The sequence below is a fragment of the Amphibalanus amphitrite genome, unplaced genomic scaffold (genome assembly GCF_019059575.1).
Source record: "Amphibalanus amphitrite isolate SeventyFive unplaced genomic scaffold, NRLGWU_Aamphi_draft 001065F_arrow, whole genome shotgun sequence".
Lineage (NCBI taxonomy): Eukaryota > Metazoa > Arthropoda > Thecostraca > Balanomorpha > Balanidae > Amphibalanus > Amphibalanus amphitrite.
Window position 1 is genome coordinate 152,638 of NW_024882559.1, and position 55,682 is coordinate 208,319.

The 55,682-nt window shown below is 50.0% G+C and overlaps 2 protein-coding genes across 2 annotated transcripts; one reads left to right on the top strand and one right to left on the bottom strand.

The window, feature by feature from the left end:
- The first annotated feature begins 13,561 nt into the window (after nucleotides 1-13,561).
- LOC122369720 (loricrin-like) lies at nucleotides 13,562-16,876 on the top strand. Its single transcript, XM_043344645.1, has 4 exons — nucleotides 13,562-13,605; nucleotides 14,167-14,555; nucleotides 15,193-15,450; nucleotides 15,687-16,876. Exons 2-3 carry the CDS (start codon nucleotides 14,181-14,183, stop codon nucleotides 15,442-15,444), a joined length of 627 nt encoding a protein of 208 aa, XP_043200580.1. The 5' UTR covers nucleotides 13,562-13,605; nucleotides 14,167-14,180; the 3' UTR covers nucleotides 15,445-15,450; nucleotides 15,687-16,876.
- A 16,655-nt stretch (nucleotides 16,877-33,531) lies between these two features.
- Nucleotides 33,532-39,472, bottom strand: LOC122369721 (loricrin-like). Its single transcript, XM_043344646.1, has 3 exons — nucleotides 39,406-39,472; nucleotides 35,431-36,410; nucleotides 33,532-34,388 (listed from the first exon to the last, which is right to left on the bottom strand). Exons 2-3 carry the CDS (start codon nucleotides 36,399-36,401, stop codon nucleotides 34,250-34,252), a joined length of 1,110 nt encoding a protein of 369 aa, XP_043200581.1. The 5' UTR covers nucleotides 36,402-36,410; nucleotides 39,406-39,472; the 3' UTR covers nucleotides 33,532-34,249.
- Nucleotides 39,473-55,682: the final 16,210 nt, after the last annotated feature.

Consider the following 55,682-nt stretch of genomic DNA (forward strand, 5'->3'; position numbering starts at 1 on the left):
TTGGTAGTCTAAGAACACGTTTTGGGCAATCAGTCTCAGTCCATTCTTCGGCAACTACGGTTCAAGGCTGATACTGTAGAAACTTGCATTTTGTACCCTTGACCTGACCTTGACCTGACCTATGACCTACTTAAGCAAAAAATGGGCTCTTAAGATTTGTCTTGTTGAGAGCTTTCGATTGCCGTTTTCCCCGTCTCTCTACGATCATCGGTTCGGAAGTTAGACAGGGGGGGGGGGCAGAATCTGCCGCCCCCCCCCCCCCCAGCAGGGCGCGTATGGCTGAATAGCCCAGCGGGGCGCGGGTTAGACAGGAGGCATGAAAACTGTCCCGCGCCCCCAGCGGCCAGCGCGGCGTTCGGCTGAATATCCCAGCGCGCGATGGGACCGCGGCAGGAATTAGCGCGACATTGGCGGATTTGCCGACCTTTCCCAAATTGAGTTAGACTGTTTCACGTAGTTCAGACATATCCATGGACCACGAATCTGCAAATATTTTTCGTCCATGGTGTACAGCATCCGCGCCACATCAGCCCAAACACAAAGTTACGTGAAAAGCATCGTAGACCCGTTTTCGTACGGAGAAAAGTAGCGGCTAATGTAGCTAAGAAAAAAAATATATATTAGACGGCTCTACCAATATTTTCGGGGTCAAACCTGATAGTTTAGGCCATGCGCTTCACGATAGAAAAAAACTTATAGTGGAATTATATAAATATGCTTCAAATGTTATTTTAAGGTGCTTTTAAAATTGTGAGTTAACTTTACTGTTTTACATATTCTGGAATGCCGATATAAAAAGTCCCGCTAGGTCCCGCTCTTCTTTTACGTCTGTCAAGACAGCCTCAGATTCAGATTCACTTTCAGAATCACATTCGGACCCCCTTAGATTTTCATAGAAACTGGTCCATGTGTACAGTTTTGGACGCTGATTCCAATGGTGAAGTCTGTTCTTCGCCACATATTATACTTTGGCCCCTAGAGGCATTCAAAGTTTTTTTGGGGCGAAGGGGGACCCCCTTAGATTTTCATAAAAACTGGTCCATGTGTACAGTTTTGGACGCTGATTCCAATGGTGAAGTCTGTTTTTCGCCACATATTATACTTTGGCCCCTAGAGGCATTCAAAGTTTTTTTGGGCGAAGGGGGACCCCGTTAGATTTTCATAAAAACTGGTCCATGTGTACAGTTTTGGACGCTGATTCCAATCGTGAAGTCTGTTTTTCGCCACATATTATACTTTGGTCCCTAGAGGCATCCAAAGTTTTTTTTAGGGGAAGGGGGACCCCCTTAGATTTTTATAAAAACTAGTCCATGTGTACAGTTTTGGACGCTGATTCCAATGAAGAAGTCTGTTTTTCGCCACATATTATACTTTGGCCCCTAGAGGCATCCAAAGTTTTTAGGTGAAGGGGGACCCCCTTAGATTTTCATAAAAACTAGTCCATGTGTACAGTTTTGGACGCTGATTCCAATGGTGAAGTCTGTTCTTCGCCACATATTAGGTATACTTTGGCCCCTAGAGGCATCCAAAATTTTTTTATGGGAAGGGGGACCCCCTTAGATTTTCATAAAAACTGGTCCACGTGTACAGTTTTGGACGCTGATTCCAATGAAGAGGTCTGTTTTTCGCCACATATTATACTTTGGCCCCTAGAGGCATCCAAAGTTTTTTTTAGGTGAAGGGGGACCCCCTTAGATTTTCATAAGAACTGGTCCATGTGTACAGTTTTGGACGCTGATTCCAATGGTGAAGTCTGTTCTTCGCCACATATTATACTTTGGTCCCTAGAGGCATCCAAAGTTTTTTTTAGGGGAAGGGGGACCCCCTTAGATTTTCATAAAAACTGGTCCATGTGTACAGTTTTGGACGCTGATTCCAATGGTGAAGTCTGTTTTTCGCCACATATTATACTTTGGCCCCTAGAGGCATTCAAAGTTTTTTTGGGGGCGAAGGGGGACCCCCTTAGATTTTCATAAAAACTGGTCCATGTGTACAGTTTTGGACGCTGATTCCAATGGTGAAGTCTGTTTTTCGCCACATATTATACTTTGGCCCCTAGAGGCATTCACAGTTTTTTGGGCGAAGGGGGACCCCCTTAGATTTTCATAAAAACTGGTCCATGTGTACAGTTTTGGACGCTGATTCCAATGGTGAAGTCTGTTTTTCGCCACATATTATACTTTGGTCCCTAGAGGCATCCAAAGTTTTTTTAGGGGAAGGGGGACCCCTTAGATTTTTATAAAAACTAGTCCATGTGTACAGTTTTGGACGCTGATTCCAATGAAGAAGTCTGTTTTTCGCCACATATTATACTTTGGCCCCTAGAGACATCCAAAGTTTTTTTAGGTGAAGGGGGACCCCCTTAGATTTTCACAAAACTGGTCCATGTGTACAGTTTTGGACGCTGATTCCAATGGTGAAGTCTGTTCTTCGCCACATATTATACTTTGGCCCCTAGAGGCATCCAAAGTTTTTTTTTTAGGGGAAGGGGGACCCCCTTAGATTTTCATAAAAACTGGTCCATGTGTACAGTTTTGGACGCTGATTCCAATGACCAAGTCTGTTTTTCGCCACATATTATACTTTGGCCCCTAGAGGCATTCAAAGTTTTTTTGGGCGAAGGGGGACCCCTTTAGATTTTCATAAAAACTAGTCCATGTGTACAGTTTTGGACGCTGATTCCAATGAAAAAGTCTGTTTTTCGCCACATATTTTACTTTGGCCCCTAGAGGCATCCAAAGTTTTTTTAGGTGAAGGGGGACCCCCTTAGATTTTCATAAAAACTGGTCCATGTGTACAGTTTTGGACGCTGATTCCAATGGTGAAGTCTGTTCTTCGCCACATATTATACTTTGGCCCTTAGAGGCATCCAAAGTTTTTTTAGGGGAAGGGGGACCCCCTTAGATTTTCATAAAAACTGGTCCATGTGTACAGTTTTGGACGCTGATTCCAATGAACAAGTCTGTTTTTCGCCACATATTATACTTTGGCCCCTAGAGGCATCCAAAGTTTTTTTAGGTTAAGGGGGACCCCCTTAGATATTCATAAAAACTGGTCCATGTGTACAGTTTTGGACGCTGATTCCAATGGTGAAGTCTGTTCTTCGCCACATATCATACTTTGGCCCCTAGAGGCATCCAAATTTTTTTTTAGGGGACGGGGGACCCCCTTAGATTTTCATAAAAACTGGTCCATGTGTACAGTTTTGGACGCTGATTCCAATGGTGAGGTCTGTTTTTCGCCACATATTATACTTTGGCCCCTAGAGGCATTAAAAGTTTTTTTTGGGGCGAAGGGGGACCCCCTTAGATTTTCATAAAAACTGGTCCATGTGTACAGTTTTGGACGCTGATTCCAATGGTGAAGTCTGTTCTTCGCCACATATTATATTACATGGACTATGGACTATTATATTACACATTACATGGACTAGTTTTTATAAAAATCTAAGGAGGTCCCCTTCCCCTAAAAAAAACTTTGGATGCCTCTAGGGACCAAAGTATAATATGTGGCGAAAAACAGACTTCACTATTGGAATCAGCGTCCAAAACTCTACACATGGACTAGCTTTTATGAAAATCTAAGGGGGTCCCCCTTCCCCCAAAAAACTTTGAATGCCTCTAGGGGCCAAAGTATTGTGGCGAAAAACAGACTTCACCATTGGAATCAGCGTCCAAAACTCTACACATGGACTAGTTTTTATGAAAATCTAAGGTGGTCCCCCTTCCCCCCAAAAACTTTGAATGCCTCTATGGGCCAAAGTATAATATGTGGCGAAAAACAGACTTTACCATTGGAATCAGCGTCCAAAACTGTACGCATGGACCAGTTTTTATGAAAATCTAAGGGGGTCCCCCTTCGCCCCCAAAAACTTTGAATGCCTCTAGGGGCCAAAGTATAATATGTGGCGAAAAACAGACTTCACCATTGGAATCAGCGTCCAAAACTGTACACATGGACCAGTTTTTATGAAAATCTAAGGGGGTCCCCCTTCCCCCAAAAAAACTTTGGATGCCTCTAGGGGCCAAAGTATAATATGTGGCGAAAAACAGACTTCACCATTGGAATCAGCGTCCAAAACTGTACACATGGACCAGTTTTTATGAAAATCTAAGGGGGTCCCTCTTCCCCCAAAAAAACTTTGAATGCCTCTAGGGGCCAAAGTATAATTTGTGGCGAAAAACAGACTTCACCATTGGAATCAGCGTCAAAACTGTACACATGGGCCAGTTTTTATAAAAATCTAAGGGGTCCCCTTTCCCCCAAAAAAACTTTGAATGCCTCTAGGGGCCAAAGTATAATATGTGGCGAAAAACAGACTTCACCATTGGATTCAGCGTCCAAAACTGTACACATGGACCAGTTTTTATGAAAATCTAAGGGGGTCCCCCTTCGCCCCCCAAAAAAATTTGAATGCCTCTAGGGGCCAAAGTATAATATGTGGCGAAGAACAGACTTCACCATTGGAATCAGCGTCCAAAACTCTACACATGGACTAGTTTTTATGAAAATCTAAGGGGTCCCCCTTCCCCCAAAAACTTTGAATGCCTCTAGGGGTCAAAGTATAATATGTGGCGAAAAACACACTTTACCATTGGAATCAGCGTCCAAAACTACGCATGGACCAGTTTTTATAAAAATCTAAGGGGGTCCCCCTTCGCCCAAAAAAAACTTTGAATGCCTCTAGGGGCCAAAGTATAATATGTGGCGAAAAACAGACTTGTTCATTGGAATCAGCGTCCAAAACTCTACACATGGACTAGTTTTTATGAAAATCTAAGGGGGTCCCCCTTCCCCCCAAAAACTTTGAATGCCTCTAGGGGCCAAAGTATAATATGTGGCGAAAAACAGACTTTACCATTGGAATCAGCGTCCAAAACTGTACTCATGGACCAGTTTTTATGAAAATCTAAGGGGGTCCCCCTTCGCCCCAAAAAACTTTGAATGCCTCTAGGGGCCAAAGTATAATATGTGGCGAAGAACAGACTTCACCATTGGAATCAGCGTCCAAAACTGTACACATGGACCAGTTTTTATGAAAATCTAAGGGGGTCCCTCTTCCCCCAAAAAACTTTGAATGCCTCTAGGGGCCAAAGTATAATATGTGGCGAAAAACAGACTTCACCATTGGAATCAGCGTCCAAAACTGTACACATGGACCAGTTTTTATAAAAATCTAAGGGGGTCCCCCTTCGCCCCCAAAAACTTTGAATGCCTCTAGGGGCCAAAGTATAATATGTGGCGAAAAACAGACTTCACCATTGGAATCAGCGTCCAAAACTGTGCACATGGACCAGTTTTTATGAAAATCTAAGGGGGTCCCCCTTCACCCCAAAAAACTTTGAATGCCTCTAGGGGCCAAAGTATAATATGTGGCGAAAAACAGACTTCACCATTGGAATCAGCGTCCAAAACTGCACACATGGACCAGTTTTTATGAAAATCTAAGGGGGTCCCCTTCCCCCCCCCAAAAAAACTTTGAATGCCTCTAGGGGCCAAAGTATAATATGTGGCGAAAAACAGACTTCACCATTGGAATCAGCGTCAAAAACTGTACACATGGGCCAGTTTTTATGAAAATCTAAGGGGGTCCCCCTTCCCCCAAAAAAACTTTGAATGCCTCTAGGGGCCAAAGTATAATATGTGGCGAAAAACAGACTTCACCATTGGAATCAGCGTCCAAAACTGTACACATGGACCAGTTTTTATGAAAATCTAAGGGGGTCCCCCTTCCCCTAAAAAAATTGAATGCCTCTAGGGGCCAAAGTATAATATGTGGCGAAAAACAGACTTCACCATTGGAATCAGCGTCCAAAACTGTACACATGGGCCAGTTTTTATGAAAATCTAAGGGGGCCCAGGTGAAAAAATCTTACAAGATCTTACAAGAATCTTCTCGATCTTGCAAGATCTTATATGATTCTGAGGACAGTCTTGCAAGACCTAGGGAATCTTGTACAAGACTGTCCCAATCTTGCAAGAGTCTTGTAAGAATGTCGTGGTTTCCTTGCAAGAATCTTTCTTGCAAGATTCTGGCAAGTCTGTGGTTACCTACTTGTAAGATTTTTTTTACAGCTCGCTGATCGGTCATGACCATTGATAAGCCTCATACTAAAGTATGAGGAGTACCTTGGGAGAAATGCCTCGCCCCGGTGCGTTGATAAGTTGGACTGGACATTTCTTCTCAATCTGCAACCTACCGGGATTTATTCACCTAGTCCTCAGGACGTCACATCTCATTATTAGAACTGGCGGGACATCAACATTCGAATGTTGTTGTCAACATTGTCCCGATATATAGGGAATTACGAATTGTGAATTGATCCCTATAAAAGAATCGATTCACTTCATAACTCCCAAATCCCTTCATAACATTCTCAGCTTAATTTGACGCATTACTATACTGTATTATTCGGGGACTTGTGCGCAGTGGTGATCTTTTAGAGACTGTACCGACTGGAATTTAGCGACCACTGACCGTTTTAGAGACCGTACGGTCGGCGGCGGGCGTCCCCTCCCAGTCCCGATCCTCGCCTGGGGCGAAGGCCGGAGACGCCGGAGAGGGGAGCGCGCGTCGCGCGCGCCCCCCTCCGCTGCATTCCATCCGTCCCATTCACTGCCCGCTCGCGATGTGCGGACGGCTGACGGGGGTGTCGAGTGTGTGCCGTGCGGTGTTGGTGTCGTCTGCCGTCTCCTCTTCCGACCTGAAGGTAAGGTTCTGCCATGCTGTATTGCTGTGTAACAATATTCTCAATATTTGCAGCATTACAGAAAAAGCCCCGAAACGTTCACTCAAAAATAGCTGATCACCTGTCATTCATTTGCATGCCACAAAGGGAATAGTGCTGACGGTAACGTCATACGGTGAAACTGGGCCCAGGGATGGTAGATACGTGAGGATGATAGCTATGATATGCTGAATTATCTTAAATCGAAAATGAGCCCCATCAATTCTAGTTTTTGACTGATAGGTACTGGCTCACCTTTTCACTTCTGGCTTTGGATATTACCTGATTATATAAATGACATTTCATTTCAGCATTCGAGAATCTCGGCTCACCAATAATATGCGATGCAAGGCTCGACGGGCGACATCCTCGCTCAAGATGTGTAGGTACGAGTATAGCTGGATGCAGACGGAACGGCGGCCTCGACAATGGTGACATGACGTGACGTCAACGGTGTTATGGTGTGATGTGACTGTGACGTGTGGATTACTCGAAAAGTAAAGGGCTGTTGATATGTGTTCTCAGCTACACATTTTTTATGAATGCATATTGATTTTGACGTTTACACTGGCTATGATCCATTCACTTTGCGGATTTCGTACATGCATGGGTCTCGACATGAATACAATCGAAACAATATCTTAGGGCAACGATGTGTCTGGAAGTCTTGCACAAGGCTTGCAAGTCTTCGATAAGACTTCCAAGTCTTGCTGAAGATTTGTCAGAGTCTTAGCAAGCCTTGTAGAAGGTTTGCCAGAGTCTGGTACAAAACTTGTTGAAGTCTTGTACAATACTCTTGCAACAGTCTGGTAAAGGCCGTGTTACACTGCCGAATTTTGGCCACGACCCTGTCGCCGAATTACGTCGTGTAGGAAATCGGCGAACAGTTTACCGACAGAGGCGAACAGTTCGCCGACAGAGCCCGATTTGCAGAAAACGGGTGGGGGCCCCCCTAATCGTGCGCGGGTCGAAGCTGATCCATGATTCGGCGAACATCGCGAATGAATGGCGAATCTGTTGCGAATAGTCGGCGATACCTTGGCAACAAGTCGACGCACGCAGCGACATGTCGGCGGCGACTCGGCAACTGTTTGGCGATCATGTTCGTTTTTTATAAATTCGGCGAACGGCCACGAAATTTTCATTTTTCATGGAATATTCGTGGCGGTCGTGACGAACCGTAAAAGTCGCGCGGTGGACACCGACTGGTCTGCGAAATGCCAAGACCGTGGAAGAAAGATCCCGAATCGGTCCGCGACATAGGATGACTTGCATATTCGTGCACATTCGTGTACCAAAATTCGGCAGTGTAACAAGGGCTTAAGACTCTAGCAAAATCTTTCTACAAGACATGCAAGAGTCTTGTACAAGACTCCTGCAAGATTCTTATACAGTACACGTAAGAGTCTTACAAGACTCTTGCAAGATCCTTGTGCAAGACATGCAAGAATCTTGTACCAGACCAGCAAGATTCTTTATAAGAATCTTGTATAAGATGTGCAAGATTCTTGTAAAAGATTTGCAAGAATCTTGCACCAGACTTGCAAGATTCTTGCACAAGATTTATAAGAATCTTGTATAAGATGTGCAAGATTCTTGTAAAAGATTTGCAAGAATCTTGCACCAGACTTGCAAGATTCTTGCACAAGATTTATAAGAATCTTGTATAAGATGTGCAAGATTCTTGTAAAAGATTTACAAGAATCTTGTACCAGACTTGCAAGATTCTTGCACAAGATTTATAAGAATCTTGTATAAGATTTGCAAGATTCTTGTAAAAGATTTACAAGAATCTTGTACAAGACATGCAAGATTCATACACAATATCTTACAAGAAAGTGGGCCAATTTCTTGCAAGATTGTCTTGCATAATAATGCCTGACAATCTTGTAAGATTTTTTCACCTGGGGGTCCCCCTTCCCCCAAAAAAACTTTAAATGCCTCTAGGGGCCAAAGTATAATATGTGGCGAAAAACAGACTTCATCATTGGAATCAGCGTCCAAAACTCTACACATGGACTAGTTTTTATGAAAATCTAAGGGGGTCCCCCTTCCCCCCAAAAACTTTGAATGCCTCTAGGGGCCAAAGTATAATATGTGGCGAAAAACAGACTTTACCATTGGAATCAGCGTCCAAAACTGTACGCATGGACCAGTTTTTATGAAAATCTAAGGGGGTCCCCCTTCGCCCCCAAAAACTTTGAATGCCTCTAGGGGCCAAAGTATAATATGTGGCGAAAAACAGACTTCACCATTGGAATCAGCGTCCAAAACTGTACACATGGACCAGTTTTTATGAAAATCTATGGGGGCCCCCCTTCCCCCCAAAAAACTTTGAATGCCTCTAGGGGCCAAAGTATAATATGTGGCGAAAACAGACTTCACCATTGGAATCAGCGTCCAAAACTGTACACATGGACTAGTTTTTATGAAAATCTAAGGGGGTCCCTCTTCCCCCCAAAAAACTTTGAATGCCTCTAGGGGCCTAAGTATAATATGTGGCGAAAAACAGACTTCACCATTGGAATCAGCGTCAAAAACTGTACACATGGGCCAGTTTTTATAAAAATCTAAGGGGGTCCCCCTTCCCCCAAAAAAACTGTGAATGCCTCTAGGGGCCAAAGTATAATATGTGGCGAAAAACAGACTTCACCATTGGAATCAGCGTCCAAAACTGTACACATGGACCAGTTCTTATGAAAATCTAAGGGGGTCCCCCTTCGCCCCCAAAAACTTTGAATGCCTCTAGGGGCCAAAGTATAATATGTGGCGAAAAACAGACTTCACCAATGGAATCACCGTCAAAAACTGTACACATGGACCAGTTTTTATGAAAATCTAAGGGGGTCCCCCTTCGCCCCAAAAAAACTTTGAATGCCTGTAGGGGCCAAAGTATAATATGTGGCGAAAAACAGTCTTCACCATTGGAATCAGCGTCCAAAACTGTACACATTGACCAGTTTTTATAAAAATCTAAGGGGGTCCCCCTTCGCCCCCAAAACCTTTGAATGCCTCTAGGGGCTAAAGTATAATATGTGGCGAAAAACAGACTTCACCATTGGAATCAGCGTCCGAAACTGTACACATGGACCAGTTTTTATGAAAATCTAAGGGGGTCCCCCTTCGCCCCCAAAAACTTTGAATGCCTCTAGGGGCCAAAGTAAAATATGTGGCGAAAAACAGACTTCACCATTGGAATCAGCGTCCAAAACTGTACACATGGACCAGTTTTTATGAAAATCTAAGGGGGTCCCCCTTCCAAAAAAAACTTTGAATGCCTCTAGGGGCCAAAGTATAATATGTGGCGAAAAACAGACTTCACCATTGGAATCAGCGTCCAAAACTGTACACATGGACCAGTTTTTATGAAAATCTAAGGGGGTCCCCCTTCCCCCAAAAAACTTTGAATGCCTCTAGGGGCCAAAGTATAATATGTGGCGAAAAACAGACTTCACCATTGGAATCAGCGTCAAAAACTGTACACATGGGCCAGTTTTTATGAAAATCTAAGGGGGTCCCCCTTCCCCCAAAAAAAACTTTGAATGCCTCTAGGGGCCAAAGTATAATATGTGGCGAAAAACAGACTTCACCATTGGAATCAGCGTCCAAAACTGTATACATGGACCAGTTTTTATGAAAATCTAATGGGGTCCCCCTTCCCCTAAAAAAATTTGGATGCCTCTAGGGGCCAAAGTATAATATGTGGCGAAAAACAGACTTCACCATTGGAATCAGCGTCCAAAACTCTACACATGGGCCAGTTTTCATGAAAATCTAAGGGGGTCCCCCTTCCCCCAAAAAAAACTTTGAATGCCTCTAGGGGCCAAAGTATAATATGTGGCGAAAAACAGACTTCACCATTGGAATCAGCGTCCAAAACTCTACACATGGACTAGTTTTTATGAAAATCTAAGGGGGTCCCCCTTCGCCCCCAAAAACTTTGAATGCCTCTAGGGGCCAAAGTATAATATGTGGCGAAAAACAGACTTCACCATTGGAATCGGCGTCCAAAACTGTACACATGGACCAGTTTTTATGAAAATCTAAGGGGGTCCCCCTTCCCCCCAAAAAACTTTGAATGCCTCTAGGGGCAAAAGTATAATATGTGGCGAAAAACAGACTTCACCATTGGAATCAGCGTCCAAAACTGTACACATGGACCAGTTTTTATGAAAATCTAAGGGGGTCCCTCTTCCCCCAAAACAAACTTTGAATGCCTCTAGGGGCCAAAGTATAATATGTGGCGAAAAACAGACTTCACCATTGGAATCAGCGTCAAAAACTGTACACATGGGCCAGTTTTTATAAAAATCTAAGGGGGTCCCCCTTCCCCCAAAAAACTTTGAATGCCTCTAGGGGCCAAAGTATAGTATGTGGCGAAAAACAGACCTCACCATTGGAATCAGCGTCCAAAACTGTACACATGGACCAGTTCTTATGAAAATCTAAGGGGGTCCCCCTTCGCCCCCAAAAACTTTGAATGCCTCTAGGGGCCAAAGTATAATATGTGGCGAAAAACAGACTTCACCAATGGAATCACCGTCAAAAACTGTACACATGGACCAGTTTTTATGAAAATCTAAGGGGGTCCCCCTTCGCCCCAAAAAAAAACTTTGAATGGCTTTAGGGGCCAAAGTATAATATGTGGCGAAAAACAGACTTCACCATTGGAATCAGCGTCCAAAACTGTACACATGGACCAGTTTTTATGAAAATCTAAGGGGTCCCCCTTCGCCCCAAAAAACTTTGAATGCCTCTAGGGGCTAAAGTATAATATGTGGCGAAAAACAGACTTCACCATTGGAATCAGCGTCAAAAACTGTACACATGGACCAGTTTTTATGAAAATCTAAGGGGGTCCCCCTTCGCCCCAAAAAAAAACTTTGAATGCCTCTAGGGGCCAAAGTAAAATATGTGGCGAAAAACAGACTTCACCATTGGAATCAGCGTCCAAAACTGTACACATGGACCAGTTTTTATGAAAATCTAAGGGGGTCCGAATGTGATTCTGAAAGTGAATCTGAATCTGAGGCTGTCTTGACAGACGTTCTTCTTTTATCAATATCGTGCCGATCAATTGCCTTTCAGAAAATGTATCACTTAGCTGCTTTAGCCTGCTATATCGAAAATCAGGGGCATTTTTGTTTTTACTTCCGGTCGTCGGCGCTGGCCGTGCGCGGTTACCGCGAGCCGGCCGGAAGCTGTGAGTAACAGATCCTCAGGAGTCGAACAAGGTTGCCAAGTGCCAACTATTATTTGAGTTTTGTCCTGACATATCCGTACCTGCTATCGGAGTGTCTGAAGATATACTTTTTTGACGCGTACTTAACCCTCGCCAGGCGAGGGCCTTTTCCATAACACGGACGGCGAGGGGGGGGGGGTTGGTACGACCCCCCCTCGCGATTGGCTCCTATGGCACTTAGAAACGCCAAATTTACAGGGTAGGTGGGTCCATAGGAGATCTCGCCCCTGTGAAAGTTTGGTGACTCTAAGTCAATATTTAGGGGGGTTTTGGGGGGTATGAGTGCACAAATTTTGCTAAAACTTGTTTAAAGTTTTTCGCTTATAACTTTTTACCTAGCAAAGATAGAGCAAAAATAAAAGCACCAGTGAACTCAGGACGTCCGTGCGCATCGAATGATATACTTTCTTACCAATTTTAGTAAACTCTGGAATTCAGTTGCCGCTAAGCTAGTCCAATTTTCCCCTGACCTTGTACCGGTTTTTGTGACCTGGTGACCTGACCTGAAAAGACTGGGACTTCAAATTTTCAGGAAAGGTGCGAAAATGTTGCCCCAGAGGGTATCCCAAATTTGGCGGCGCTACGCGCCGCCGTTTTTACGTTATTTGCGAAAAACCTTAGGGGGGTTGCATCAAACCCCCTCCTCGTCGGGCGAGGGTTAATTTGTTATAGTTATAGACATGTAGGCCATCAGATTCCCATCATGGTTTTGGTGGCTACATTATTGGCTTATCGGAATTTCCGGTGCCGTCATGATCTGACCTGACAGGTGTTGCTATCTTCTCACGTGACCGAACCTAGTCGAGGTCAGCGCAGGCAAACTGATGAATTAGTTAATTAATTAATCAATTAAATTGCTAATGATAAATTAATTAAATTTATCAGACATTGCTTCGGAAGTACCCCGACAACCATTGGTATGATTCTATCATCCCTTTCATGTGAAAAGCGAGCACGAAACACGAAAAAGTACCGATGTCGTGCTAATTTCCGCTCCGGTCCGCATTGTGCAGCGGGACGCGAGTTATGATACAAGCACTGTAGAATGATGTCCCTCTTTATGCCTAACATTTAGAGAATATTTGAGCTATTCCGGCAAGTGGAAATATTTTCACATATTAGGTACTGCAAGGATCAATCGATTTGTTAGTGCTTTGGAATGAAATACATATACACAAGCTTGATATACTCGTAAGGGTAAGTACGAAAAACTGTGGTTTTATCTTGTGACAGCATTGCATACTGTTATTAAGTTTCTATTTATCTATTCATTTATTTAGAAGAAAAAAAATTATTTACGTATCTTTTGACCTTCCAAATGCCCCACATACAGGTCGACGGCGGTCGTCTTCACCCGTTCGGGCTATCGATGCCGATGAGTTCAGCGGCCACCGAGAGAGAAAGAGAGAAGGGAGGGAGGAGGGAGAGAGAGACGGTCCGTCCGTCGGCGGGCCGGCCCGACACGCAGGTAGCCTGGTTTCGAGGCGCCGCCGACCAATGGGCTGTCGGGGCCGGCGCACCGCCAGCCGCCAGTTACATCAGAGCTAATCGAGCCAACGGGAGTTGAAAAATCAGCGCCGACGCCTCGGAGCTTCAGTCGCGTCGTTGGGTCTGGACAGCTCGGAGCGGAGCAGAGTGAGTGACATCGGTGGCTGTTCGTACCGGAGTCGGAGTCGCGTGACACCCCCCTCTCTGGGGAGGCTGAGATCGGGTCGGGCCGACGCGCAGAGACCTGGAGCGGCGACAGTGTCGTATATACTTGGACTGTGCCAAGGAATCGGACTCCTTCGCCGGCTTCTGCCGACAGTGCCCGCTTCTTAGCTCGTTAGCTCGCTGCGTTCTGTGCGTTACAGGACCGTTATCCCAGCTTTTCTGGAGCTTGTGCTTTTGTTGAGTGGTACAGAGTAAATGAGCTCGATTGCTTCCAAGCACTCCTCTCTCCAAATTTAGCGTTTGGATAGCCTATGCCAGTGCTCCTTCGAACGTAGTCTGGCTTCCATTGGTTTTCATATAAAAACAAATTCCATTTAGACGGCAGACATTTGGATTTTTCCAAGCCTGTATGGAAGTCGTCTGCCTTCGTTTTCAATCGTTCTTTCCAAAACGGCCTTTCTCCTAGTCGGCTTTCATTTTGTCCGTGCATATTGGCACTTTGTCTGTGCTCAGTTTTCTTCAGCCTTTCTGCTTCCCTTTCAGGACCGAATTTCACAATGAGGGCGTTCGTCGCGATAGCCGTCCTGGCCTGTGTGGGCGCAGTTCTCGGAGACGGTGGCGGCCACAGTTCGGGCGGCCACAGCTCAGGTGGACACAGCTCTGGAGGCCACAGCTCTGGAGGCCACAGCTCTGGAGGTCACAGCTCTGGCGGCCACAGTTCAGGCGGCCACAGTTCTGGAGGTCACAGTTCTGGTGGCCACAGCTCGGGCGGCAGCTCCTACGCGGCGGCGTCCACCTCGAGCTCCTACTCGGCTCCCGCTCCGTCGTCCGGCTACGCGGCTCCGTCCAAGGGCTCCGGCACCGCCGGCAGCACCGGCTACTACTACTACTACTATCCGGTGGAGCAGCACCGGCCCCACCCCCGTCCCCAGGTGCGTCCGCCGGCGGCTCGCAGAATTCCGACGGAATCGGCACATCTCTGCTGCTTTCGTTTTAATTCAGACCATCGAATTTTACGCTAAGAAATTGTTCATTTGATCACTAAGGCTAACCTTTTTCTTTACGGTTATTTGCGGGAAAACCAAGGAAGAGGGATGTCTTAGTCATAAGGCCTCGATGCAATAAGCTCCCATCTAGACATGGGTTCCTTTCGTGCCTGGTGCACGTTGATATTGCATCGCAATATTCACTGCTCAATCATCTATTCAGATAACCAACGGTCGACACCTTTAAAGCTGTTTCTGCTTTCAAATGGCATGACTTTTTCAAACAAAAAAGGTCTGATGCAGCTACGGCTGTGGGACCAGTAGCCAAGCGGCTGGGATCCGCTGCTGATACCTGTCGCTGCACGGCTCAGCGAGCTGGTGCTAACGGCAGCTGCGTGAAGTCCATGTGACCGGACTGAGCTCGTCTGTGACCGGACTGTGCTCCTCTCTGACCGGGCTGTGCTCCTCTGTGACCGGGCTGAGCTCCTCTGTGACCGGCTGTGCTCCTCTGTGACCGGCTGTGCTCCTCTGTGACCGGGCTGTGCTCCTCTGTGACCGGGCTGTGCTCCTCTGTGACCCACAGCACGTCAGCGGCGGCGGTGACGGCGGCCTGGGCCTGATCGGGCCCATCCTGCTGGTGGCGCTGGTCGGTATCGGTCTGCTCGGTCTGCTGGCCGCCGCGGCCGCCATCGCCAACAACAACAACAACAACAACCGCAGCACCGGCCGTGAGCTGCTACCCAGCATCCCGCAGCCAGTCTATGAGCTCATCCACACGCCCGAGTTCGACCGGGTCGCCACCTTCGCCGTCAAGTCAATCGCGAAATGGTGGTAGATATAGGTACGTACTTACAAACATTTCCCGCGATGTCGACTTCGTCGAAACAGCACCTACGATTTATTTCTTTTCCCGATGGTTTTATGAAATTCTTGCTGTTCGGTCTTCGGTGCCGTTAATCCTATGCAGAGCTCTCTAGAAAGTTCAATTACTATCCACCAGGCGCCTGCGCTCTGCCGGCCGCCGGCCTGCCGATGACTTGGTCAATCTCGCCGTGTTGTTGACTCAGGCTGACCCAGTTCCCAGTGAGCGCTGCGGCATGATTTCATGCGCGCTCAGCCAGCCGAGGCAAACAAGTGGCCGGTGCCGTCAACAGCCGGCGGCGTCGGACGCGGCTGGCCGGCCCTCTAAGCGCGCCGTGACCGCCCGCTGACGTCGCTACCGCTACTCCACAGACAAACAGTTCCGGCCTGCTGCAGCCAGCCGGCCGGCCAGCGGCGGGTCCGCGCCGAGACTCCTCCGTCCGAGCGTCCGGCCGAGCCGCAAGACCGGCGCCGGGGCCTCCGCGGCGCAGTGGCCAGCGCGGCGCGAGCTCCCGTGCCACGACGCCGAATTGTCACTCGTCCCGCCGCATCCGTCCGTCCGCCGTTGAGCTGATGTCTTCGTCATCGTTGTGTCGCGATCATTGTCAGTGACGGATGACGACCGCCACGGTCGTTCATCTCTGTCACTACGTTTGTCCGTACATCTCGTTGGTCCAGTCCTGTCCGCTCCTTGAGTGTTATGTTCACAGCGTCCGTGCATGTGCGTCATCCTCGTTTTGTGTTCGTCATTTGTGTTTGTCGACGATTATCTTCCATGTGGCTGTCGCACCACAGCCGTGTCACCATCGCCATTCATTGTTGCGTCTCATTGTCAAGTCCTCGTCCCATATCGAGTGCTCAGTAGCTCATGGTATTTATTATTTGTTATTTATTATTCCTACGTGCCGCCCCAATAACCAGGCTTGTGCTCAGTCTGGTTTACTTTTCCATCAGTATTCGTTTTCACGTTATACTGCATCGTTTTATCCTCCGTGGCGCTGAACATTTTGTATGGAATATTTCCAAGAGTAGTTACGATTCCAAGACGCAGCCTTCTTGTCACAGTAGCGCACTTTCATCCCCTGTCACACATTCGCTCGTGTCCCGTCCAGTTAGCCCTTCTTTGGCCCGGGCTGTGGACATACGGTCCGGGCCAAAAAGCTCAATGTATGTGATACGTTTTTTGTGTATACCTCGTACGCTTTTGTGAGTTGTTACAGTTGTTATTGTTATTATTGTTGTTACGTCCGCACGCGCCAGGGTCTTGGTGTACAAACGACACGTATTTGACTGGCTTCAATCGTGGAATCGAAGAGCTGCCCCGAGAGCGCGTGACCGCATGTTGAGAGTGTGCGTGTGATGCTGTTTGGTACTGTACTTGACGGCAAATAAATCATAGCTCAGAATCTTATGGTCTTTACGGGCAAACGAATACAGTTGGCGAGGCGTAAACATTAGAGAGATAAAGCGAATCAACATCTAACCTATGGCGTACAAATCCCTAAAAACTTCAGGTTGAAGGACACAGGGACATGTAATCAACCGCTGTACCGATTTCATTTCAAATGACAGATTGGGATTTTTGGACGCCAGAGTCCCAGACGAAGGGGATTTAGAAGATTTGTTTATATCAGTTACTCTGATTCAAGTCGCTAAACAAACGCACAGTCCACAGCAGAAGTAATGTGGGGTTTCAGTCATGGGTATGTTCTGCTTCTGAAGCTTAGGAACGATTAACTAGACTACAATGAAACTTTGAATGTAGCTTATATGTATCGTCACCCTTGCAGCTGCAACTTTAGCTATTGACATCTTCTTTTCGATCACTCCGCATTAAACAATCGCCAGTCAAAGCCAACCGTTGAGATTGGTAAAACCCTACATTACTTTAGCGGTGGGCTGTACATTAGGCAATGGATATGAACGCTATCAAAGGCACTGCGGAAACATTTTTAGGTCATTTTTTAGATCGTTATAACACTTAAATTTCACTGTTCTATTCGCTTTGCAAAGTCAGCAGGCATTTTTAATAATTATCTGTGGAAGATTAGTGAGTGCTTTAATTCGACAACGAAAAGTCGTGACACAATGTCGGTACAAGTATTATGTTTATCGTAAGGCTGAGCTCATTGACATTATGCCGAGTCGAGTCAGCCCAAAGCGTCTGTAATGTATTTACCATCGACACAAACAGTAATTTTATTTAAAAGAGTCCCATTTCTCACTAAGCTTTGAACATGAGTTACGAGATTTGAGAGGTTCTAAAAGTTAGAATTTTGTCCTCTTCGGATTGAAGCTTGCAATCAAGGCCCTTGCAATATCTTATTAACAGCTCCGTTTTTCGAACCTGATAGAAGGGTGAAATATCGATAAATTATTGAAAGACTCTAACCCTTCTGTAGGGGAGAGTGGGGCTATCTGTTACAGGGGTAAGTTGTTACAAAGGAAATATCTTTAAAAATACTCTTTATATGGCGCCAATATTTACGCGAGCAGAAAAGTTACGCACATTTTACATGTCACTGCGGGCTCAGACCTGGTGGTGCGCCATGTCACCCTGTAGGCGCATGTCCGTGAAGTTAGCGTCAGCAACAGCAACGAATACAGCGTCGGATTCAGAATTGCTTCAAAAAGTGCCATCAGGTCAATTGGGGGACGGGGAACACGAATATGACATTTATTTTGCCCTAGCTCCCTTCCTTCATCCCTTAATCGTCCCTTAAAGGACGGGGCGCGTCAAAAGTGCCCCAAGGCTTCGTCTGATCGCCAAAATACTGGTCGCAATCGATTCCTCGGGTCAATATCTAACCTCAGTCGAAGGTTCCAGACCTGTGGCTCCTATCCCTCATCCCTTAATCGTCCCTTACAGGACGGGGCGCGTCAAAAGTGCCCCAAGGCTTCGTCTGATCGCCAAAATAATGGTCGCAATCGATTCCTCGGGTCAATATCTAACCTCAGTCGAAGGTTCCAGACCTGTGGCTCCTATCCCTCATCCCTTAATCGTCCCTTAAAGGACGGGGCGCGTCAAAAGTGCCCCAAGGCTTCGTCTGATTGCCAAAATAATGGTCGCAATCGATTCCTCGGGTCAATATCTAACCTCAGTCGAAGGTTCCAGACCTGTGGCTCCTATCCCTCATCCCTTAATCGTCCCTTAAAGGACGGGGCGCGTCAAAAAAGCCCCAAGGCTTCGTCTGATCGCCAAAATAATGGTCGCAATCGATTCCTCGGGTCAATATCTAACCTCAGTCGAAGGTTCCAGACCTGTGGCTCCTATCCCTCATCCCTTAATCGTCCCTTAAAGGACGGGGCGCGTCAAAAGTGCCCCAAGGCTTCGTCTGATCGCCAAAATAATGGTCGCAATCGATTCCTCGGGTCAATATCTAACCTCAGTCGAAGGTTCCAGACCTGTGGCTCCTATCCCTCATCCCTTAATCGTCCCTTAAAGGACGGGGCGCGTCAAAAGTGCCCCAAGGCTTCGTCTGATCGCCAAAATAATGGTCGCAATCGATTCCTCGGGTCAATATCTAACCTCAGTCGAAGGTTCCAGACCTGTGGCTCCTATCCCTCATCCCTTAATCGTCCCTTAAAGGACGGGGCGCGTCAAAAGTGCCCCAAGGCTTCGTCTGATCGCCAAAATAATGGTCGCAATCGATTCATCGGGTCAATATCTAACCTCAGTCGAAGGTTCCAGACCTGTGGCTCCTATCCCTCATCCCTTAATCGTCCCTTAAAGGACGGGGCGCGTCAAAAGTGCCCCAAGGCTTCGTCTGATTGCCAAAATAATGGTCGCAATCAATTCCTCGGGTCAATATCTAACCTCAGTCGAAGGTTCCAGACCTGTGGCTCCTATCCCTCATCCCTTAATCGTCCCTTAAAGGACGGGGCGCGTCAAAAAAGCCCCAAGGCTTCGTCTGATCGCCAAAATAATGGTCGCAATCGATTCCTCGGGTCAATATCTAACCTCAGTCGAAGGTTCCAGACCTGTGGCTCCTATCCCTCATCCCTTAATCGTCCCTTAAAGGACGGGGCGCGTCAAAAGTGCCCCAAGGCTTCGTCTGATCGCCAAAATAATGGTCGCAATCGATTCCTCGGGTCAATATCTAACCTCAGTCGAAGGTTCCAGACCTGTGGCTCCTATCCCTCATCCCTTAATCGTCCCTTAAAGGACGGGGCGCGTCAAAAGTGCCCCAAGGCATCGTCTGATCGCCAAAATAATGGTCGCAATCGATTCCTCGGGTCAATATCTAACCTCAGTCGAAGGTTCCAGACCTGTGGCTCCTATCCCTCATCCCTTAATCGTCCCTTAAAGGACGGGGCGCGTCAAAAGTGCCCCAAGGCTTCGTCTGATCGCCAAAATAATGGTCGCAATCGATTCTTCGGGTCAATATCTAACCTCAGTCGAAGGTTCCAGACCTGTGGCTCCTATCCCTCATCCCTTAATCGTCCCTTAAAGGACGGGGCGCGTCAAAAGTGCCCCAAGGCTTCGTCTGATCGCCAAAATAATGGTCGCAATCGATTCATCGGGTCAATATCTAACCTCAGTCGAAGGTTCCAGACCTGTGGCTCCTATCCCTCATCCCTTAATCGTCCCTTAAAGGACGGGGCGCGTCAAAAGTGCCCCAAGGCTTCGTCTGATCGCCAAAATAATGGTCGCAATCGATTCCTCGGGTCAATATCTAACCTCAGTCGAAGGATCCAGACCTGTGGCTCCTATCCCTCATCCCTTAATCGTCCCTTAAAGGACGGGGCGCGTCAAAAGTTTCCCAAGGCTTCGTCTGATCGCCAAAATAATGGTCGCAATCGATTCCTCGGGTCAATATCTAACCTCAGTCGAAGGTTCCAGACCTGTGGCTCCTATCCCTCATCCCTTAATCGTCCCTTAAAGGACGGGGCGCGTCAAAAGTGCCCCAAGGCTTCGTCTGATCGCCAAAATAATGGTCGCAAACGATTCCTCGGGTCAATATCTAACCTCAGTCGAAGGTTCCAGACCTGTGGCTCCTATCCCTCATCCCTTAATCGTCCCTTAAAGGACGGGGCGCGTCAAAAGTGCCCCAAGGCTTCGTCTGATCGCCAAAATAATGGTCGCAATCGATTCCTCGGGTCAATATCTAACCTCAGTCGAAGGTTCCAGACCTGTGGCTCCTATCCCTCATCCCTTAATCGTCCCTTAAAGGACGGGGCGCGTCAAAAGTGCCCCAAGGCTTCGTCTGATCGCCAAAATAATGGTCGCAATCGATTCTTCGGGTCAATATCTAACCTCAGTCGAAGGTTCCAGACCTGTGGCTCCTATCCCTCATCCCTTAATCGTCCCTTAAAGGACGGGGCGCGTCAAAAGTGCCCCAAGGCTTCGTCTGATCGCCAAAATAATGGTCGCAATCGATTCCTCGGGTCAATATCTAACCTCAGTCGAAGGTTCCAGACCTGTGGCTCCTATCCCTCATCCCTTAATCGTCCCTTAAAGGACGGGGCGCGTCAAAAGTGCCCCAAGGCTTCGTCTGATCGCCAAAATAATGGTCGCAATCGATTCTTCGGGTCAATATCTAACCTCAGTCGAAGGTTCCAGACCTGTGGCTCCTATCCCTCATCCCTTAATCGTCCCTTAAAGGACGGGGCGCGTCAAAAGTGCCCCAAGGCTTCGTCTGATTGCCAAAATAATGGTCGCAATCGATTCCTCGGGTCAATATCTAACCTCAGTCGAAGGTTCCAGACCTGTGGCTCCTATCCCTCATCCCTTAATCGTCCCTTAAAGGACGGGGCGCGTCAAAAAAGCCCCAAGGCTTCGTCTGATCGCCAAAATAATGGTCGCAATCGATTCCTCGGGTCAATATCTAACCTCAGTCGAAGGTTCCAGACCTGTGGCTCCTATCCCTCATCCCTTAATCGTCCCTTAAAGGACGGGGCGCGTCAAAAGTGCCCCAAGGCTTCGTCTGATCGCCAAAATAATGGTCGCAATCGATTCCTCGGGTCAATATCTAACCTCAGTCGAAGGTTCCAGACCTGTGGCTCCTATCCCTCATCCCTTAATCGTCCCTTAAAGGACGGGGCGCGTCAAAAGTGCCCCAAGGCTTCGTCTGATCGCCAAAATAATGGTCGCAATCGATTCTTCGGGTCAATATCTAACCTCAGTCGAAGGTTCCAGACCTGTGGCTCCTATCCCTCATCCCTTAATCGTCCCTTACAGGACGGGGCGCGTCAAAAGTGCCCCAAGGCTTCGTCTGATCGCCAAAATAATGGTCGCAATCGATTCCTCGGGTCAATATCTAACCTCAGTCGAAGGTTCCAGACCTGTGGCTCCTATCCCTCATCCCTTAATCGTCCCTTAAAGGACGGGGCGCGTCAAAAGTGCCCCAAGGCTTCGTCTGATTGCCAAAATAATGGTCGCAATCGATTCCTCGGGTCAATATCTAACCTCAGTCGAAGGTTCCAGACCTGTGGCTCCTATCCCTCATCCCTTAATCGTCCCTTAAAGGACGGGGCGCGTCAAAAAAGCCCCAAGGCTTCGTCTGATCGCCAAAATAATGGTCGCAATCGATTCCTCGGGTCAATATCTAACCTCAGTCGAAGGTTCCAGACCTGTGGCTCCTATCCCTCATCCCTTAATCGTCCCTTAAAGGACGGGGCGCGTCAAAAGTGCCCCAAGGCTTCGTCTGATCGCCAAAATAATGGTCGCAATCGATTCCTCGGGTCAATATCTAACCTCAGTCGAAGGTTCCAGACCTGTGGCTCCTATCCCTCATCCCTTAATCGTCCCTTAAAGGACGGGGCGCGTCAAAAGTGCCCCAAGGCTTCGTCTGATCGCCAAAATAATGGTCGCAATCGATTCTTCGGGTCAATATCTAACCTCAGTCGAAGGTTCCAGACCTGTGGCTCCTATCCCTCATCCCTTAATCGTCCCTTAAAGGACGGGGCGCGTCAAAAGTGCCCCAAGGCTTCGTCTGATCGCCAAAATAATGGTCGCAATCGATTCATCGGGTCAATATCTAACCACAGTCGAAGGTTCCAGACCTGTGGCTCCTATCCCTCATCCCTTAATCGTCCCTTAAAGGACGGGGCGCGTCAAAAGTGCCCCAAGACGGAAAAGGAAACGGGGCGCGTCAAAAAAGCCCCAAGGCTTCGTCTGATCGCCAAAATAATGGTCGCAATCGATTCCTCGGGTCAATATCTAACCTCAGTCGAAGGTTCCAGACCTGTGGCTCCTATCCCTCATCCCTTAATCGTCCCTTAAAGGACGGGGCGCGTCAAAAGTGCCCCAAGGCTTCGTCTGATCGCCAAAATAATGGTCGCAATCGATTCCTCGGGTCAATATCTAACCTCAGTCGAAGGTTCCAGACCTGTGGCTCCTATCCCTCACTTTTGACGCGCCCCGTCCTTTAAGGGACGATTAAGGGATGAGGGATAGGAGCCACAGGTCTGGAACCTTCGACTGAGGTTAGATATTGACCCGAGGAATCGATCGCGACCATTATTTTGGCGATCAGACGAAGCCTTGGGGCACTTTTGACGCGCCCCGTCCTTCAAGGGACGATTTAGGGATGAGGGATAGGAGCCACAGGTCTGGAACCTTCGACTGAGGCTAGATATTGACCCGAGGTATCGATTGCGACCATTATTTTGGCGATCAGACGAAGCCTTGGGGCACTTTTGACGCGCCCCGTCCTTTAAGGGACGATTAAGGGATGAGGGATAGGAGCCACAGGTCTGGAACCTTCGACTGAGGTTAGATATTGACCCGAGGAATCGATTGCGACCATTATTTTGGCGATCAGACGAAGCCTTGGGGCACTTTTGACGCGCCCCGTCCTTTAAGGGACGATTAAGGGATGAGGGATAGGAGCCACAGGTCTGGAACCTTCGACTGAGGTTAGATATTGACCCGAGGAATCGTTTGCGACCATTATTTTGGCGATCAGACGAAGCCTTGGGGCACTTTTGACGCGCCCCGTCCTTTAAGGGACGATTAAGGGATGAGGGATAGGAGCCACAGGTCTGGAACCTTCGACTGAGGTTAGATATTGACCCGAGGAATCGATTGCGACCATTATTTTGGCGATCAGACGAAGCCTTGGGAAACTTTTGACGCGCCCCGTCCTTTAAGGGACGATTAAGGGATGAGGGATAGGAGCCACAGGTCTGGATCCTTCGACTGAGGTTAGATATTGACCCGAGGAATCGATTGCGACCATTATTTTGGCGATCAGACGAAGCCTTGGGGCACTTTTGACGCGCCCCGTCCTTTAAGGGACGATTAAGGGATGAGGGATAGGAGCCACAGGTCTGGAACCTTCGACTGAGGTTAGATATTGACCCGGGGAATCGATTGCGACCATTATTTTGGCGATCAGACGAAGCCTTGGGGCACTTTTGACGCGCCCCGTCCTTTAAGGGACGATTAAGGGATGAAGGAAGGGAGCTAGGGCAAAATAAATGTCATATTCGTGTTCCCCGTCCCCCAATTGACCTGATGGCACTTATTGAAGCGATTCTGAATCCGACGCTGTATTCGTTGCTGTTGCTGACGCTAACTTCACGGACATTGTAGGCGCACTGGGGTAAGTTGTGACAGCAAAAGTATTTTTTGCTGGCCAACACTTCGGGTCGATTTTTGTCAAGGTTATTTGTGTAAGAATGTTGAATGTATGTTCACAAAATTAAGCGATGATTTCTTTTGTAAGATCACCAAGTAAAAAGCACTAGCCTCTTCATGTAAACAAACATTTGAGTTCAGTCTTGTGAAAGTCGGCTGCCGCAGGGCCGGGGCATGTTTAAAGATGGCTACCCAAGACTGCTTATAGCGAGCTCCATTTTACCTGGGCGTAAATTTTGTGCAGAAAATCAAACTCCGGTCAGTATGGCAATGCATGGTGCCCTTGGCGTCGCAGTAAAGGCAAATAAGAGATTGAGCCATGTTTGATGAGCCTTTTCATGCGTATGGGGTACAGTAATGGTTTACCTATGCTTTATTGTTCTTGCCTTTCAATAAGAAAGGAAAACATGTTTAGTATTATCCATTAGGGAGGCTTACGATCGGTTCCGATAGGCAGGGCCTCGTCTAACATGTTAACTGGGGGGGCAATTGCCTCCCCAGTGGAGCGGATTGCCCCCCCAGTGGCCAACATTTGCCCCCCCAGTCAAAACGTAAACTTCTCACAAAATTACCTTCTCCGCAATACGTTTTTGTTAGGAATCTTACATGGATTTAACGAGAAACATTAAATAATTTGTTCAATAACTGTTCAGTGTTCATGGCTACGGGAAAAGACAAGGTTTTGTGATTTTCAGAGCTGGGCCCTGTTTCACGGCACGCCGCTTCACTCCGCTTCACTGAAGCGGCGAGTTAAACGGAACCTCCGATGCATAAGGTAAGACGTCATCACTAAACGCCAGCGCGCTATATTATATTGCTTGCAGTATTGTTTCGCATTGAAATCAGAAATATGGCCGCTACATTTTATGTTTGTATTCCGGGACATATCTTAAAATGCGAAGCAATACTGCAAGCAATACGAGTATAATACAGCACGCTGGCGTTTTGTGATGAGGTCACATCTTAGCATCGGAGATTCCGTTTACCTACCTACCTCACCGCTTCAGTGAAGCGCGCTGAAGCGAAGTGAAGCGGCGTGCCGTGCAACAGGGCCCAGAGAGCGCCGAGTAGCAAATTGTAAAATGGCAGCTGGCCAGCGACCCAGCTCGTGTTTGCCCCCCCCCCCCCCCCCCCCCCAACACACAAACTCAACGAAACGCTCAACACGGATAAGTATGTTTATCACTGTCTGGTGGGTCAATGTGAAGGTACACTTATGTTAACCCTCGCCCGTATTGGTGTTTTTCCAGTCGCGAACGTATAAGGGGGAGGGGTCCGTTAGACCCCTTGCTGTTTCGCCCCTGATCGAGCTAGAGCTTCGCGGAACAAACGACCGTGTTGCCCGTGACGAGAGGAAAACGATGATACCCAATTTTAAGATCCTTAGTCATCAGTTGACCTTCCAGGTCAGGTCAATGACCCAAAAGTCGGGGAAATCGGGACCTGTTAGAACGTCGTAAACTCAGTAAAGGGTGGCTGTTATGTTTTTTTTTTCGGGGTGCTGATCACGAATATCATGTTAGTTATGATCATAGATAATGTCTCCATGCATTTAGGCCAGGTCGGGTCAGATCAGGTCAGATCAACCAGTAAGGGTTTTGCCGGGCATTCGTAGTAGGTGACAACCACCTCTGACAGCTTCGTAACATGTTGCGAAGGCACCAAAACTTATTCGTAATTGTTCAAATGGTTGCTAAATTCGAAATTAGCTCCAAAAACTAGTCCACATAAAAGCGGGTAAAACTCGAAAAAGTGAGCAGAGGTCATCGAAGGTCAATGACCTGACCTGACCATTCGGAGACCTTGACACCCACCCTAATGCAGGGGAGCAACATCATATCCCATGTTTAAATGCTTGAAACCACGAAAAGACTGCAAACGCTCAGCTAATGCGAGCCGACGATAGGCCAAATTGCAATTCCGGCTAAACCTGGTCTCGAAAAGTAACTCACAGGTCAAAGGTCATTTGGGTCAGGGTCATGAAATTTTCAGAGTTGGTGTGAAATTGATAAACGCGAGGGTATTGAAAATTGTGTCGCAATCGGTCGCTTTTTGCGCGACTTATTTGCGAAAAACCGAGAGGAGTCCGTTCGACCCTTCCCCCCTTGCGCCCCGCACCCCTCCGCTATGTATACGGGCGAGGGTTACGGTATGGCTCAGACCGCCTGTTTTTTCTGTTTTTTTTTCTTCTTTTGTTAAAAAAAATCATGGTCTCAGGGCTGTGACGAAAATCAAGTGGCCTAAATCCGGTGAGAAAACAGGATTTGGGGTACCCTAGGTTTGACTCCTTCAGTCTCTGCCCCCCCAGTGAAAATTCCTTAGACGAGGCCCTGCCGATAGGACGGCCAATGACAGTTATAATGATGAAGAAACTACGAAAAAAGAAGTGTAACATGTTACCCCATATCGTGTATCAAGTTGCCCCACAATTTTTCAACTTACCCCAAAAATCTTGCTTTGGTTTTCTGAATTTCACATTAAAGTGAACAGTCGTAAAGAAATGAAAGTTTGCATGTGCTTTCCAAATTGATTCACCTAGCATGTGACCAAATTTGGTGCAATTTTATTAATTAGCTTGGCCACTAAGTGCAGAAAACCAAAAAGTGTAACGCATAGCCCCACTCTCCCCTATTTTGCTAGCAACTTTGAGTTCAGGTCATGTACTAAAATAAACTAGAGCGGTGAACGAAAGTAAAATAAAGTATGTTTGATGTGTCGTTTGATTCAATAACGTCTCCGTTTTGTTGCTACGAGAAGCGTAAGGCTAAAAAAAATCCAGTGCGAGCCCTTCCGGACCGTGAGCTAGTTAGAAGCTATAGAAAAAATGTACAACCCTAGTGTCTACATACAAAGCCAAGGATACAGATGACGAAGTTTTATTGATGAAACAGTGCGATAACAAGTGCAGGACAGATGCACGGAAGAAGCCGAGCAATAACGATTCGGCCTCTCAGTTCACCGTAATACAACGATGTGCAGATGTCACCTTATGGTCATAAACATCACTTAACAACTACTTGTTCATGTGTGTTCGGACCACGGATTATCAGCTCCGCCAACTTTTATTACTGCTGCAGCAGCCGTGGATACGCGACGGCAGCGTGCCCTGCGCGGTGCTGTTTTGTTTCTATTTGACGTCCGCGAGTCCCACCGGTGGTTCCTCATCGGTCTCCAGGGCACATTCATACAGGTGGCAGTCCGGCTGACCGCTGGCGAGTGCTGCCTTCTTCAAAATGCTCATGTTGTCAGCTTCCTCCGAGTAAAACTGCTCCATATACCTGAAGAATATACACCAGTTAGTGAAGGCATAGGTGTTGACTGTCAAAGCATGGGTTGTAAAAGTAATGATTGTGGCTCTATAAGACGTGCTTTGTTGACATGCTAAGTGTCATGATAAGGTGCAAAATGTCGAATTTTCCTTTTGCTGTTAGGCGTTTTAACGCCTAAAAGAAGTTTAAGAAGACTGAATATTTTGACTTTGTGACGTCGACTCGGCAGTAAGTGCCTCTGAGAGTCCGCAGGATCTCACGACCGTATGTGTTGGACAGTCCCTGACCTCTGTCATCCGATCAGGAAATTCCGGTCTCCGGATGGACGGGAACTGCAACTCCGCACACCAGCCAACCACCAAACTGATCACGAGTCTCCCACATTGACAGACTGAGAATGTCGGGCTATAGGTAATGGCCGACTAGTGTCGGCAATTAGCCAGTTGTGAGTCTCTGGCAACTAACAGAACAAAATTAAAACGTCTGCCGAAAATACACATTACTAAAACAAAATAGGTAAGTAAAAACGCGAAACACGATTCAGGTCAAATAAAGTCGGTGTGAGGAGCGGATCATGTCTGGTATTGGGAACAATTAACACGTTTCAACCTTCCACTCTAAATTCTACGTCTTCTGGAACTCTCTCATACGGGAGACCTCGAGATGCATACGTTTGATACGGTCTCTGGCATCCTTCCATTGAAAACACCAAGAGAATCTCTGAAAGCTTTTAGCGTGTTGGCACATATTGTTCTGTACGCCCGTTTGCCTTTGGCACTCGGTAACGATAACGCAAGCCATGACTGTCATAGGCAGACAGTTTGTCAGAACAATAGTAAAAATATTCGGGCATTCAATAATGAATCTATCGAGTGCCTTCACTGATATGGGAAACCAAAACGGAGATTTAAGTCAGCCATGTGCAGAATCATGAGTAAAGACGCGTACACAGGTGTGCGCGGCGCGTGCGTGCCTGTTTCGAGGACAAGTCCGCGCTGCGTTTCCCTCGGCTTTCGCGTTAATGTGTCTGGTGCCGGGCTGCCGAAGTAGGTCGGGCAGGGTGATGGTGCAGTACGCTCCGCCGGCCCGCCCCCAGTAGCAGCGCCAGAGCCGGACCCGGCCACAGAAGAAAGTGAGTCGAGCTGCGCGCGCGTTCGACTGTGATTTTTACGGCGAAATGGAAAGCTCACACGCTGTGGGTCAAATGGCTATAATAGCGCTCCCCGCGTACTATACCTCAGACGAGCTTCCTATTAAATGAATGACACACAAACGCATGGCCGGTGCCTATAATGATGGCTTCCTTACTTGGTGGCTCGCGCGGGATCGCTGGTGTCGGCTATGACGTCTCCGAGCTGGCAGAACATCCGACTGGGGCAGGGACTGTCGGCGAACGACGAATGGATGGTCCGCAGGCGGTCCACTAGCAGCAGGAGCCCCTCGGATGGGTCCTCCTCCTCCTCAGCTGGTAACGAGAACAGAGATCTTCATCACGAGAATGATCGATGCGGACAAGCACGGATATATAGCTCATCTTAGAGAGTGAATGAGGGATCGTAAGCTCATCTGCAAGCTCGAAATCTATGATACCCGTGTTTATGTGTTACAGGTAGGCCAAACATATTTTGCAATTGTGATTAATTATATAGGAGAAATGTAAAACGCCAGCCGCACCGGTTGACGTTAAACGTCTTGGTAGAAATCCTGGATTTTTTTTTTTGTCATGTGAAACTTGCGTATCTTTTCAAGGACCTTGTTTGATAGTATGTGAGCAATCAGTCCTCAAGCACCACGGTCACATACCTCTCACGTCCGTCAAACGTCAGTGCCGTACCTGTGATGTCGCCCACGTCCCGGCGGCGGCGACGGCTGGAGCTGGTAATGGTCTGCACCGAGGGGAACAGGAACATCAGGCCGGTGGCCAGCAGCAGCGGCGCCATCGCCCCGCCGTACTTCTTCAGGTTACCGACCAGCGAGCCGTCCTCCTCGTACGAGTTCGGCTCCGGGTAGGTGGCCGGCGTGTGGTAGGTGGTCGGCACGTGGTAGCCGGAGCTCACGTGGTATGATGTGGGGTCGTCCGAGTACGAGTTGGAGTGGTGCACGAAATCGTCTCTGTCGTGCTTGACGACTTTGGAGGGGACGGGGTTAGGGATGGAGGAAATTAGTGAGGGGGAAACAGGACCGAGCAACGGAGAAAAGTCTGACAACGGAGACTGCTTCTTGATCGGTGTCGGAGATGGAGTGGGAGCGAAATCATTGCTCTCGTGGTAGGCATGAGGAGAGGAAAATGAGACATCGTCAGTGATTTCAGGTTTCTCGAAGAATGGGTGCCTGGCTACATGGGATCCTGACCCTGTGAAGCTTAGCGACTTCACGGGATGATCGCGTTCATGGCTAGCCTCGTTTGTCACGTGAGATTCGCGAGCGTAATGAGCATTTAAAGGTGGCTGTAAGACAGTGTTGTCATCATGAAATTCTTCGTCGTGATCTCCATCTCTTCCAGTGGGAGAATACGAGGACCACTGATGATCCTGCTGGTAGACGTCCTCAAACGGATAGTGCGAGTCCCCGTCGCGCCGAGGGGGAGGTCTCTGGAGGAAGGCTCCCTGCCGTTCTTTGAGCAGGTACTGCAGCGAGCTGGGGTCGCCAGCGATGGCCATCCGGGCGGCTGTGCCGCTCACCAGCACCGCCAGACACACCGTCAGCAACATCTTCGGCAAGGTCATGCGTCTGTCGGCACAAAGGAAGCGCGCTCAAGACAGACTCGCAAATTTATGCGATGAACGATTGAACGCAGAGCGACATTCAATCTTCTCAGCAATGTGCTCTTTCTAGCTTATCATCAGACAAATTCTTACAAACAAGCGGTAGGTACCTACAAAAATATCACTTTCTCTGGGTCACTGGAAAATTAGGCTTCTTACGTACACAATAATATAATGCAGTAATGCCTTGCAAAGGCTGGTCGGACGTGGCTGGGAACGCTCGTGTCCGAATACCTTAATCCAGACCTCAGCCGCGGGGTTCCCAGCGAACTCACCTGGATCCACCCAGCTCAGAGATGTGCCACCAACAAACTGACATCGACACCAGCAGGACACAGGTATGTCCGGAAATTACCGCATAGGTGAAAGGTTGGGTGTCGCATCACTGGCCCCGTGTGTCCACAGTGAAAGCATCCCTGCGTAATAGCAACGGGCCTGTAAACATGAACAATGCTGTATGATCGCGTTCGTTCCATCAGTCTGCCACGGTTCTCTCCACAATGAGCAGGTCAGGTAGTAACAGCCCGGCGTCAATCCAGCGCGCATCAAATCATCGCCATCAGCGCGACCCGCGTGAATTATCGTCACTACGCATGGGGGGCTCACCACTTATTCGTCATCAACGTTGACGCATGAAATTCACCTCCTTGGACTTTTTTGATGATCGGGTTATAAGGTTACCTTTAACTTTCCTTGGTTTCTCTTTTTTATTAATATGCTTCATGACGTTTTCGGCGCTAACGTAATTAAGCCTACTTTTAGTACTAGGTACAAATGACGCAACGTGCCTGCAGTTATATCGATGGCTGTCGATAATCTGGGAAGTTGCGGTGCGTAGTGGCCGCCCACTATCACCGACCGGTCTGTGCAGTCGCCGAACCGAGCACGGCCGTGAACTTGGCAGTGCAAAAACCGGCACCACCGGCTCCGTGGTGTGGTACCGGTCGGGCACGGCCGGCGCGCGCGCCCCGTGAAGGCCGCCTTAGACCGGTTACCGCGGGAGTAAGATATCAATGAGGGATACAAACGTGCTTAAAGATTAGTTTTACCTGTTCATCTTCATTGTTTATGTGATCAGGTGTGCAATGTTTCAGCTTATATAGATGTGTCTACTGATTCTCAATTATGATGCTACAAGGCATAGCATGGCAAGCGTGCTGGCTATTCAATGATGTAAAAATAAGCCACCGTTTTGTACTAAAGAGGAGACGTTCTGACTTTTGGGAGCGCTCATTCCTATAGCATTGTGTATCAGTGGAGGCGTTTTTCACACATATCGATCAACTCCCTCTAGCAGAGAAGAGAGATTCATTTATATTTTGGCATGCAAACGAGACGGGCTCAAGCAAAACAGCATTACGTATTAGCACTGATCGCGGGCAAGAAAAAAATAAAACAGGATCGATTGATATTAGATAAAGGATTACAGCTTAGAGAGGAGTTGATCAGTAAGCATGAGGCACAGTAAAACATCAATACGCACTGAGACTCAAGGCGGCACAACAGATGATTACTTCCGGCTTCAAGTTCGGAAAGATCCGTTTATTCCGGTTGATAACAAAAAGCGGTTTGTTCGTGACAATCACGACATTGCTGTGACGGAAGTCAGCCGTGTGATGGTAGAGGAAATTATCATTAGGCATGGAACTACCTGGACTGAACCAGATGTTCAATGGTTTTGTTATCTCAGGGATAATAAAAAAAACTGTGGTAAGTTCAGCTTTGTTGGGAGCCTCACGTCTCCTGGCTACCCATATTATAGGCACTGCCACTGACCGAATCCAAGCTACCCCCCCCCCCTCCCCTGCTTTCAGTTTCGTCAGTAACGTTCGTGTTACAATTGCCTTTATTTTATTGAAACGTTTCATACTAGATTCTGTAGCGCTTTGACATGTACTTAAAAGATAAGCATAAGCGCAATGTAGCCCGTTACATCTGTGACGACGCTTTTTACACGTAAAGTTTTTCATCAAAGCTCCATCGATTGACAGGCGGTAGACACATGGACGCAAGACAATCGTAGTCACATTCAATATATTTTTTTGGTATATGGCTTCAGTTGTGATTGACGACTCAATAGACACAAAGATGCTTGGAACCGTCACGTTGAAATAACTTTCAGTTTGTCTAAAAGACAGGATGCATCAGTGCATCTTCCTTGCGAATTTTATCAACCCTTCCCAGCCGACGGGGCTGGTGCCATACCCGGCCATACCTAACTTCAGTGTATATGAATCGCCAAGGTCATTTGAGGTTATTTTAATCAAAATGACATATCAATGTACTCGACGGCGACCGCTTATTGCTTGCTTTGTTCTCCAGATAACGATGTCCTGGCTCGCTTCGCGTCGCTTTAGGCCATAAAATGATTTGGTAAACATTTTGGATCGATTGGTGTTTTTCCTTGTCGATCGAGCGTCTAGAGGAGTCATTCGTGTATGAGAAGGCAATATTGTCCAATAAAACTCAAGATTTGTTTGCGCAATCGACGTAAGCAAGCACGACTCGCATCTTAAGAACCCAAGAGACAATTTATGGACCATAAGCTATATAAGTATATCGTAATTAGAGAGAGAGAGAGAGAGAGAGAGAGAGAGAGAGAGAGAGAGAGAGAGAGAGAGAGAGAGAGAGAGAGAGAGAGAGAGAGAGAGAGAGAGAGAGAGAGAGAGAGAGAGAGAGAGAGAGAGAGAGAGAGAGAGAGAGAGAGAGAGAGAGAGAGAGAGAGAGAGAGAGAGAGAGAGAGAGAGAGAGAGGAGAGAGAGAGAGAGAGAGAGAGAGAGAGAGAGAGAGAGAGAGAGAGAGAGAGAGAGAGAGAGAGAGAGAGAGAGAGAGAGAGAGAGAGAGAGAGAGAGAGAGAGAGAGAGAGAGAGAGAGAGAGAGAGAGAGAGAGAGAGAGAGAGAGAGAGAGAGAGAGAGAGAGAGAGAGAGAGAGAGAGAGAGAGAGAGAGAGAGAGAGAGAGAGAGAGAGAGAGAGAGAGAGAGAGAGAGAGAGAGAGAGAGAGAGAGAGAGAGAGAGAGAGAGAGAGAGAGAGAGAGAGAGAGAGAGAGAGAGAGAGAGAGAGAGAGAGAGAGAGAGAGAGAGAGAGAGAGAGAGAGAGAGAGAGAGAGAGAGAGAGAGAGAGAGAGAGAGAGAGAGAGAGAGAGAGAGAGAGAGAGAGAGAGAGAGAGAGAGAGAGAGAGAGAGAGAGAGAGAGAGAGAGAGAGAGAGAGAGAGAGAGAGAGAGAGAGAGAGAGAGAGAGAGAGAGAGAGAGAGAGAGAGAGAGAGAGAGAGAGAGAGAGAGAGAGAGAGAGAGAGAGAGAGAGAGAGAGAGAGAGAGAGAGAGAGAGAGAGAGAGAGAGAGAGAGATGCTGTATTTACGGACTCCTGGTCCACAAATGGGGAATTAGGTATCGCATCTTCTTCTTAGATCATAAAGACGACATACAACTGAAAACAAGTAGCTAAGGAAAGCTGTTCATTGTTTTATTCCTCTGGTGTTGGCGTGGGCAATGTAATAAATAACAAAAAAAAAACACAAATAAATAGAATGAAGAACATTGCATGATGACGAATATCAAGCAGTAACTGATGTTCCCGACCAAACAGGTAACTGGCCATTCAAAGACTTCCTATCTGCCCTAATGAAGAAGCAAATAAATAGAGAAATACCAGGCATATTGTTCGGGCACACAAGACGTAACGACACATAACGCGGCACGAGAGCACCGCTAGACGGGACTGAAGGATAGAACGAAGTGCCCGACGGGACAACATGGCAGGGCTGACCAGACGCACATTCAACAATTACATGACAACAACAACAACAGCAACACGGGGACGTGGTTCCGACTAGCGACGATGACACAACTGCAGCAACAACAACAATAACAACAACAACAACAACAGGTGTCCATCGGACAACGCCTTCGCGTCGGACATCAACGAGCGATGCTTCAAGGAACGCTCACCGGAGCGAATCACAACATTTACAAGGCTTGAGCTGTGGGAGCTTCACCTCTCCCTAAATACACTAGCTGTTCTATAACTGAAGTGTGTTCATAAAAAGACAGAAGCTGGCAGCTTTGGATGCGCAGCAGTGACATGACAAGAGCTGCGTAAAGGAATTAACAAAAGCCTTCGATGATGCACAAGAACATGACTCTCTAGCTAAGCTGGCTTTTTAGTAGTCCTGATCGCCCAGCCGGGACTTGCATGCGAACATTTTCTTGCACTGCTGCTTGTCGTAGACGCCAGTCGAGGCTTTGGACAGGATGGAGGCGTTCTCTTGGACCATCTCTGGCGCAAACTGCTCCACCAAGCTGTGGGCAAAAGAGAAGAATGTTATCAGAACGTCGACAATGCCGCATTGGCTCAGCTACCCTAGGCAGTCGACTTTGTACCACTAGCAGTTAATGACTCCTCGCTGACTTTTAATACGTTATGAAACATAACATTAATTAGGTGAGCAGTCCAGTTCATATAAATGGGATGGGACCGAAGACGTATCTATTTAACGTCGCTATTCACATCATGGAAGTTACAGAATTGGTGTAGTCAGCTAGCCACTGAATTCATTTCCTTTCAGCGGATGCCTGTCGAAACCGATTCTTCCCATAGCGTAGGTATCGGATCGGAGAGATCATCGATTAAACCCATTTACATTCCACATCATCCTCACTAGTCACTAGCGGTGACAAAAAAAAGGCCAAAATGTGTGTTTTTGAGTGCGCACTGATTTCACTCCGGTCCCCTGCCCGGCCATCTGTCTGTACAGGTGCGACGCGTGCCGTTTCATTTCCATTCCCGTTAGCCCAAGTCGACACCATCTGCTCGCCGGCTTGCGGTCACCGTGACCCGCATCGGCTGGCGCGCATGCGCACTGGCCTGCGCCGGTCGAGCAGCGTCCGGCGAGCCTGCATCTCATTGGGATTGAACGGGGTCACGACGTCCGGTGACCGAACGGGCCGACCGGCGCCGCCAGCGCAGGACGCGGCTAGTTACAATTCAGATAGGGCAATGCTGCCAATTGATGAGCCTGTTTTGCATGGGGTCAAGCAGACGTACTGGGTATTCTGAATCGAACGGTCGCGCAATAAATGCATGACCACTGGGGCATCCAAAGTAGGACGAAGGTGGTGTCGCTTGTCAGCATCATCCACTGAGATGCAGGTATCCGCTTTGCCCCCGGCGCTTAGTTGAACTGTCCCATACTTTCTCCACATCAACTTTTTTTGCCCATCTACCCGTCTCCAGCGATGTTCCGTGGTCGCTCTGGCTCCTCTAATGGTCACCCTGGCTTTCATTGTCAGTTGTTACCCTACCCTGGTCAGGTTTCCCCGGTCGCAGCCGCCGCCGACTCACCTGGCCACCAGCTGTTTGCCCGGGAAGCGGTACGGCTCCGCGCGCAGGCCGACCTCGCAGAAGATGCGCTGCACGCAGCGCTCATCCTCCAGCATGGTCAGGTAGTCGTCCACCAGGCGCTCCAGGTCGGCCTTCCAGGCGGCCATCGGGTCGGCCGAGCGGCCGGTGCCGGCCACCACCAGCGAGCCGATGACGAGCGCCAGCAGCAGCGCGCCGCCCAGCACCAGCAGCGGCACCAGCACGGCGCCCAGCAGGCCCAGCAGGCCGCCGCCGCCGCCGCCCGACTGCTTCACCGGGTACCGGTGCACCTGGGGCTTCTCCTGCACCGGGTAGTAGTAGTAGTACAGGTTGCCGGTCGAACCGCCGCCGTAGCCGCCCGTGCTCGGTGCGTCATAACCTGAGCTGGGCTTGCTGTAGCCTCCAGAGCTGTGGCCGCCAGAGCTGTGGCCGCCAGAGCTGTGGCCTCCAGAGCTGTATCCACCAGAGCTGTGACCCCCAGAGGCGGGCGCATCATAACCTGAGCTGGGCTTGCTGTAACCGCCAGAGCTGTGGCCTCCAGAGCTGTGCCCTCCAGAGCTATGGCCGCCAGAACTGTATCCACCGGAGACAGGTGCGTCATAACCAGAGCTCGGCTGGCTGTATCCTCCAGAGCCGTGACCACCCGAAGAAGGCGCGTCATAGCCGGAGCTGGGCTGCTGCGGCGCTGAATAGCCGGAGCTGACGTGGCTGGAGGCCGGGGCGTCGTAGCCGCCGGACGGCTGGGCGGGAGCGCTGTAGGATCCGCCGCCGGAGGTGCTGTAGGAGCCGCCCACGCTGTGCGCAGACCCATGGCTACCGTGTGAGGAGCCGTCCCGAGCCTGGGCCAGAGCCTGTGCCAGCGGCTGCGGCGCCGCTGCCTTGGCGGCCTCCGTGTCGGCCAGCGCCGGGGCCAGCAGGCCCACCACGCAGATACAGAGCAGTGTGCGTCTCATCTTGGAATCCTGCGTCAGAAGGCAAACACATATTGTTATTGCTCATTGAATGATGTCCTTAAGCCGTACCTAATTCACGGCTGGCTAGGTTGATGCTGTCTTCAGGGCAAATATTTATTTTTCTTATTTTCCCCAAGCAGCAGCCAAATATTCATTTAACCCTCGCCCGTAAACGGCGATCTGCCACCTTCGCCCATGCAGGGGGGGGTTGGTGCGACCCCCCCCTTGGCGTTTGAAAACGGAGCGTCGTAGAGCTTAGCGGAAAAGATCAACGGATTGCTCTCGCCGAGATCTCGCGATTGGTGGTATATTTTTTGGTCCTAGGTCAACATTTGACCTACTTTTGACCGGTCAAAGGTCAAATTTTCGGGAAAAAATAGACTTTTTCAACTTTCCGCGGTGATTGCGGCAAAACGGTGGGAGATATCGACTTGAAATCTTCACTATCGTGTTCCTTGATCAATTCTCTATCGTTTGGTATGTATTTCGTTTCCTTAGCTCTAAAAATAGCGCGTTGGGTGTGCCGGAAGTCGGCAAGGTCACAGTCGGCGGCAGAAATTCGAAAAATCAAAATTTAAATTTTTGAAATCTGATTGTATTTTTGGATTTGGGAAGTCCATTTGCTCCCTATAGAAGCTAATATTGCTGCATATTCCCATTGAGGTGACAAGAATTAGCAAAATAGTGGTTCGGGCGCTTTTCAAAAATAGTACCGGACGCTGTTCCTCTTGTGACGTCATAGCTCCGTGACCTGACCTGACCCGGTCAAGTTTCTTATACCATATGATAGCCAATACTTGCCCCAACATGCATGGGAAGTTTCATCACGATCCATCAACCGATGTCCGTACCACCGGCAGGAAACCTCGGGCGTTGGCACTCAGTTTGTGAAAATGCGGCCGGAGGCTGTTCCCTTTGTGACGTCATAACTCCGTGACCTGACATGACCCGGTCAAATTTTTTTTATCAAAAGATGCGCAAGGTTTGCCCCATAAGGTACCCAAAATTTGGCGGCGCTGCGCGCCGCCCTTTTTGCACTATTTCCGAAAAGCCTCAGGGGGGGGTTGCACCAACCCCCCCCCCCCCCACATGGGCGAGGGTTAATATTTGCTTTCTACTTTGCCGCAAAAATGAACAGATCATCAATTAGCACGTCGATACAATGCATGACCGGGAGACGACCGATGCTGGTTTCATTTTAGTTTCAATAGAAGCTATATTTCGTTTTTATCGTTTGTGCGTCTGACGAAAAAAGTTGAACATTTTTTCTTTAATGAAACGTTAACATACAGGGTGTCCCATAAGTTCGTTCTCACCTAAATTTTACGTTTTTAGGCTCTCTTGCTTAAAGGCACGCTGAAATTGGTTAATTAACGGGCTTACGTGGTTGCCATGGCTGGTAGAAATATGCTCCACAGTAACTAATTTCTGTAGACAAAATAGTTTTTGCTAGAGAGCCCGTTTCCTACATAGACGGCTAACGCGGTACGTCTCGGTATTATAAGATAAGTATAAGTATAAGACGGTACGTCTCGGTATTTAGTCAGCACGTGACCATTCGCGACGATTGAGGGTGATTGAGGCCTACCAGTCTGTAGACAATGTCCATTGCTAACTGGACGCACAGTCAGCAAGTGACACCGATGATTTGTCGGGAGTCAATCATTGCAAGTTTATCCTCTTTTGTCAGCTCTCCGGAGTGAGTCATGTGGCCAAAACTGTGTGGCGCCAAAGTGGCCATCAGAAAGGTCAAAGGGTTAGAAAGTTGGTAAACAGACTTTTCAGGATGGATTACCAGCTGTCTAAGAGTGTTCTTTCGGGGTACATAACTCAAGGTGACTTAAGCTTTGTTTACCGGAGGGCTCAAAATAGTCAAAAACGTCTTAAAATGGCCAAAAATGAGTTTCGTTATGCTTGAGGCTAAAAAAACTAAAGGGCTGAGGACATCAACCAGGTCATCTGGACTAACTAGTCCACGTTCGACATGAAACACCCGTCCAAACCCGAAAACAACCCCATAAGGGCGAAGGAGGAGGCCTCCGTTTCGTCCCGTTATGTTCCTATGCAAAAGGCCAGGGTCACGGTATTGTGAGGTTATAGGCGTCCAGACGCTGATCAGGTTCCGATTGGTACTCCAGAAACAGTTTTGGGAAGCAGAATGCTTTCCCAAGAACATCTAGGAGGAGTTTCAGCCTTCAAGCTGAGCTCGAACCGCGAGTATGAACACATTTATAGAGTAGAAAATGGCATCCGAGAGGTCGTAGGCCCATCTTCAGGCAAGACAGTGCATCAGTGCACAGGTCAAGCAAAGCTTAAAAGCGGTGCAAGGAGACTGTGACAGGCGTTTGTGGCAAGACCACATGCCAGGCACCTCATCGGATCAAAATTTCATAAAAATTTGTTGGTTATGCTGAAAATTAGGCTCGTCGAAGCGTAGCGCTGTTCCAGCCTCGAGGAGCTCACGACGCATGTCAAGTCAGTCTGGATTAACTTTAAGCCTGCTATGCAGTCAAACATGCCGGTTGGCATGCCGCAGCATGTATTCATGTGTTTGCCTATAAAATGGGGAGCACATTGAGGGGTCACAAGTAATATATCAAGACGCAATGTACTCTGTTTCACATGCAAATATAATGTGAGAACGAACTTATGAGACACCCTGTAGTGCAAACATATTTTTGCATTGGGGCGAACGGGATGTTGCCGGCAGCTGGCGGGACGAGATGAGTTGTGAGCCACCTGCTCGTACGGGAAACTGTGAGAGGCCCGGTGATGGATGTAGGCCCGGCGGGCCGCTCGTCACGGTGGTGCTCAGAGATGACTCAGCTCGTCTCGCGGCGGTCCAGCACGCGGCACACCGCCCCCGGGCACGGCCGACATCCCGCCGAGCTGGAACACGTCCCGGGGCCGTCTCTGCAGCCCCGTCTGCCGTCTGCCGTCCACCGTCTGTCGTCCACAACACCACGGTCACCGGCCGCCGCGATCGGCAGCCCGATCAACTCACCTGCAAACAGCACACACCCTGCCGTCCGGCGCGATGCACCCTCAAATGGGCGCCCTTTGCAACCGGGCTGCTTTATAGTGGGACTGGAGGCCGAGTGTGGGGGCAGCCGCGGTCAACGGTCACGTGGGGCTAAGTCCGGCGCCGCGACGTGCAAGGGGCGGAGTTTGCTGGTGCGGCCAGGCCAATGCAGGCTGGCCGCCGGCCGCCGGCCGCCGCCATCTGCGTTTTTGCACATCGTTTGCGTGCTGACGCCGGCCGCCGGCCCGGCACCAGAGGGCACGCGGCTACCACCCTCTCGCATCATCTCAGCCAGAGAGGGTGACCTCGCTCCGCCAGCGAAGCAGCGCGTGTGCTTCTTGTGTCGGCAACGTTGAATAGAATCAGAATGTTTGCCGAGATGACTTGGCTAAAATAAGAGCGCCTGCACTTATTTCCTACACCAGCTTACACTCGAATGAATCGGTCCACACATTTCGCTGGTCTTTGCCTATTCATTCCACCTCAGGAGACACCTTTGTTCTGCCTTAGCCGGCATATTTGCCCCCAGCTCAGTCGTCACATTTGACTTACTCCGACTGTCACATATGATCTAGCCCGCACATGTTTTCACCTAGCTCTCAATGTCAAGTACCCGCAGAGCTACCCCAGCTCGTGCACCACCGTCACGCCTTCTGACTCTCTCGGCAATTCGAGCCGACGCTTTCCTCTTCACCTCAACGTCACCTGCAGCATGACATTGAATGGCGCCGTCTCTGAAGTGCTGGAAAGACCTGGAATACACAGATCCTTTACTTTCTCTGCGGCTCCGGCGAGTCATGTGTGCCCCTTCAGTAGGCATGTGGCGCACCACGAACGTGCATGCCTCGGCTGGGAAAATCGTTCATCGTTCATTGTTGGTCTCGGCGGTCGATACAAGAGGCTCTTGACGGGGATGGCCAGTGGTTTGAGGGAACATCTGCGGCTAAGGATTGACGAACGGGACACAATATAGTGGGAGACGCTGAACTTCCGCTTCGTAAGTCTCTCCACTGCCCGGCATTGCCCGGCCGAATGGAAAAGCTGATGCCCGAATGTCATCCCATTCTTTCAGAATTTCGAGGCAAATAAAAAGGACAATAACCTACGGAAGAATGGTCATATCAATGGCTCGATCAGGAAGCCTGTAGTGCTGCTTCTTAGCACCGTTTTCGATGGTAGTTTTGTCATTTCACGAAATGAGCTGAACTAGTTCCGAGGATCTGGTCGAGTAGTCGCGGTCAGCCCGCCAGTCTGTGGCCGCGCCGGCAGTGACGGCGGCCGCGGTCAACCGTCACGCAGCTGCGCCGTCTCCGGCGCGCGCGGGCCGGCGCGGTGGGCCGTAGTTTCCCGGCCGGCGACCCACATCGGCGCTCCATTGTGGCCGAGCGCGCTGGTCGGCGCCCCGGGCCCAGCCGTGACACAGAGCTGCCGACTGCGAGTCGGAGCCGATGTGGGCCGTGAGCCGCCTATCGGCCGGCGCCGAGCCACTCTCACGTGTCACGCTGCCGGCGAAAGTGGCAGGGCCAAACGGCCGGCCACCGAACGAAACGGGATCACCCGCTGATGGAGTGCGATCCGGTCACGGTATCAAATATCGGCTGACGCTGACCTTGCATTGGTTGTTGTTTTATATGCCTGAAATATGTGAATTTTCGTGACGTCCTGCTATTTTATAGCTAATGAATACAAAAGTCCTCTTAAAAAATGGTTAGGGAACTAATTTGAGTAAAAATATAACGATTAAAGATTCCAAAGAAAATTTTAATTTTGAACCACTCAGCCAGCCACTCTGACTCGACTAAACTCCATGAAACAAATGCATAATTTGATTTTTCTTCGATGATTTAGTTACGTACCTATATATGTACATGTAGGCATGAGCTGTTTAAATATTAAATGAATTTTGAGGACACTTAAGGTGTATGTTGTTAAAATAAAGTTCATCGCTTAAAACTCAAGAAGTCATTTATGTTGGGGATTCATCGTTGATGTGTCGTCCGTATATATTTCTAGAACTTCGGTTCATGGGCTAGAATCTGTCAACTTGAGGTTTCTTTCCACATAGGTGTCAATCAATTTGATTTATTCACTTATATTTGCATCTATCTTGGAGTCATATCCCCTAATGTCAGTCTCAAATAAAAACTGAGTTCACATCAATCTAAATCGAAATTGGTAAACGCAGTCTTCATTCACCTCCGAACAGGTGTTTGAATCGCCGAGGTGATATTTTCTCCTCTGATCAGTCTCTAACATAGCCATTATTCCTCGTCGATCGAGGTTGGCAGGTAGCCGAGTTCGCCGCGGTCGGTGACACTCCTCTCCTCTGGGAGAAGCGGTCGTTTCCGGCGGCCGGCTGACGCGTCTGACCCATATCGAGGCAGCGCGCCGACCGGTCAGCACCGCGCCATCTCTCCTAGGTGGGCCACTGGCTGAGGGCGACGGCCCCGGAGCCGCGGCAGACGTGCATCTGCTGCCGAGGGAAAGCCGGCAGCCAATCAACTGTGACGGTCAAATCAGGGAATTGCAGAGATTCAGTGCCTCTGGTGGTAGATGATAGAAAATGGCATTACGTAGTTTTCTTCGACCAGTAGCTGTCTGTTAGAATAATCAAGCGAAATTAACTTAAGGGACCCAGCGCCGATCATTTTTATGCCTGTAGCTGTATACAGGTGTCTTCACCAGCATGCATCACGACCCAACCGCCAGCCTCGCCTGTGTTTTGCCTTCCCAGACCTGATCCGTATATCTGCAGTTTTATTCTCATGCTCAGATATTTAAAAAAAAAAAGAGAAAAGCTAGGAAACGCGGACCATAGCATTCTCGCGCAAGGTGTTATAATTTTACCTTCGGCCACTGGAAGTTGCAACGTCTCGCTGTCCGCCGTCCGATGACCAATTGAGGACTAGTCGGCCAGCGACGGACCGGAATGTGACTCTGTCAGTCAATGAGAGCCGAGACTTACCCACCAACTGACAGTGAGCTCACCCCCTTCCTTCCCGTTCCACTCCGCTCCCTCCGTGATGAGTCACTATTGCTAGCGCCCGGTCCAGTCCGCCTGCACGGTGACTTTCGTTCTTAGCCGAGCTGCCGGCAACGCTCGGTAACTACTCGAGTGAATGGCATACCGGACAGTGGCACAACATAGACGGCAAGGTCGCCAGGGAAGTCCGGTGCGACCGGCCGGACCGGTAGCTCGGCGGCTTTTTGTCGCAGATCTGCCACGGATTGCGGAGGGGCGATACGATCTGCAGTGACCGTGGTCAGCTGAGGGCGCCGGCCGTGACGGGGAGGGAGGGGAACCTTGCGGAACGGAACCTCAGCGGAGAAGTGGCTGAGATCAAATGCGTTCCTTGTAACCCATTTAAGAACAGAAAAGTAAAAAACATCGATGCTGAGTTTTTTATCGCCATCCGCTTAGTTACAATCAGATTTTCTGAAGTCTGAAATTCCCCTTACCTTTGTTATTTAGGATATAGGTATTTGCGAGTACGTTATGCAGTAACAAGAATTGATAAACTTTCAGATCGTCGTCTCCCTTATCTCCTCAAATCCATTCCTTGAATGCCTAAAAAAAATCTGGCGCTTCCCCAGACGATGGAAAATTGTCATATGACATCCCAGCCGTGGTAGAACAGTGACCACAGCGAGGCCTGTATGTGCGGCCCTGCGCAGTGGCCGCTGACCGGCAGACGGCGAGTCCTGTCCAGCCTGCCCGGCTCGGCCCCGTTCAGTCGTACCGTTCTGTTCACCGCTACCTTCCCAGCCAGCCGGTCGGCCCGCCTGGAACGGTGGCCTCTCCCACGGCGACCGACTGCGCCGCGCGCGCCGGCACGGCTCGGCAGGGGTCACCGGCGGCCGGCGTGCGAGTACGACATTCAGCGGGGGTCACCGGCGGTTGACGCACGTCACCGCTGCGCTGACAGGGCGCACTCGACTCGTCTCACACCTTCTCACTTCATCTCCTTTATCGGTCTGTCTTTGTCGCTGTCTCTATCTTTGTCTCTTTCTCCGTCTCTGTTTCTGTCCCTGCCTCTGTTTCTCTTTCTTTCTTTCTTTCTTTCTTTCTTTTTCTTTCTCTCTCCCTCTCTCTCTCTCTCTCTCTCTCTCTCTCTCTCTCTCTCTCTCTCTCTCTCTCTCTCTCTCTCTCTCTCTCTCACTCTCTCTCTACCTCTGCCAGGATTACCGGAACCGCTGCCGGGATTCTCAACCGAAGCGGGCCCGAAGCCGTTTTATTTTGTATACGGCAACATGCAGATCTGGCTGGGTTTGTGGTGCGCATTACATTGCATTATAAAGAGCACAATAATTCACGAGCCCCATGGGATATAACGCCAATGATTTTTTATATAAAACATATCGTGTGATTTGTGAAATAAATTGCCTAAACGCGCTTGCATTCAAGCGGTCTTTCCTTGTTTATACCTATATAAGAATGTAGGTACCTACTCCAAAAGAATATGCCTTTTAGCACATATCCAGCTAAAGCCGTTCACTTACTTTTAAACCAATTTAGATGGTAAAGTTTCAGAAGCTGCATATCCTAAAGGCAACTATAAAGTTATTTCGTGCATGTTTCCTCGCGTATCTGGCTGGACTTTTCTCTTCAAATATCTGCTAACAATATCCGTCGGTAGCAGCCACTGGCGGTCGCAGGGGGGGGGGCCACGGGGGCCATGGCCCCCCTTTGGTGCTGAAAGGTGGGGCCATACTATCTTTTGGCCCCACCTTTCAGATCGAACAAAAGTCCTAGAAAAGCTTTTCGTATGTTTCATTTTCTTTCTTGCGCCATCAAAGGACGTAAATTTCACTCATGAGTGGGCTCAGTTTCGCATTCTGTCAATTTGGCGGTCAGCGTCGCTGGCACCGGTTCACGAGTATGGCCGGATCTTACAGGGTGACACAAAAAAAGCGGTCATCACCAAAATTCGAATAACTTCGGAAGCTTTATTCAGATCATCACCAAACTTCGGCCACTTTAGGTCACACCTATGTAGCAGACATCCACCAAGTTTCAAGTCTTCTTGACGAATAGTTTTAGTACAGTGTGTGTTTTACGGACGCTCCACAATGTGCTCCAGGTGAGCGCCCCGGCGCTGCAGGGCGTAGGCACACCTGCATCCGGCGGGCAAAGTTGCCGATAACCCGATAAGAATAACGTTTCAGGGGTAGCACACCCCCTGAGCACTGTCTCCAGAGGCCATTGCACTCTGTAAAGTGCACAGCCATCGGGTTATCAACAACTTTGACCGCCGGATGCAAGTGTGCCTACGCCCTGCAGCGCCGTGGCGCTCACCTGGAGCACATTGTGGAGCGTCAGTAAAACACACACTGTACTAAAAGTATTCGTAGTGAAGACTTCAAACTTAGTGGATGTATGCTACATAGGTGTGACCTTAAGTGACCGAAGTTTGGTGATGATCTGAATAAAACTTCCGAAGTTATTCGAAATTTGGTGATGACCGTTTTTTTTTTTGTGTCACCCTGTATATGGAATATCAGCGTGGGTTTACTTAAGGCTCTCGTAGGCCCAGCATTCAGCAATGGCTGGCATGAGACCCTCTTCGGCAGTGGCGGGTGGGCCCTGCTAAAGGAGATTGGCTCCAAGACACTAAAGTAAGACCTCATGGGTTGGTGCTGTGCACCTCAGAAGCCCGGTGGTGATGCCGTATGCCGGCTTGGTTTCTTAAGGATTAGCGTGGGACCTTCGGGGCTTGCATAGAGTTTGCCTGAGCTAGTATGTAATCTCAGAGGCATGTGTGTAATGTGTACACAGTGGCGGTCGCGACTCGCGGGGGGCCGGGGGGGGGGCATCAGGGCCATGCCCCCAAAGGTGAATAAAGGGGGCCATCATATCATTTGACCCCCCCCCCCCTCAAACAACCAATGGGCTCCCATATAGGTGTATGGGGCCCTGGCAATTATTCGATCGTCACGAGGCTAAAAAAAAACCACGCCAAGCTATTAATATAGCTCCCACACCGGTCTTTGAGCGTCCTACACTGACCTCTGAGGGAACTTCAGTGGCGGTCAAGCGCCCACGTTGACCGCTAAGAGCCTACATCAACCTCTGAGGCCCCACATCTGGCCTATGAGGGCCCCTAATCGGCCTCAGGGCTCCCAACCGGCGTCTGAGGGTCTCACACCGGTCTCTGGTGGCCTTATTTCTGTCTCTGGTGTCCCAAGACGAACCTTTAGGTGCCAATAAGGGCCCCGCACTGGCTGCTGAAGACCCGATGCGGGCCTCTAAGGGTCTGCATTGGCCTCTGAGGAGGGCCCATCTTGGCCTTTGAGGGCCCTCTGCTGGCCTCTGGGGTCCAACGACGGCTCATGCCGGTCTTTTAGGGCCCCACGCTGACCTCTGAGGGCCCATGTTGGCCTGTAATGAGTAAGGACCCACATTAGCCTCTGAGAGCCCAACTCGGTCTCTGATGGTCTCAAACTACTGGCCTTTGTAGTTTGCAGGCCCTGTACTGGTCTCTGAGGGCCCTAAACTGGCCTCTACATGAAAACATACATGGGTGGGTTTCTGAAGATCAGAGGGCTCACGCAGTCTCCGGCACAGCCTTACGTTGCTCCTGATCGAGATTGCTTTACGTCCTGATGGTCCCGCGCTGATTCCCTCATATTTCGACGTCGGGGCCCCATGAACCAGTGTGGGTCCTGGGGCTGGCAGAGACTGATGAAGTCCTTAGGGCTCAGGGCCAGTCTTTTTAGCAGTAGGACTAGGCAGGTTGAGTGAGCCCCAACAGAGCCGTTGCGAAGCCCCGCAGGAGTCGCGCGCGGCCCTCAGATGCCGATTCTGAAAGCTCGGAACCTGTGGGGGTCTCCAGAGGTCGGTGTACCTACTCTCTCCCGCCGCCACACAACTAGGTACCTATATGGGTAAATGTCATAGTCTAAAAATGCTCTCTGGGTTTCACATGCTTGTTCAAAGCAAGAGGTATCTGTACTTTTTAGCAAGAGGTATCTGTACTTTTCCGAATTGTTTTATAGTGGTAAGGTCATGAATCCGCGTACCTGACCTTCCAGTATACCTATGCTACACCGATCCGTCGCCATGGTGCAGCGGCCCGACCGGTGGGCACACCGTGAGACGGTAAATGGAACTGGTGATTTTGCCTTAAATTGAGCTCAAAGATTTCACGCAAGAATGAGATGGATGAAGCAAAGTAATGCCAACTGAGCGGCGCCTCGTGGACGTAAAAAATTAGCCGATCACCCCCCCCCCCCTCCCGGTGACAGATAAATGTTATGTCCCGCGAGTGTGACTTTGGCCCCCCCCCCCTTTTGCTAGCGGCTGCGACCGCCAGTGGTAGCAGCCGATTCCGGCCTGTAGCTGGCAGCTCCCGGCGCCACTCAGCCCGTCACGGTGACGCTGGGTCCGGTGTGACTGTGAGTACACACGACTCGGCGCGATCGGAGCCGGCGCCGGCGGCCAGTGTCCTACTAAGCCGCCCAGACAGGGTCACTGTGCCCGCTTTCTCTGCTCGCTCCGGCCCTCCGCCGCTCTCCCCTCCTCTCCGGCACTCTCTCTGTCCCTTTGCTGGTCGCCTCTGCCTCTCAGCGCAGGTGTAATGTGTTCCTACCGCCCCGCGCGACGATGGTATGCAAGCACACCGTACCTACTATGCACCGTATGCCGCCTGCAGCGGGAAAAGTTGGCCGGCGGCCCACCGTCTGTGAGATATTGCCTACCGCCGCGTCCCAAAAAGCGGCAGTTCCCTAAATGTCAATAGTGAGCCACACGTGTTATGTTGAACACATGGGAACGTCTAAACGAACGGTATGAGGGCAGCGAAGCAGTGCAAGCGAGCATATTAGCGAGCTATGGCGCTGGGAAACGTGTCTTCATAGGCGATGCCACTTATTTGGAGAAACTTTATCAAGGGCTTGTTAAGCTGTCAGCGATGTAACAAGAAAGCGAGACCTCACAAACAGAGCGAAAAATAGGTACATACCTGGAATTGCACATGATTAATCACATAACAGACACCTATCACCTATCGACTAGGTACATGGTGTCGATTGTACATAAAGATAGTAAAGGCCGTTGAAATGAAACATGAAGAGAGAAGGAGAGAGAGGAGAGAGACAGAGCGAGAAAGGGGAGAGAGAGAGAGAGGAGAGAGAGAGAGAGAGAGAGAGAGAGAGAGAGAGAGAGAGAGAGAGAGAGAGAGAGAGAGAGAGAGAGAGAGAGAGAGAGAGAGAGAGAGAGAGAGAGAGAGAAAGGTATGTTTTGTTACGCTGAGTTTCATTGCCACGAGTCCGGCACATGAGCGCTCGACTGAACGCACGGACGGGTCTTTCCCGCTTTCTGTCGGCGGGAAAGTCTGCTGGCTACAGCTGGCGCCACACCTTTCGTTTGGCTTCTTTTCGTTAAATAATTTAATAGGTATTTGTCTCTCGTTTATCTCTGAGGCTGAACAAAGAGTGTTGTTTTAGCAAAATATGATCATACCACTTATTGATATTTTGCAATTCTAAATTTCTATACCTTTTAGTAAGAACGTTTACCGTTTCCTAATGTACCGTTTACCATTTCATTCCATTGACATCAGCCAAACGTGTGCTGTTGTTGAACGGTGCTAAGGCAGTCGGGTGTTTCACCACAGCTGCTGATATCCTACAGCGGGACGCAGGGTCGGGACCACCCTCTGCCACCTCCGCCTCTCTCGGCGCCTCGGCGGGCCTCTCTGCTGTCGTCACCTATGCCGGCGGCGGGTGTCAATGTCCGCTGGAGGACGGCCGGCCGCCCGGCACGGCGGCATGTGTGCACAGCCACAGACGCTATCTGCCGCAACCCTGCATACCAATGGCAGCGTCCGGCCGCCCCGCGCGCGACCCAAGTGGGTCAGAGCGCGGCTGGCTCCCGCGGCCGCGCCGGCCCAGCCACGCGCGCAGCCCGGTGCTCGAGCCGCCGCCGGCAGCCAACGCGGAGGAGCGCTGCAGCGCAACGGCGCGATAATGGTCAACAGAATATTGCCCCCTGTGTTCGGAGCTGATTTAGTGAAGCCGGCAAAACACGTGCACGTGCAAAAGACGGGCACGCATAACGGTCTAAAATAAATTTTAACTTGGAGCAGCCGGGGTCGACGTTATGGAATGTATTTTCGCAATACATAATACGTTGAGACCCGAGACACGAGAGGACGGTACTACCTAACGAACTAGGAGAAGGAGCGACAACATTCGACCCTTAGGATATAGTCAGGAAGGGCCTATCACTTGCCAGTTGCCCAGAAACATGTTATCAATTGTTTCTCCATGAGCCATTTTCTATTCAAAACTTTGTCCCAAGAATGCACGAGCACAATTGGCGAGGTAATGAGCAGGGGTGGATTTTTATATTAAGTTGGGGTTGCACGTGCAACCCCAACTTTGAATTGTGCAACCCCAACATCGGTTTGTGCAACCCCAACTTTACAACTGAAATAGATCGGCGGGCGACTCGAATGGTGCCGCCCCCATAACCCTGAGCCATCCCAAAACTCTATGCCACCCGTTGACTTGGCACCATCTTTCAAAAGAGCCCTACCCATCATGTAGGCAATAGTCACCCCTCAACTATCTAGTGTAGTTGCCGCCTCCTCAGACCTCAAATGTAGGTGCCGCTCCCTCGAATGTAGGTGCCGCCCCCTCGAATGTAAGTGCCGCCCCTCGAATGAAGGTGCCGCCCCCTCGAATGTAGGTGCCGCCCCCTCAAATGTAAGTGCCGCCCCCTCGAATGTAGGTGCCGCCCCCTCGAATGTAGGCGCCGCCCATTAAATGTAGGCGCCATCCCCTCGAATGTAGGTGCCACCCCCTCGAATGTTGGTGCCACCCCTCAAATGTACCTAAATGCCGCCCCTCGAATGTAGGTGCCGCCCCCTCGAATATAAGTGCCGCCCCCTCAAATGTTAGTGCCGCTCCCTCCCTCGAATGTAGATGCCGGCCCTCCTCGAATGTAAGTGCCGCCCCCTCGAATGTAGGTGCCGCCCCCTCGAATGTTAGTGTCGCACCCTCGAATGTAGGTGCCGCCCCCTCAAATGTAAATGTCGCCCCTCGAATGTAGGCGCTGTCTCCTCGAATGTAGGTGCCGGCCCTCCTCGAATGCAGGTGCCGCCCCCTCAAATGTTAGTGCCGCCCCCTCGAATGTAGATGCCGGCCCTCCTCGAATGTAGGTGCCGCCCCCTCAAATGTTAGTGCCGCCCCCTCGAATGTAGGTGCCGGCCCTCCTCGAATGCAGGTGCCGCAACCTCAAATGTTAGTGCCGCCCCCTCGAATGTAGATGCCGGCCCTCCTCGAATGTTGGTGCCGCCCCCTCAAATGTACCTAAACGCCGCCCCTCGAATGTAGGTGCCGCCCCCTCAAATGTTAGTGCCGCCCCCTCGAATGTAGATGCCGGCCCTCCTCGAATGTAGGTGCCGCCCCCTCAAATGTTAGTGCCGCCCCCTCGAATGTAGATGCCGGCCCTCCTCGAATGTAGGTGCCGCCCCCTCAAATGTTAGTGCCGCCCCGTCGACTGTAGGTGCCGGCCCTCCTCGAATGCAGGTGCCGCCCCCTCAAATGTTTGTGCCGCCCCCTCGAATGTAGGTGCCGGCCCTCCTCGAATGCAGGTGCCGCCCCCTCGAATGAAGGTGCCGCGCCGCCCCCTCAAATGTTGGCCCCGGCCACTTATGCATAGGTGTCATCGGTCATCCCATAAAACGTAGGTGCCGTCCCTTCGAATGTAACGATGGCACCCCCTAGGGTGTAGTTGCCGCCCCCTAAGGCCTAGTTGCAGTGCAGCCCCCTCAAATGTAGGTGCCACCCCCTAAGTGTAGGTGCCACCCCTTGAAATGAAGTTGCCTTTCCCTCACATGTAGATAGATGACGCCCCCCCCCCATGCGTGGGTGCCGCCCCTCAAGTTAGGGTGCTGCCCATAAAATGTAGGTGCCGCCCCCTCTGTAGTGTAGGCGCTGCCGCCTCAAGTGCAAATGCCATCGCCGCCCCCTCTAATGTAGGTACTACCCTCCTCTCAAGAGCTTTTGCTGTCACAAGGCCGTATAGAGCTGTCGGACATGCAAAAATGACCAGTTAAAAAAAATCGTGGATTTCGATTCCTGGTGCGCCGCTCGCGTGTTTCTTTTTTCCAACCAAAGGAAGGCGCTGTACCCGAAGATGCTTCTTTGTAACCAAACCAAACAAAAACTAACATAACCTAACCTAACCTGACCTAACCTACAACCTACAAACCTACAACCTAACCTACAAACCTACAACCTAACCTACAAACCTACAACCTACAACCTACAAACCTACAACCTAACCTAACCTACAACCTAACCTAACCTACAACGCGCCAAAAATTTCGGCCGGCAGCGGGATTCGAACCCTAGTTATCAGATCAACAGGCGAGTGCGCTAACCACTACGCCACGCAGCCAGCTGACCGGATCGAGGTGTAAGTCACTTTTCAATGACGCAATGGGTTATTCTCCGTATAGCGCCTTCCTTTGGTTGGAAAAAAGAATTACGCGCGCCGCTAACCGCTCAGTGGGGGGTGGGGGTGGTGCCCACTCAGTGGAGGTCGCAGGGGGGCATCAGGGCCATGGCCCCCCAAAGACAAATCAGGGGCCATCATATAATTTGCCCCCTTAAACAACCGATGGGTTCCGATGGGCGTAGGGGCCCTGGCTCTTATCCGATTGTCACGAGGCTCAAGAAACCAACGCCAGGTATTATGTAACAGCCCCCATACCGGTCTTTGAGTATCCTGACTTCTGAGGGCGCTTCAGTGGCCTTCAAGGGCCCACCTTGACCGATGAGGGCCCACATCGACAGTGGCGGCGCTTGGGTTTAAATTCAGGTGAGGCACTCATATATGGACTTATAACCTAAGTAGGTACAACAAAATACCCGCAGAATATATGCCTACTACTTTTTTATAGTTGCAATATACAGGACACCTTCGCTCACTTTACGTGATGATATGTCATGCAATAATTGGGGCAGAGGAATCTTGTGGGGCAGTAGGCATTTCGCATTGCTTACCGATGTAATCACTGATTGTCGTAACCGCGCCAGAAACGTACTCGATCTAAGTGAGCTGCCGATGTGCCATACAAAAAACGCCTAGGGTTTTAGTCTTTAGTCTGTGAGGCACTGCTTCACAGCCCAAGTTTTTCCCACAGTGTATATGTTTTTCCAACGGAGGCCGCTGCTCCCTTTGGCATTTTCAACATTTTTTCAAGAAAAAGGTAAGGCATAATAAGACAATTCCCTGAACTATTTCATATAAAATTATTTTTCATTTCTAGCACGGTAAGACCTTTCCAAAAATATTAAACATATATCTACAGTTTCATATTTAAAATCACAATAAATCGATCTTGGCTATTTTCGGCAAGGCTGTGCCTCACTTGATTCTCCCATACAAAAGCATTAGGCCACTAAATTGGCAACTATTATGTAGCATGGTAAACACCCAGGTGGTAGCATTGCTATGCCGAGGCATGGAAGCTATATGGCCTAAGCGATTAATGAAATAAAGGAAGCAACCTAATAAAAGCTTTTTTTACCCAAAAGCTGGTGAGGCACTGCCTCAAGTGCCTCAATGGAAGAACCGCCACTGCACATCGACCTCTCAGGGCCCTCCACTGGCCCTTGAGGGCCCTAAAGCGGCATCAGGAGTCCCCCAACCGGCCTTTGAGGGCCCAACACTGATCTCTTGATGGCCTCATTTCTGTCTCTGGGGTTCAGGACTGACCTTTGGGTGCCGGTCACTAAGAGCCCGCATCGACCTCTGAGGGCTTCAAACTGGCCTTTGAGGGCCCTGTACTGGTCTCGAGGGCTCCCAAGCTGGTCTCTAGGGGTCCACGCCTCTAATGGCCTCATTTCTTTTTCTGGGGGCCCAAGACTGGCCTTTGGGTGTCCCCGAGGGCCCGTACTGACTTCTTAAGGCCCGATGCCGGTCTCTAAGGGTCCACATCGGCCTCTGAGGGCCCTATGCTGACCTCTGGGGTCCAACACCGACCCATGCTGGTCTTTTAGGGCCCCACACTGACCTCTGAGGGCTCCGCGCTGCCCTGTAAGATACCACACCGGCATGTGAGGGCGCACGTCGGCCTCTGATGGTTCCAAACTGCCCTTTGAAGCCTCTGTACTGGTCTCTGAGGGCTTCACACTGCCGGTACGGACCCACGCTGGTCTTTTGAGGGTCCAAACTGGTCTCTGACGGCCCAAACTGGCCTCCTAGGGCCCAACACCGTGGCTTCGGATGGCCCAATTTCTGTCTCTGGCGGACAAAGACTAACCCTTGGGCACTTCTGAGGGCCCGTACTGGCTTCTGAAGGCCCGATGCCGGTCTCTTAGGACCAACATTGGCCTCTGAGGGCCCATCCTGGCTTTTGACTTTTAGGGCCCCATACTGACCTCTGAGGGCTCCACGTTGGCCTGTAGAAATCACACTGGCCTCTGAGGACCCACGTCGGCCTCTGATGGTTCCAAACTGACCTTTGAAGGCCCTGTTACCTGTACTGGTCTCAGAGCCCAGAGGGCCCTAAACTGGCTTCTGAGGGTCCCAAACTGGCCTCTGAGGGCTCCAAACCGGCCTCTAATCTAATTGTCTCACACCGGCTGTTGATAACCCCATTTCTGTCACTGACACCCAAGGCTGGCCCTTGTCCCTTGGGTGCCTCCGAGGGCCCCGTACTGGCTTCTGAAGGCTCTATGCCGGCCTCTGAGGACCCATGACGGTCTTTAGGGGCCCTGTGGTAGTGTGCTCCTCGATTGTCTCCCTGGAGCCGCCTCTGCGATGACTTGCCAGCCGGCGCATGGGCCGACGGCTGGGGTCAGCGGGCGCGGTTGGAATGTGGACCAGTCTTGTTCGAGACACCATGCAAGCGGGAGCCCTACTGTCGCTTATAACAGGCCCCACACTGGCCTCAATGGGCCCCAGCCGGTCTATGGGGTCTCTACACCGCCACTGATGGCCCTATTATGGTCTCTGGGGTGCCAGGTTAGTCTGGTCCCTGAGGGCCCACATCGGCCTCTGAGCCTGGGGGCTCCATACAGGCCTTTGAGGGCCCTACACCGACCTCTGAGGGCCCCGAATCGGGCTCCTCTGAGGGACCCACACTAGCCTCTGATGAACCCACTCCGGCCGCTGGGGGCTCAAGATTGAACTTTGGGTGCCTCGCACTGGGCTCTGAGGGCCCACATTGACCTCCGAGAGCTCCACACTGGCCTGTAAGGGATCATATTGGGCTGGCCTCTGATGACCAACTGGTTTTGGAGGGCCAGTACTGGCCAGTGGCCACTCAGGGTCCCAAACCGGCATCTGATGGACCGAACCGGACCCTGGTGGCCCAAAACAGGCCTCAGAGCCCAGAGGGCCCGCACCAAACTCTGAGAGTCCCATCTTTAGTCTCTGGGGTCCAAGGAAGAACTTTTGGCGTTTCATGCCGTCCTCCAAGGTTCCCTGTCAGTCTCTGTTGGTCCCCATGTCGGAATTTCGGAATTTGAGGGCCGTTATCTCGTCGCAGCGGGCCGGCATTAAGGTCTATTACCATATCGGGATCACATCGGTTTCTGAGGGCCCATGTCTGCTGCCAAGGGTCCCTGGTCTCTGATAGTTCTATTTAGGTCTTTGAGAGCCCGGGCCTGCCCATCATAGGCGCCTCATGCTATCTTCTTATTCTCTGCCGATCTCGGAGGGCCCCTGTCGATCTGTTTGGCCCGTACAGGTTTTTAAGGGCCGCTGCTAGTCTTTGAGAGCCCCATGTCGTTAGTTGTGTCTATTTTGGGTCGCATTGGCAACACATGTCTCTTAGGGCCCATACCAGTCAAGGGGTCCCACATTGACCTCTCAAGGACCAACGCTGGCCTCAAGGGCTCACACTTCCTCAGAGGTTCCGAACTGGCCTTTGACGACCCCGCACTGGCCTTTGATGACCCCGGGCCCGCACTGGCCTCTCATGGCTCAGGCAGGTCTCGGAAGACCCACGCTGGAGTTCAAAGACCCATACTGATGTGCGAGGTCTCACCCGGTTTATGAGGGTCAATCTCAATACTGGCCTTAAATGATCTTACACCGGGCTTATATAAGGGTCTCATACTGGTTTCAGAAGTTTTCCGCTACTTACGAAGCACTTAAGGGGGAGGGGGGCGGATATTCGCCCCCTTCCGCGGTACGCGGGTTAAGCTAACACACCGCCCCCCAGCGAGGGTCTACAGGGGCCCCTTTGCCAATTCGCCCCCCCCCCCCCCCCAACGCCAAGTTTACGACCGTACCTGGTGGCGCCCACTTCCGGACTATTGCGCCCCTCGGAACCGCTTTGGGCGCCCTTTCAGGGCTGTGCAACCCCAATAAAAAACAAAAAAATCCACCCCTGGTAATGAGTCGTTTGTCCCATGACGTAAACGGTGAGTTGCACAAAAATGACCCTTCCAGTTACGTTGGACGAAACGGTAGGTAGGTATCGGAAATCTAATGCCAGACGACACACCTCGAATTGATCTCAAATGAACGGGGACGCCTCTCGGCGGAAACTTATTGCCTACCGGACAGATAGCTTCAGGCCGAGCATTCTCCTGACCTGACCTTTGACCTTAATCTGAGAGCGGCACACCATACCGAGTGCCGCTCTCATAGGTCACTCGGTATGGTGTGGTGTACAGAGAGAGCCCTACAAAAGTCTTGGACCGATCAAAGCGAAAGCCATTCGGAGGACCGCGACAATCAGAACTGAAATAGACTCCGCGGAACCGAAATCATAAATGCCCATGTTATCTAAAAAGATCATCGCTCATCTGGCAACCACTTGGACATACCTATATCGTGTCAAACGTTGTAACTATTACATAGTGCAAGGACCGACTACCGACAACATGTCAGCAGAAGTTCGAACTCCGAAGTTCGAAATTCGATGTCATTAGTCTTGTGCGTTTTGTGTTGGTACTGCGCGTATTCAGACGGGCTATGCGAGACGCCTCGTGGCTCTTACGGCCCCGCCCGAGCAGCCACTCCCGTTCCTGACATTTCCGGTGCGGCCATTGGTGAGAGAATACTGGTGAGAAGCCATTGGTGAGAAACCATGGTCCGGTGTCCACCATTTGGGGTTCGGGACGGGGCGGCCCGCTGACCCACTATCGTTCTGAAGGTCAACAAACCACGCGACTGGAACGCGGAACTGGGAAACGCGGTCACTGGTGGCGGCGCGCGCGCGCTTCACGGCGGTACTCCGTACAGAAGCGTCAGACAGTCTCACAGGCAGCTGGAGCCTTTAGTAGCCGCA

Bases quoted from the DNA above. Each gene is read 5' to 3' on its own strand.
- LOC122369720 (XM_043344645.1), top strand. From the start codon at position 14,181: ATGAGGGCGTTCGTCGCGATAGCCGTCCTGGCCTGTGTGGGCGCAGTT. The intron at 14,556-15,192 runs GTGCGTCCGCCG...TGTGACCCACAG, and splicing joins GGCCCCACCCCCGTCCCCAG to CACGTCAGCGGCGGCGGTGA.
- LOC122369721 (XM_043344646.1), bottom strand. From the start codon at position 36,401: ATGAGACGCACACTGCTCTGTATCTGCGTGGTGGGCCTGCTGGCCCCG. The intron at 34,389-35,430 runs GTGAGTCGGCGG...TTTTGCCCACAG, and splicing joins GGCAAACAGCTGGTGGCCAG to CTTGGTGGAGCAGTTTGCGC.